The sequence below is a fragment of the Hypanus sabinus genome, chromosome 26 (genome assembly GCF_030144855.1).
Source record: "Hypanus sabinus isolate sHypSab1 chromosome 26, sHypSab1.hap1, whole genome shotgun sequence".
Taxonomy (NCBI): Eukaryota; Metazoa; Chordata; class Chondrichthyes; order Myliobatiformes; family Dasyatidae; genus Hypanus; species Hypanus sabinus.
The window spans coordinates 3,111,232-3,183,320 of NC_082731.1; positions in this window are offsets into that span (position 1 = coordinate 3,111,232).

The window sequence follows — 72,089 nt, forward strand, 5'->3', positions numbered from 1 at the left end:
GGAAACGTGATGGAAACACGCAGTCACCTGCAGGTCACTGGGGGAAACGTGATGGAAACACGCAGTCACCGGCAGCTCACTGGAGGAAACGTGATGGAAGCACGCAGTCACCTGCAGCTCACTGGGGGAATCGTGATGGAAACACGCAGTCACCTGCAGCTCACTGGGGGAAACGTGATGGAAACACGCAGTCACCTGCAGCTCACTGGGGGAAACGCACCTGATGGAAACACGCAGTAACCTGCAGCTCACTGGGGGAAACGTGATGGAATGACGAAGTCACCTGCAGCTCACTGGGGGAAACGAGATGGAAACACGCAGTCACCTGCAGCACACTGGGGGAAACGTGATGGAACAACGCAGTCACCTGCAGCTCACTGGGGGAAACGTGATGGAACAACGCAGTCACCTGCAGCTCACTGGGGGAAAAGTGATGGGAGCACGCAGTAACATGCAGCTCACTGGGGGAAACGCGATGGAAACACGCAGTCACCTGCAGCTCACTGGTGGAATCATGATGGAAACACGCAGTCACCTGCAGCTCACTGGGGGAAACGTGATGGAAACACGCAGTCACGGGCAGCTCACTGGAGGAAACGCACCTGATGGAGACACGCAGTCACCTGCAGCTCACTGGGGGAGACGTGATGGAAACACGCAGTCTCCTGCAGCTCACTGGGGGAAACGTGATGGAAACACGCAGTCACTTGCAGCTCACTGGGGGAAACGTGATGGAAACACGCAGTCACCTGCAGCTCACTAGGGGAAACGCACCTGATGGAAACACGCAGTCACCTGCAGCTTACTGGGGGAAACGTGATGGAAAGACGCAGTCACATGCAGCTCACTGGGGGAAACGTGATGGAAACACGCAGTCACCTGCAGCTCACTGGGTGAAACGTGATGGAAACACGCAGTCACCTGCAGCTCACTGGGGGACACGTGATGGAAACACGCAGTCACCTGCAGGTCACTGGGGGAAACGTGATGGAAACACGCAGTCACCTGCAGCTCACTGGAGGAAACGTGATGGAAGCACGCAGTCACTTGCAGCTCACTGGGGGAATCGTGATGGAAACACGCAGTCACCTGCAGCTCACTGGGGGAAACGTGATGGAAACACGCAGTCACCTGCAGCTCACTGGGGGAAATGTGATGGAAACACGCAGTCACCTACAGCTCACTGGGGGAAACGTGATGGAAACACGCAGTCACCTGCATCTCACTGGGGGAAACGTGATGGAAACACGCAGTCACCTGCAGCTCACTGGGGGAAACGCACCTGATGGAAACACGCAGTAACCTGCAGCTCACTGGGGGAAACGTGATGGAATGACGCAGTCACCTGCAGCTCACTGGGGGAAACGAGATGGAAACACGCAGTCACCTGCAGCACACTGGGGGAAACGTGATGGAACAACGCAGTCACCTGCAGCTCACTGGGGGAAACGTGATGGAAAACGCAGTCACCTGCAGCTCACTGGGGGAAACGTGATGGAAACACGCAGACACTTGCAGCTCACTGGGGGAAACGTGATGGAAACACGCAGTCACCTGCAGCTCACTGGGGGAAACGCACCTGATGGAAACACGCAGTCACCTGCAGCTTACTGGGGGAAACGTGATGGAAAGACGCAGTCACATGCAGCTCACTGGGGGAAACGTGATGGAAAGACGCAGTCACCTGCAGCTCACTGGGTGAAACGTGATGGAAACACGCAGTCACCTGCAGCTCACTGGGGGAAACGTGATGGAAACACGCAGTCACCTGCAGCTCACTGGGGGAAATGTGATGGAAACACGCAGTCACCTACAGCTCACTGGGGGAAACGTGATGGAAACACGCAGTCACCTGCATCTCACTGGGGGAAACGTGATGGAAACACGCAGTCACCTGCAGCTCACTGGGGGAAACGCACCTGATGGAAACACGCAGTAATCTGCAGCTCACTGGGGGAAACATGATGGAATGACGCAGTCACCTGCAGCTCACTGGGGGAAACGAGAAGGAAACACGCAGTCACCTGCAGCACACTGGGGGAAACGTGATGGAACAACGCAGTCACCTGCAGCTCACTGGGGGAAACGTGATGGAACAACGCAGTCACCTGCAGCTCACTGGGGGAAACGTGATGGAAACACGCAGTCACTTGCAGCTCACTGGGGGAAACGTGATGGAAACACGCAGTCACCTGCAGCTCACTGGCGGAAACGCACCTGATGGAAACACGCAGTCACCTGCAGCTTACTGGGGGAAACGTGATGGAAAGACGCAGTCACATGCAGCTCACTGGGGGAAACGTGATGGAAAGACGCAGTCACCTGCAGCTCACTGGGTGAAACGTGATGGAAACACGCAGTCACCTGCAGCTCACTGGGGGAATCGTGATGGAAACACGCAGTCACCTGCAGCTCACTGGGGGAAACGTGATGGAAACACGCAGTCACCTGCAGCTCACTGGGGGAACTGTGATGGAAACACGCAGTCACCTACAGCTCACTGGGGGAAACGTGATGGAAACACGCAGTCACCTGCATCTCACTGGGGGAAACGTGATGGAAACACGCAGTCACCTGCAGCTCACTGGGGGAAACGCACCTGATGGAAACACGCAGTAACCTGCAGCTCACTGGGGGAAACGTGATGGAATGACGCAGTCACCTGCAGCTCACTGGGGGAAACGAGATGGAAACACGCAGTCACCTGCAGCACACTGGGGGAAACGTGATGGAACAACGCAGTCACCTGCAGCTCACTGGGGGAAACGTGATGGAACAACGCAGTCACCTGCAGCTCACTGGGGGAAACGTGATGGAAACACGCAGTCACTTGCAGCTCACTGGGGGAAACGTGATGGAAACACGCAGTCACCTGCAGCTCACTGGCGGAAACGCACCTGATGGAAACACGCAGTCACCTGCAGCTTACTGGGGGAAACGTGATGGAAAGACGCAGTCACATGCAGCTCACTGGGGGAAACGTGATGGAAAGACGCAGTCACCTGTAGCTCACTGGGTGAAACGTGATGGAAACACGCAGTCACCTGCAGCTCACTGGGGGAAACGTGATGGAAACACGCAGTCACCTGCAGGTCACTGGGGGAAACGTGATGGAATCACGCAGTCACCTGCAGCTCACTGGAGGAAACGTGATGGAAGCACGCAGTCACCTGCAGCTCACTGGGGGAATCGTGATGGAAACACGCAGTCACCTGCAGCTCACTGGGGGAAACGTGATGGAAACACGCAGTCACCTGCAGCTCACTGGGGGAAATGTGATGGAAACACGCAGTCACCTACAGCTCACTGGGGGAAACGTGATGGAAACACGCAGTCACCTGCATCTCACTGGGGGAAACGTGATGGAAACACGCAGTCACCTGCAGCTCACTGGGGGAAACGCACCTGATGGAAACACGCAGTAACCTGCAGCTCACTGGGGGAAACGTGATGGAATGACGCAGTCACTTGCAGCTCACTGGGGGAAACGTGATGGAAACACGCAGTCACGGGCAGCTCACTGGAGGAAACGCACCTGATGGAAACACGCAGTCACCTGCAGCTCACTGGGGGAGACGTGATGGAAACACGCAGTCTCCTGCAGCTCACTGGGGGAAACGTGATGGAAACACGCAGTCACTTGCAGCTCACTGGGGGAAACGTGATGGAAACACGCTGTCACCTGCAGCTCACTGGGGGAAACGCACCTGATGGAAACACGCAGTCACCTGCAGCTTACTGGGGGAAACGTGATGGAAAGACGCAGTCACCTGCAGCTCACTGGGGGAAACGTGATGGAAACACGCAGTCACCTGCATCTCACTGGGGGAAACGTGATGGAAACACGCAGTCACCTGCATCTCACTGGGGGAAACGTGATGGAAACACGCAGTCACCTGCAACTCACTGGGGGAAACGTGATGGAAACACGCAGTCACCTGCAGCACACTGCGGGAAAAGTGATGGAACAACGCAGTCACCTGCAGCTCACTGGGGGAAACGTGATGGAACAACGCAGTCACCAGCAGCTCACTGGGGGAAACGAGATGGAAACACGCAGTCACCTCCAGCACACTGGGGGAAACGTGATGGAACAACGCAGTCACCTGCAGCTCACTGGGGGAAACGTGATGGAAACACGCAGTCACCTGCAGGTCACTGGGGGAAACGTGATGGAAACCCGCAGTCACCTGCAGCTCACTGGAGGAAACGTGATGGAAGCACGCAGTCACCTGCAGCTCACTGGGGGAATCGTGATGGAAACACGCAGTCACCTGCAGCTCACTGGGGGAAACGTGATGGAAACACGCAGTCACCTGCAGCTCACTGGGGGTAACGTGATGGAATGACGCAGTCACTTGCAGCTCACTGGGGGAAACGTGATGGAAACACGCAGTCACGGGCAGCTCACTGGAGGAAACGCACCTGATGGAAACACGCAGTCACCTGCAGCTCACTGGGGGAGACGTGATGGAAACACGCAGTCTCCTGCAGCTCACTGGGGGAAACGTGATGGAAACACACAGTCACTTGCAGCTCACTGGGGGAAACGTGATGGAAACACGCAGTCACCTGCAGCTCACTGGGGGAAACGCACCTGATGGAAACACGCAGTCACCTGCAGCTTACTGGGGGAAACGTGATGGAAAGACGCAGTCACATGCAGCTCACTGGGGGAAACGTGATGGAAACACGCAGTCACCTGCAGCTCACTGGGTGAAACGTGATGGAAACACGAGGTCACCTGCAGCTCACTGGGGGAAATGTGATGGAAACACGCAGTCACCTACAGCTCACTGGGGGAAACGTGATGGAAACACGCAGTCACCTGCATCTCACTGGGGGAAACGTGATGGAAACACGCAGTCACCTGCAGCTCACTGGGGGAAACGCACCTGATGGAAACACGCAGTAATCTGCAGCTCACTGGGGGAAACATGATGGAATGACGCAGTCACCTGCAGCTCACTGGGGGAAACGTGATGGAACAACGCAGTCACCTGCAGCTCACTGGGGGAAACGTGATGGAACAACGCAGTCACCTGCAGCTCACTGGGGGAAACGTGATGGAACAACGCAGTCACCTGCAGCTCACTGGGGGAAACGTGATGGAAACACGCAGTCACTTGCAGCTCACTGGGGGAAACGTGATGGAAACACGCAGTCACCTGCAGCTCACTGGCGGAAACGCACCTGATGGAAACACGCAGTCACCTGCAGCTTACTGGGGGAAACGTGATGGAAAGACGCAGTCACATGCAGCTCACTGGGGGAAACGAGAAGGAAACACGCAGTCACCTGCAGCACACTGGGGGAAACGTGATGGAACAACGCAGTCACCTGCAGCTCACTGGGGGAAACGTGATGGAACAACGCAGTCACCTGCAGCTCACTGGGGGAAACGTGATGGAAACACGCAGTCACTTGCAGCTCACTGGGGGAAACGTGATGGAAACACGCAGTCACCTGCAGCTCACTGGCGGAAACGCACCTGATGGAAACACGCAGTCACCTGCAGCTTACTGGGGGAAACGTGATGGAAAGACGCAGTCACATGCAGCTCACTGGGGGAAACGTGATGGAAAGACGCAGTCACCTGCAGCTCACTGGGTGAAACGTGATGGAAACACGCAGTCACCTGCAGCTCACTGGGGGAATCGTGATGGAAACACGCAGTCACCTGCAGCTCACTGGGGGAAACGTGATGGAAACACGCAGTCACCTGCAGCTCACTGGGGGAAATGTGATGGAAACACGCAGTCACCTACAGCTCACTGGGGGAAACGTGATGGAAACACGCAGTCACCTGCATCTCACTGGCGGAAACGCACCTGATGGAAACACGCAGTCACCTGCAGCTTACTGGGGGAAACGTGATGGAAAGACGCAGTCACATGCAGCTCACTGGGGGAAACGAGAAGGAAACACGCAGTCACCTGCAGCTCACTGGGTGAAACGTGATGGAAACACGAGGTCACCTGCAGCTCACTGGGGGAAATGTGATGGAAACACGCAGTCACCTACAGCTCACTGGGGGAAACGTGATGGAAACACGCAGTCACCTGCATCTCACTGGGGGAAACGTGATGGAAACACGCAGTCACCTGCAGCTCACTGGGGGAAACGCACCTGATGGAAACACGCAGTAATCTGCAGCTCACTGAGGGAAACATGATGGAATGACGCAGTCACCTGCAGCTCACTGGGGGAAACGAGAAGGAAACACGCAGTCACCTGCAGCACACTGGGGGAAACGTGATGGAACAACGCAGTCACCTGCAGCTCACTGGGGGAAACGTGATGGAACAACGCAGTCACCTGCAGCTCACTGGGGGAAACGTGATGGAAACACGCAGTCACTTGCAGCTCACTGGGGGAAACGTGATGGAAACACGCAGTCACCTGCAGCTCACTGGCGGAAACGCACCTGATGGAAACACGCAGTCACCTGCAGCTTACTGGGGGAAACGTGATGGAAAGACGCAGTCACATGCAGCTCACTGGGGGAAACGTGATGGAAAGACGCAGTCACCTGCAGCACACTGGGGGAAACGTGATGGAAACACGCAGTCACCTGCAGCTCACTGGGTGAAACGTGATGGAAACACGCAGTCACCTACAGCTCACTGGGGGAAACGTGATGGAAAGACGCAGTCACATGCAGCTCACTGGGGGAAACGTGATGGAAACACGCAGTCACCTGCAGCTCACTGGGGGAAACGTGATGGAAACACGCAGTCACCTGCAGCTCACTGGGGGAAATGTGATGGAAACACGCAGTCACCTACAGCTCACTGGGGGAAACGTGATGGAAACACGCAGTCACCTGCATCTCACTGGGGGAAACGTGATGGAAACACGCAGTCACCTGCAGCTCACTGGGGGAAACGCACCTGATGGAAACACGCAGTAACCTGCAGCTCACTGGGGGAAACGTGATGGAATGACGCAGTCACCTGCAGCTCACTGGGGGAAACGAGATGGAAACACGCAGTCACCTGCAGCACACTGGGGGAAACGTGATGGAACAACGCAGTCACCTGCAGCTCACTGGGGGAAACGTGATGGAACAACGCAGTCACCTGCAGCTCACTGGGGGAAACGTGATGGAAACACGCAGTCACTTGCAGCTCACTGGGGGAAACGTGATGGAAACACGCAGTCACCTGCAGCTCACTGGCGGAAACGCACCTGATGGAAACACGCAGTCACCTGCAGCTTACTGGGGGAAACGTGATGGAAAGACGCAGTCACATGCAGCTCACTGGGGGAAACGTGATGGAAAGACGCAGTCACCTGCAGCTCACTGGGTGAAACGTGATGGAAACACGCAGTCACCTGCAGCTCACTGGGGGAAACGTGATGGAAACACGCAGTCACCTGCAGGTCACTGGGGGAAACGTGATGGAATCACGCAGTCACCTGCAGCTCACTGGAGGAAACGTGATGGAAGCACGCAGTCACCTGCAGCTCACTGGAGGAAACGTGATGGAAGCACGCAGTCACCTGCAGCTCACTGGGGGAATCGTGATGGAAACACGCAGTCACCTGCAGCTCACTGGGGGAAACGTGATGGAAACACGCAGTCACCTGCAGCTCACTGGGGGAAATGTGATGGAAACACGCAGTCACCTACAGCTCACTGGGGGAAACGTGATGGAAACACGCAGTCACCTGCATCTCACTGGGGGAAACGTGATGGAAACACGCAGTCACCTGCAGCTCACTGGGGGAAACGCACCTGATGGAAACACGCAGTAACCTGCAGCTCACTGGGGGAAACGTGATGGAATGACGCAGTCACTTGCAGCTCACTGGGGGAAACGTGATGGAAACACGCAGTCACGGGCAGCTCACTGGAGGAAACGCACCTGATGGAAACACGCAGTCACCTGCAGCTCACTGGGGGAAACGTGATGGAAACACGCAGTCACTTGCAGCTCACTGGGGGAAACGTGATGGAAACACGCTGTCACCTGCAGCTCACTGGGGGAAACGCACCTGATGGAAACACGCAGTCACCTGCAGCTTACTGGGGGAAACGTGATGGAAAGACGCAGTCACATGCAGCTCACTGGGGGAAACGTGATGGAAAGACGCAGTCACCTGCAGCTCACTGGGTGAAACGTGATGGAAACACGCAGTCACCTGCAGCTCACTGGGGGAAACGTGATGGAAACACGCAGTCACCTGCAGCTCACTGGGGGAAATGTGATGGAAACACGCAGTCACCTACAGCTCACTGGGGGAAACGTGATGGAAACACGCAGTCACCTGCATCTCACTGGGGGAAACGTGATGGAAACACGCAGTCACCTGCAGCTCACTGGGGGAAACGCACCTGATGGAAACACGCAGTAATCTGCAGCTCACTGGGGGAAACATGATGGAATGACGCAGTCACCTGCAGCTCACTGGGGGAAACGAGAAGGAAACACGCAGTCACCTGCAGCACACTGGGGGAAACGTGATGGAACAACGCAGTCACCTGCAGCTCACTGGGGGAAACGTGATGGAACAACGCAGTCACCTGCAGCTCACTGGGGGAAACGTGATGGAAACACGCAGTCACTTGCAGCTCACTGGGGGAAACGTGATGGAAACACGCAGTCACCTGCAGCTCACTGGCGGAAACGCACCTGATGGAAACACGCAGTCACCTGCAGCTTACTGGGGGAAACGTGATGGAAAGACGCAGTCACATGCAGCTCACTGGGGGAAACGTGATGGAAAGACGCAGTCACCTGCAGCTCACTGGGTGAAACGTGATGGAAACACGCAGTCACCTGCAGCTCACTGGGGGAATCGTGATGGAAACACGCAGTCACCTGCAGCTCACTGGGGGAAACGTGATGGAAACACGCAGTCACCTGCAGCTCACTGGGGGAAATGTGATGGAAACACGCAGTCACCTACAGCTCACTGGGGGAAACGTGATGGAAACACGCAGTCACCTGCATCTCACTGGGGGAAACGTGATGGAAACACGCAGTCACCTGCAGCTCACTGGGGGAAACGCACCTGATGGAAACACGCAGTAACCTGCAGCTCACTGGGGGAAACGTGATGGAATGACGCAGTCACCTGCAGCTCACTGGGGGAAACGAGATGGAAACACGCAGTCACCTGCAGCACACTGGGGGAAACGTGTTGGAACAACGCAGTCACCTGCAGCTCACTGGGGGAAACGTGATGGAACAACGCAGTCACCTGCAGCTCACTGGGGGAAACGTGATGGAAACACGCAGTCACTTGCAGCTCACTGGGGGAAACGTGATGGAAACACGCAGTCACCTGCAGCTCACTGGCGGAAACGCACCTGATGGAAACACGCAGTCACCTGCAGCTTACTGGGGGAAACGTGATGGAAAGACGCAGTCACATGCAGCTCACTGGGGGAAACGTGATGGAAAGACGCAGTCACCTGCAGCTCACTGGGGGAAACGTGATGGAAAGACGCAGTCACCTGCAGCTCACTGGGTGAAACGTGATGGAAACACGCAATCACCTGCAGCTCACTGGGGGAAACGTGATGGAAAGACGCAGTCACCTGCAGCTCACTGGGTGAAACGTGATGGAAAGACGCAGTCACCTGCAGCTCACTGGGGGAAACGTGATGGAAACACGCAGTCACATGCAGCTCACTGGGGGAAACGTGATGGAAAGACGCAGTCACCTGCAGCTCACTGGGTGAAACGTGATGGAAACACGCAGTCACCTGCAGCTCACTGGGGGAAACGTGATGGAAACACGCAGTCACCTGCAGGTCACTGGGGGAAACGTGATGGAATCACGCAGTCACCTGCAGCTCACTGGAGGAAACGTGATGGAAGCACGCAGTCACCTGCAGCTCACTGGGGGAATCGTGATGGAAGCACGCAGTCACCTGCAGCTCACTGGGGGAAACGTGATGGAAACACGCAGTCACCTGCAGCTCACTGGGGGAAATGTGATGGAAACACGCAGTCACCTACAGCTCACTGGGGGAAACGTGATGGAAACACGCAGTCACCTGCATCTCACTGGGGGTAACGTGATGGAAACACGCAGTCACCTGCATCTCACTGGGGGAAACGTGATGGAAACACGCAGTCACCTGCAGCTCACTGGGGGAAACGCACCTGATGGAAACACGCAGTAACCTGCAGCTCACTGGGGGAAACGTGATGGAAACACGCAGTCACGGGCAGCTCACTGGAGGAAACGCACCTGATGGAAACACGCAGTCACCTGCAGCTCACTGGGGGAAACGTGATGGAAACACGCAGTCACTTGCAGCTCACTGGGGGAAACGTGATGGAAACACGCTGTCACCTGCAGCTCACTGGGGGAAACGCACCTGATGGAAACACGCAGTCACCTGCAGCTTACTGGGGGAAACGTGATGGAAAGACGCAGTCACATGCAGCTCACTGGGGGAAACGTGATGGAAAGACGCAGTCACCTGCAGCTCACTGGGTGAAACGTGATGGAAACACGCAGTCACCTGCAGCTCACTGGGGGAAACGTGATGGAAACACGCAGTCACCTGCAGCTCACTGGGGGAAATGTGATGGAAACACGCAGTCACCTACAGCTCACTGGGGGAAACGTGATGGAAACACGCAGTCACCTGCATCTCACTGGGGGAAACGTGATGGAAACACGCAGTCACCTGCAGCTCACTGGGGGAAACGCACCTGATGGAAACACGCAGTAATCTGCAGCTCACTGGGGGAAACATGATGGAATGACGCAGTCACCTGCAGCTCACTGGGGGAAACGAGAAGGAAACACGCAGTCACCTGCAGCACACTGGGGGAAACGTGATGGAACAACGCAGTCACCTGCAGCTCACTGGGGGAAACGTGATGGAACAACGCAGTCACCTGCAGCTCACTGGGGGAAACGTGATGGAAACACGCAGTCACTTGCAGCTCACTGGGGGAAACGTGATGGAAACACGCAGTCACCTGCAGCTCACTGGCGGAAACGCACCTGATGGAAACACGCAGTCACCTGCAGCTTACTGGGGGAAACGTGATGGAAAGACGCAGTCACATGCAGCTCACTGGGGGAAACGTGATGGAAAGACGCAGTCACCTGCAGCTCACTGGGTGAAACGTGATGGAAACACGCAGTCACCTGCAGCTCACTGGGGGAATCGTGATGGAAACACGCAGTCACCTGCAGCTCACTGGGGGAAACGTGATGGAAACACGCAGTCACCTGCAGCTCACTGGGGGAAATGTGATGGAAACACGCAGTCACCTACAGCTCACTGGGGGAAACGTGATGGAAACACGCAGTCACCTGCATCTCACTGGGGGAAACGTGATGGAAACACGCAGTCACCTGCAGCTCACTGGGGGAAACGCACCTGATGGAAACACGCAGTAACCTGCAGCTCACTGGGGGAAACGTGATGGAATGACGCAGTCACCTGCAGCTCACTGGGGGAAACGAGATGGAAACACGCAGTCACCTGCAGCACACTGGGGGAAACGTGTTGGAACAACGCAGTCACCTGCAGCTCACTGGGGGAAACGTGATGGAACAACGCAGTCACCTGCAGCTCACTGGGGGAAACGTGATGGAAACACGCAGTCACTTGCAGCTCACTGGGGGAAACGTGATGGAAACACGCAGTCACCTGCAGCTCACTGGCGGAAACGCACCTGATGGAAACACGCAGTCACCTGCAGCTTACTGGGGGAAACGTGATGGAAAGACGCAGTCACATGCAGCTCACTGGGGGAAACGTGATGGAAAGACGCAGTCACCTGCAGCTCACTGGGTGAAACGTGATGGAAACACGCAGTCACCTGCAGCTCACTGGGGGAAACGTGATGGAAACACGCAGTCACCTGCAGGTCACTGGGGGAAACGTGATGGAATCACGCAGTCACCTGCAGCTCACTGGAGGAAACGTGATGGAAGCACGCAGTCACCTGCAGCTCACTGGGGGAATCGTGATGGAAACACGCAGTCACCTGCAGCTCACTGGGGGAAACGTGATGGAAACACGCAGTCACCTGCAGCTCACTGGGGGAAATGTGATGGAAACACGCAGTCACCTACAGCTCACTGGGGGAAACGTGATGGAAACACGCAGTCACCTGCATCTCACTGGGGGAAACGTGATGGAAACACGCAGTCACCTGCAGCTCACTGGGGGAAACGCACCTGATGGAAACACGCAGTAACCTGCAGCTCACTGGGGGAAACGTGATGGAATGACGCAGTCACTTGCAGCTCACTGGGGGAAACGTGATGGAAACACGCAGTCACGGGCAGCTCACTGGAGGAAACGCACCTGATGGAAACACGCAGTCACCTGCAGCTCACTGGGGGAGACGTGATGGAAACACGCAGTCTCCTGCAGCTCACTGGGGGAAACGTGATGGAAACACGCAGTCACTTGCAGCTCACTGGGGGAAACGTGATGGAAACACGCTGTCACCTGCAGCTCACTGGGGGAAACGCACCTGATGGAAACACGCAGTCACCTGCAGCTTACTGGGGGAAACGTGATGGAAAGACGCAGTCACCTGCAGCTCACTGGGGGAAACGTGATGGAAACACGCAGTCACCTGCATCTCACTGGGGGAAACGTGATGGAAACACGCAGTCACCTGCAACTCACTGGGGGAAACGAGATGGAAACACGCAGTCACCTGCAGCACACTGCGGGAAAAGTGATGGAACAACGCAGTCACCTGCAGCTCACTGGGGGAAACGTGATGGAACAACGCAGTCACCTGCAGCTCACTGGGGGAAACGTGATGGAACAACGCAGTCACCTGCAGCTCACTGGGGGAAACGAGATGGAAACACGCAGTCACCTGCAGCACACTGGGGGAAACGTGATGGAACAACGCAGTCACCAGCAGCTCACTGGGGGAAACGAGATGGAAACACGCAGTCACCACCAGCACACTGGGGGAAACGTGATGGAACAACGCAGTCACCTGCAGCTCACTGGGGGAAACGTGATGGAAACACGCAGTCACCTGCAGGTCACTGGGGGAAACGTGATGGAAACCCGCAGTCACCTGCAGCTCACTGGAGGAAACGTGATGGAAGCACGCAGTCACCTGCAGCTCACTGGGGGAATCGTGATGGAAACACGCAGTCACCTGCAGCTCACTGGGGGAAACGTGATGGAAACACGCAGTCACCTGCAGCTCACTGGGGGAAACGTGATGGAATGACGCAGTCACTTGCAGCTCACTGGGGGAAACGTGATGGAAACACGCAGTCACGGGCAGCTCACTGGAGGAAACGCACCTGATGGAAACACGCAGTCACCTGCAGCTCACTGGGGGAGACGTGATGGAAACACGCAGTCTCCTGCAGCTCACTGGGGGAAACGTGATGGAAACACACAGTCACTTGCAGCTCACTGGGGGAAACGTGATGGAAACACGCAGTCACCTGCAGCTCACTGGGGGAAACGCACCTGATGGAAACACGCAGTCACCTGCAGCTTACTGGGGGAAACGTGATGGAAAGACGCAGTCACATGCAGCTCACTGGGGGAAACGTGATGGAAACACGCAGTCACCTGCAGCTCACTGGGTGAAACGTGATGGAAACACGAGGTCACCTGCAGCTCACTGGGGGAAATGTGATGGAAACACGCAGTCACCTACAGCTCACTGGGGGAAACGTGATGGAAACACGCAGTCACCTGCATCTCACTGGGGGAAACGTGATGGAAACACGCAGTCACCTGCAGCTCACTGGGGGAAACGCACCTGATGGAAACACGCAGTAATCTGCAGCTCACTGGGGGAAACATGATGGAATGACGCAGTCACCTGCAGCTCACTGGGGGAAACGAGAAGGAAACACGCAGTCACCTGCAGCACACTGGGGGAAACGTGATGGAACAACGCAGTCACCTGCAGCTCACTGGGGGAAACGTGATGGAACAACGCAGTCACCTGCAGCTCACTGGGGGAAACGTGATGGAAACACGCAGTCACTTGCAGCTCACTGGGGGAAACGTGATGGAAACACGCAGTCACCTGCAGCTCACTGGCGGAAACGCACCTGATGGAAACACGCAGTCACCTGCAGCTTACTGGGGGAAACGTGATGGAAAGACGCAGTCACATGCAGCTCACTGGGGGAAACGTGATGGAAAGACGCAGTCACCTGCAGCTCACTGGGTGAAACGTGATGGAAACACGCAGTCACCTGCAGCTCACTGGGGGAATCGTGATGGAAACACGCAGTCACCTGCAGCTCACTGGGGGAAACGTGATGGAAACACGCAGTCACCTGCAGCTCACTGGGGGAAATGTGATGGAAACACGCAGTCACCTACAGCTCACTGGGGGAAACGTGATGGAAACACGCAGTCACCTGCATCTCACTGGGGGAAACGTGATGGAAACACGCAGTCACCTGCAGCTCACTGGGGGAAACGCACCTGATGGAAACACGCAGTAACCTGCAGCTCACTGGGGGAAACGTGATGGAATGACGCAGTCACCTGCAGCTCACTGGGGGAAACGAGATGGAAACACGCAGTCACCTGCAGCACACTGGGGGAAACGTGATGGAACAACGCAGTCACCTGCAGCTCACTGGGGGAAACGTGATGGAACAACGCAGTCACCTGCAGCTCACTGGGGGAAACGTGATGGAAACACGCAGTCACTTGCAGCTCACTGGGGGAAACGTGATGGAAACACGCAGTCACCTGCAGCTCACTGGCGGAAACGCACCTGATGGAAACACGCAGTCACCTGCAGCTTACTGGGGGAAACGTGATGGAAAGACGCAGTCACATGCAGCTCACTGGGGGAAACGTGATGGAAAGACGCAGTCACCTGCAGCTCACTGGGTGAAACGTGATGGAAACACGCAGTCACCTGCAGCTCACTGGGGGAAACGTGATGGAAACACGCAGTCACCTGCAGGTCACTGGGGGAAACGTGATGGAATCACGCAGTCACCTGCAGCTCACTGGAGGAAACGTGATGGAAGCACGCAGTCACCTGCAGCTCACTGGGGGAATCGTGATGGAAACACGCAGTCACCTGCAGCTCACTGGGGGAAACGTGATGGAAACACGCAGTCACCTGCAGCTCACTGGGGGAAATGTGATGGAAACACGCAGTCACCTACAGCTCACTGGGGGAAACGTGATGGAAACACGCAGTCACCTGCTTCTCACTGGGGGAAACGTGATGGAAACACGCAGTCACCTGCAGCTCACTGGGGGAAACGCACCTGATGGAAACACGCAGTAACCTGCAGCTCACTGGGGGAAACGTGATGGAATGACGCAGTCACTTGCAGCTCACTGGGGGAAACGTGATGGAAACACGCAGTCACGGGCAGCTCAATGGAGGAAACGCACCTGATGGAAACACGCAGTCACCTGCAGCTCACTGGGGGAAACGTGATGGAAACACGCAGTCACTTGCAGCTCACTGGGGGAAACGTGATGGAAACACGCTGTCACCTGCAGCTCACTGGGGGAAACGCACCTGATGGAAACACGCAGTCACCTGCAGCTTACTGGGGGAAACGTGATGGAAAGACGCAGTCACCTGCAGCTCACTGGGGGAAACGAGATGGAAACACGCAGTCACCTGCAGCTCACTGGAGGAAACGCACCTGATGGAAACACGCAGTCACCTGCAGCACACTGGGGGAAACGTGATGGGAACACGCAGTCACCTGCAGCTCACTGGGGGAAAAGTGATGGAAACACGCAGTCACCTGCATCTCACTGGGGGAAACGTGATGGAAACACGCAGTCACCTGCAGCTCACTGGGGGAAACGAGATGGAAACACGCAGTCACCTGCAGCACACTGCGGGAAAAGTGATGGAACAACGCAGTCACCTGCAGCACACTGGGGGAAACGTGATGGAACAACGCAGTCACCAGCAGCTCACTGGGGGAAACGAGATGGAAACACGCAGTCACCTCCAGCACACTGGGGGAAACGTGATGGAACAACGCAGTCACCTGCAGCTCACTGGGGGAAACGTGATGGAAACACGCAGTCACCTGCAGGTCACTGGGGGAAACGTGATGGAAACCCGCAGTCACCTGCAGCTCACTGGAGGAAACGTGATGGAAGCACGCAGTCACCTGCAGCACACTGGGGGAATCGTGATGGAAACACGCAGTCACCTGCAGCTCACTGGGGGAAACGTGATGGAAACACGCAGTCACCTGCAGCTCACTGGGGGAAACGTGATGGAATGACGCAGTCACTTGCAGCTCACTGGGGGAAACGTGATGGAAACACGCAGTCACGGGCAGCTCACTGGAGGAAACGCACCTGATGGAAACACGCAGTCACCTGCAGCTCACTGGGGGAGACGTGATGGAAACACGCAGTCTCCTGCACCTCACTGGGGGAAACGTGATGGAAACACACAGTCACTTGCAGCTCACTGGGGGAAACGTGATGGAAACACGCAGTCACCTGCAGCTCACTGGGGGAAACGCACCTGATGGAAACACGCAGTCACCTGCAGCTTACTGGGGGAAACGTGATGGAAAGACGCAGTCACATGCAGCTCACTGGGGGAAACGTGATGGAAACACGCAGTCACCTGCAGCTCACTGGGTGAAACGTGATGGAAACACGAGGTCACCTGCAGCTCACTGGGGGAAACGTGATGGAAACACGCAGTCACCTGCAGGTCACTGGGGGAAACGTGATGGAAACACGCAGTCACCTGCAGCTCACTGGAGGAAACGTGATGGAAGCACGCAGTCACCTGCAGCTCACTGGGGGAATCGTGATGGAAACACGCAGTCACCTGCAGCTCACTGGGGGAAACGTGATGGAAACACGCAGTCACCTACAGCTCACTGGGGGAAACGTGATGGAAACACGCAGTCACCTACAGCTCACTGGGGGAAACGTGATGGAAACACGCAGTCACCTGCAGCTCACTGGGGGAAACGCACCTGATGGAAACACGCAGTAACCTGCAGCTCACTGGGGGAAACGTGATGGAATGACGCAGTCACCTGCAGCTCACTGGGGGAAACGAGATGGAAACACGCAGTCACCTGCAGCACACTGGGGGAAACGTGATGGAACAACGCAGTCACCTGCAGCTCACTGGGGGAAACGTGATGGAACAACGCAGTCACCTGCAGCTCACTGGGGGAAACGTGATGGAAACACGCAGTCACCTGCAGCTCACTGGGAGAAACGAGATGGAAACACGGAGTCACCTGCAGCACACTGGGGGAAACGTGATGGAACAACGCAGTCACCTGCAGCTCACTGGGGGAAACGTGATGGAAACACGCAGTAACCTGCAGCTCACGGGGGGAAACGTGATGGAAACACGCAGTCACCTGCAGCTCACTGGGGGAAACGTGATGGAAACACGCAGTCCCCTGCAGCTCACTGGGGGAAACGTGATGGAAACACGCAGTCACCTGCAGCTCACTGGGGGAAACGTGATGGAAACACGCAGTCACCTGCAGCTCACTGGGGGAAACGTGATGGAACCACGCAGTCACCTGCAGCTCACTTGAGGAAACGTGATGGAAACACGCAGTCACCTGCAGCTCACTGGGGGAAACGTGATAGAAACGCGCAGTCCCCTGCAGCTCACTGGGGGAAACGCACCTGATGGAAACACGCAGTCACATGCAGCTCACTGGGGGAAACGTGATGGAATGACGCAGTCACCTGCAGCTCACTGGGGGAAACGAGATGGAAACACGCAGTCACCTGCAGCACACTGGGGGAAACGTGATGGAACAACGCAGTCACCTGCAGCTCACTGGGGGAAACGTGATGGAAACACGCCGTCAACTGCAGCTCACTGGGGGAAACGAGATGGAAACACGCAGTCACCTGCAGCTCACTGGGGGAAACGTGTTGGAAACACGCAGTCAGCTGCAGCTCACTGGGGGAAACGTGATGGAAGCACGCAGTCACCTGCAGCTCACTGGGGGAAACGTGATGGAAACACGCAGTCACCTGCAGCTCACTGGTGGAAACGTGATGGAAACACGCAGTTACCTGCAGCTCACTGGGGGAAACGTGATGGAAACACTCAGTCACGGGTAGCTCACTGGAGGAAACGCACCTGCTGGAAAAACGCAGTCACCTGCAGCTCACTGGGGGAAACGTGATGTTAACACGCAGACAGCTGCAGCTCACTGGGGGAAACGTGATGGAAACACGCAGTCACCAGCAACTCACTGGGTGATACGAGATGGAAACACGCAGTCACCTGCAGCTCACTGGGGGAAACGCACCTGATGGAAACACGCAGTCACCTGCAGCTCACTGGGGGAAACGTGATGGAAACACGCAGTCACCTGCAGCTCACTGGGGGAAACGCACCTGATGGAAACACGCAGTCACCTGCAGCTCACTGGGGGAAACGTGATGGAAACACCGAGTCACCTGCAGTTCACTGGAGGAAACGTGATGGAAACACGCAGTCACCTGCAGCTCACTGGGGGAAACGTGATGGAAACACGCAGTCACCTGCAGCTCACTGGGGGAAATGTGATGGAAACACGCAGTCACCTACAGCTCACTGGGGGAAACGTGATGGAAACACGCAGTCACCTGCATCTCACTGGGGGAAACGTGATGGAAACACGCAGTCACCTGCAGCTCACTGGGGGAAACGCACCTGATGGAAACACGCAGTAACCTGCAGCTCACTGGGGGAAACGTGATGGAATGACGCAGTCACTTGCAGCTCACTGGGGGAAACGTGATGGAAACACGCAGTCACGGGCAGCTCACTGGAGGAAACGCACCTGATGGAAACACGCAGTCACCTGCAGCTCACTGGGGGAGACGTGATGGAAACACGCAGTCTCCTGCTGCTCACTGGGGGAAACGTGATGGATACACGCAGTCACTTGCAGCTCACTGGGGGAAACGTGATGGAAACACGCAGTCACCTGCAGCTCACTGGGGGAAACGCACCTGATGGAAACACGCAGTCACCTGCAGCTTACTGGGGGAAACGTGATGGAAAGACGCAGTCACATGCAGCTCACTGGGGGAAACGTGATGGAAACACGCAGTCACCTGCAGCTCACTGGGTGAAACGTGATGGAAACACGCAGTCACCTGCAGCTCACTGGGGGAAACGTGATGGAAACACGCAGTTACCTGCATCTCACTGGGGGAAACGAGATGGAAACACGCAGTCACCTGCAGCTCACTGCGGGAAAAGTGATGGAACAACGCAGTCACCTGCAGCACACTGGGGGAAACGTGATGCAACAACGCAGTCACCAGCAGCTCACTGGGGGAAACGTGATGGAACAACGCAGTCACCTGCAGCTCACTGGGGGAAACGTGATGGAAACACGCAGTCACCTGCAGCTCACTGGGGGAAACGAGATGGAAACACGCAGTCACCTGCAGCACACTGGGGGAAACGTGATGGAACAACGCAGTCACCTGCAGCTCACTGGGGGAAACGTGATGGAAACACGCAGTCACCTGCAGGTCACTGGGGGAAACGTGATGGAAACACGCAGACACCTGCAGCTCACTGCGGGAAACGCACCTGATGGAAACACGCAGTCACCTGCAGCTCACTGGGGGAAACGTGATGGAAACACGCAGTCACCTGCAGGTCACTGGGGGAAACGTGATGGAAACACGCGGTAACCTGCAGCGCACGGGGGGAAACGTGATGGAAACACGCAGTCACCTGCAGCTCACTGGGGGAAACGTGATGGAAACACGCAGACACCTGCAGCTCACTGCGGGAAACGCACCTGATGGAAACACGCAGTCACCTGCAGCTCACTGGGGGAAACGTGATGGAAACACGCAGTCACCTGCAGCTCACTGGTGGAAACGTGATGGAAACACGCAGTCACCTGCAGCTCTCTGGGGGAAATGTCATGGAAACACGCAGTCACCTGCAGCTCAGTGGGGGAAACGTGATGGAAACACGCAGTCACCTGCAGCTCACTGGGGAAATGTCATGGAAACACGCAGTCACCTGCAGCTCAGTGGGGGAAACGTGATGGAACCACGCAGTCACCTGCAGCTCACTGGAGGAAACGTGATGGAAACACGCAGTCACCTGCAGCTCACTGGGGGAAATGTGATGGAAGCACGCAGTCACCTGCAGCTCACTGGGGGAAACGTGATGGAAACACGCAGTCACCTGCAGCTCACTGGGGGAAACGTGATGGAAACACGCAGACACCTGCAGCTCACTGCGGGAAACGCACCTGATGGAAACACGCAGTCACCTGCAGCTCACTGGGGGAAACGTGATGGAAACACGCAGTCACCTGCAGCTCACTGGTGGAAACGTGATGGAAACACGCAGTCACCTGCAGCTCTCTGGGGGAAATGTCATGGAAACACGCAGTCACCTGCAGCTCAGTGGGGGAAACGTGATGGAAACACGCAGTCACCTGCAGCTCACTGGGGAAATGTCATGGAAACACGCAGTCACCTGCAGCTCAGTGGGGGAAACGTGATGGAACCACGCAGTCACCTGCAGCTCACTGGAGGAAACGTGATGGAAACACGCAGTCACCTGCAGCTCACTGGGGGAAATGTGATGGAAGCACGCAGTCACCTGCAGCTCACTGGGGGAAACGTGATGGAAACAAGCAGTCACCTGCAGCCTACTGGTGGAAACGTGATGGAAACACACAGTCACCTGCACCTCATTGGAGGAAACGTGATGGAAACACACAGTCAGCTGCAGCTCACTGGGGGAAACGTGATGGAAGCACGCAGTCACCTGCAGCTCCCTGGGGGAAACGTGATGGAAACACGCAGTCACCTGCAGCTCACTGGGGGAAACGTGATGGAAACACGCAGTCACCTGCAGCTCACTGGTGGAAACGTGATGGAAACACGCAGTCACCTGCAGCTCACTGGGGGAAACGTGATGGAAACACACAGTCACCTGCACCTCATTGGAGGAAACGTGATGGAAACACACAGTCAGCTGCAGCTCACTGGGGGAAACGTGATGGAAGCACGCAGTCACCTGCAGCTCCCTGGGGGAAACGTGATGGAAACACGCAGTCACCTGCAGCTCACTGGTGGAAACGTGATGGAAACAGGCAGTTACCAGCAGCTCACTGTGTGAAACGTGATGGAAACACACAGTCACCTGCACCTCATTGGAGGAAACGTGATGGAAACACACAGTCAGCTGCAGCTCACTGGGGGAAACGTGATGGAAACACGCAGTCACCTGCAGCTCACTGGGGGAAACGTGATGGAAACACGCAGACACCTGCAGCTCACTGCGGGAAACGCACCTGATGGAAACACGCAGTCACCTGCAGCTCACTGGGGGAAACGTGATGGAAACACGCAGTCACCTGCAGCTCACTGGTGGAAACGTGATGGAAACACGCAGTCACCTGCAGCTCTCTGGGGGAAATGTCATGGAAACACGCAGTCACCTGCAGCTCAGTGGGGGAAACGTGATGGAAACACGCAGTCACCTGCAGCTCACTGGGGAAATGTCATGGAAACACGCAGTCACCTGCAGCTCAGTGGGGGAAACGTGATGGAACCACGCAGTCACCTGCAGCTCACTGGAGGAAACGTGATGGAAACACGCAGTCACCTGCAGCTCACTGGGGGAAATGTGATGGAAGCACGCAGTCACCTGCAGCTCACTGGGGGAAACGTGATGGAAACACGCAGTCACCTGCAGCTCACTGGGGGAAACGTGATGGAAACACGCAGACACCTGCAGCTCACTGCGGGAAACGCACCTGATGGAAACACGCAGTCACCTGCAGCTCACTGGGGGAAACGTGATGGAAACACGCAGTCACCTGCAGCTCACTGGTGGAAACGTGATGGAAACACGCAGTCACCTGCAGCTCTCTGGGGGAAATGTCATGGAAACACGCAGTCACCTGCAGCTCAGTGGGGGAAACGTGATGGAAACACGCAGTCACCTGCAGCTCACTGGGGAAATGTCATGGAAACACGCAGTCACCTGCAGCTCAGTGGGGGAAACGTGATGGAACCACGCAGTCACCTGCAGCTCACTGGAGGAAACGTGATGGAAACACGCAGTCACCTGCAGCTCACTGGGGGAAATGTGATGGAAGCACGCAGTCACCTGCAGCTCACTGGGGGAAACGTGATGGAAATAAGCAGTCACCTGCAGCCTACTGGTGGAAACGTGATGGAAACACACAGTCACCTGCACCTCATTGGAGGAAACGTGATGGAAACACACAGTCAGCTGCAGCTCACTGGGGGAAACGTGATGGAAGCACGCAGTCACCTGCAGCTCCCTGGGGGAAACGTGATGGAAACACGCAGTCACCTGCAGCTCACTGGGGGAAACGTGATGGAAACACGCAGTCACCTGCAGCTCACTGGTGGAAACGTGATGGAAACACGCAGTCACCTGCAGCTCACTGGGGGAAACGTGATGGAAACACACAGTCACCTGCACCTCATTGGAGGAAACGTGATGGAAACACACAGTCAGCTGCAGCTCACTGGGGGAAACGTGATGGAAGCACGCAGTCACCTGCAGCTCCCTGGGGGAAACGTGATGGAAACACGCAGTCACCTGCAGCTCACTGGTGGAAACGTGATGGAAACAGGCAGTTACCAGCAGCTCACTGTGTGAAACGTGATGGAAACACACAGTCACCTGCACCTCATTGGAGGAAACGTGATGGAAACACACAGTCAGCTGCAGCTCACTGGGGGAAACGTGATGGAAACACGCAGTCACCTGCAGCTCACTGGGGGAAACGTGATGGAAACACGCAGTCACCTGCAGCTCACTGGTGGAAACGTGATGGAAACAGGCAGTTACCAGCAGCTCACTGTGTGAAACGTGATGGAAACACTCAGTCACGGGCAGCTCACTGGAGGAAACGCATCTGATGGAAAAACGCAGTCACCTGCAGCTCACTGGGGGAAACGTGATGTTAACACGCAGACAGCTGCAGCTCACTGGGGGAAACGTGATGGAAACACGCAGTCACCTGCAGCTCACTGGGGGAAACGCACCTGATGGAAACACGCAGTCACCTGCAGCTCACTGGGGGAAACGTGATGGAAACACCGAGTCACCTGCAGTTCACTGGAGGAACGTGATGGAAACACGCAGTCACCTGCAGCTCACAGGGGGAAAAGTGATGGAAACACGCAGTCACCTGCAGCTCACTGGGGGAAACGTGATAGAAACGCGCAGTCCCCTGCAGCTCACTGGGGGAAACGTGACGGAAACACGCAGTCACCTGCAGCTCACAGGGGGAAACGTGATGGAAACACGCAGTCACCTGCAGCTCACAGGGGGGAAACGTGATAGAAACGCGCAGTCCCCTGCAGCTCACTGGGAGAAACGTGATGGAAACACGGAGTCACCTGCAGGTCACTGGAGGAAACGTGATGGAAACACGCAGTCACGGGCAGCTCACTGGAGGAAACGCACCTGATGGAAACACGCAGTCACCTGCAGCACACTGGGGGAAACGCGATGGAAACACGCAGTCACCTGCAGCTCACTGGGGGAAACGTGATGGAAACACGCAGTCACCTGCAGCTCACTGGGGGAAACGTGATGGAAACACGCAGTCACCTGCAGCTCACTGGGGGAAAAAAGATGGAAACACGCAGTCACCTGCAGCTCACTGGGGGAAACGGGATGGAACCAGGCAACACCTGCAGCTCACTGCAGGAAACGTGATGGAAACACGCAGTCACCAGCAGCTCACTGGGGGAAACGTGATGGGAGCACGCAGTAACATGCAGATCACTGGGGGAAACGCGATGGAAACACGCAGTCACCTGCAGCTCACTGGAGGAAACGTGATGGAACAACGCAGTCACCTGCAGCTCACTGGGGGAAACGTGATGGAAACACGCAGTAACCTGCAGCTCACGGGGGGAAACGTGATGGAAACACGCAGTCACCTGCAGCTCACTGGGGGAAACGTGATGGAAACACGCAGTCACCTGCAGCTCACTGCGGGAAACGCACCTGATGGAAACACGCAGTCACCTGCAGCTCACTGTTGGAAACTTGATGGAAACACGCAGTCAGCTGCAGCTCACTGGGGGAAATGTCATGGAAACACGCAGTCACCTGCAGCTCAGTGGGGGAAACGTGATGGAAACACGCAGTCACCTGCAGCTCCCTGGAGGAAACGTGATGGAAACACGCAGTCAGCTGCAGCTCACTGGGGGAAACGTGATGGAAGCACGCAGTCACCTGCAGCTCCCTGGGGGAAACGTGATGGAAACACGCAGTCACCTGCAGCTCACTGGTGGAAACGTGATGGAAACAGGCAGTTACCAGCAGCTCACTGGGGGAAACGTGATGGAAACACTCAGTCACGGGCAGCTCACTGGAGGAAACGCACCTGATGGAAAAACGCAGTCACCTGCAGCTCACTGGGGGAAACGTGATGTTAACACGCAGACAGCTGCAGCTCACTGGGGGAAACGTGATGGAAACACGCAGTCACCTGCAGCTCACTGGGGGAAACGCACCTGATGGAAACACGCAGTCACCTGCAGCTCACTGGGGGAAACGTGATGGAAACACCGAGTCACCTGCAGTTCACTGGAGGAAACGTGATGGAAACACGCAGTCACCTGCAGCTCACAGGGGGAAACGTGATGGAAACACGCAGTCACCTGCAGCTCACTGGGGGAAACGTGATAGAAACGCGCAGTCCCCTGCAGCTCACTGGGGGAAACGTGACGGAAACACGCAGTCACCTGCAGCTCACAGGGGGAAACGTGATGGAAACACGCAGTCACCTGCAGCTCACAGGGGGAAACGTGATAGAAACGCGCAGTCCCCTGCAGCTCACTGGGAGAAACGTGATGGAAACACGGAGTCACCTGCAGGTCACTGGAGGAAACGTGATGGAAACACGCAGTCACGGGCAGCTCACTGGAGGAAACGCACCTGATGGAAACACGCAGTCACCTGCAGCTCACTGGGGGAAATGTCATGGAAACACGCAGTCACCTGCAGCTCAGTGGGGGAAACGTGATGGAAACACGCAGTCACCTGCAGCTCACTGGGGAAATGTCATGGAAGCACGCAGTCACCTGCAGCTCACTGGGGGAAACGTGATGGAAACAAGCAGTCACCTGCAGCCTACTGGTGGAAACGTGATGGAAACACACAGTCACCTGCACCTCACTGGAGGAAACGTGATGGAAACACGCAGTCAGCTGCAGCTCACTGGGGGAAACGTGATGGAAGCACGCAGTCACCTGCAGCTCCCTGGGGGAAACGTGATGGAAACACGCAGTCACCTGCAGCTCACTGGAGGAATCGTGATGGAAACACGCAGTCACCTGAAGCTCACAGGGGGAAACGTGATGGAAACACGCAGTCACCTGCAGCTCACTGGGGGAAACGTGATGGAAACACCGAGTCACCTGCAGTTCACTGGAGGAAACGTGATGGAAACACGCAGTCACCTGCAGCTCACTGGAGGAAACGCACCTGATGGAAAAACGCAGTCACCTGCAGCTCACTGGGGGAAACGTGATGTTAACACGCAGACAGCTGCAGCTCACTGGGGGAAACGTGATGGAAACACGCAGTCACCTGCAGCTCACTGGGGGAAACGTGATGGAAACACCGAGTCACCTGCAGTTCACTGGAGGAAACGTGATGGAAACACGCAGTCACCTGCAGCTCACAGGGGGAAACGTGATGGAAACACGCAGTCACCTGCAGCTCACTGGGGGAAACGTGATAGAAACGCGCAGTCCCCTGCAGCTCACTGGGGGAAACGTGACGGAAACACGCAGACACCTGCAGCTCACAGGGGGAAACGTGATGGAAAAACGCAGTCACCTGCAGCACACAGGGGGAAACGTGATAGAAACACGGAGTCACCTGCAGCTCACAGGGGGAAACGTGATGGAAACACGCAGTCCCCTGCAGCTCACTGGGAGAAACGTGATGGAAACACGGAGTCACCTGCAGGTCACTGGAGGAAACGTGATGGAAACACGCAGTCACGGGCAGCTCACTGGAGGAAACGCACCTGATGGAAACACGCAGTCACCTGCAGCACACTGGGGGAAACGTGATGGAAACACGCAGTCACCTGCAGCTCACTGGGGGAAACGTGATGGAAACACGCAGTCACCTGCAGCTCACTGGGGGAAACGTGATGGAAACACGCAGTCACCTGCAGCTCACTGGGGGAAACGTGATGGAAACACGCAGTCACCAGCAGCTCACTGGGGGAAACGTGATGGGAGCACGCAGTAACATGCAGCTCACTGGGGGAAACGCGATGGAAACACGCAGTCACCTGCAGCTCACTGGAGGAAACGTGATGGAAGCACGCAGTCACCTGCAGCTCACTGGGGGAATCGTGATGGAAACACGCAGTCACCTGCAGCTCACTGGGGGAAACGTGATGGAAACACGCAGTCACCTGCAGCTCACTGGGGGAAATGTGATGGAAACACGCAGTCACCGAAAAGCTCACTGGGGGAAACGTGATGGAAACACGCAGTCACCTGCATCTCACTGGGGGAAACGTGATGGAAACACGCAGTAACCTGCAGCTCACTGGGGGAAACGCACCTGATGGAAACACGCAGTCACCTGCAGCTCACTGGGGGAAACGTGATGGAATGACGCAGTCACCTGCAGCTCACTGGGGGAAACGTGATGGAATGACGCAGTCACCTGCAGCTCACTGGGGGAAACGAGATGGAAACACGCAGTCACCTGCAGCACACTGGGGGAAACGTGATGGAACAACGCAGTCACCTGCAGCTCACTGGGGGAAACGTCATGGAACAACGCAGTCACCTGCAGCTCACTGGGGGAAACGTCATGGAAACACGCAGTCACCTGCAGCTCACTGGGGGAAACGAGATGGAAACACGCAGTCACCTGCAGCACACTGGAGGAAACGTGATGGACCAACGCAGTTACCTGCAGCTCACTGGGGGAAACGTGATGGAAACACGCAGTAACCTGCAGCTCACGGGGGGAAACGAGATGGAAACACGCAGTCACCTGCAGCTCACTGGGGGAAACGTGATGGAAACACGCAGTCACCTGCAGCTCACTGGGGGAAACGTGATGGAAACACGCAGTCACCTGCAGCTCACTGGTGGAAACGTGATGGAAACACGCAGTCACCTGCAGCTCACTGGGGGAAATGTCATGGAAACACGCAGTCACCTGCAGCTCAGTGGGGGAAACGTGATGGAAACACGCAGTCACCTGCAGCTCACTGGGGAAATGTCATGGGAACACGCAGTCACCTGCAGCTCAGTGGGGGAAACGTGATGGAACCACGCAGTCACCTGCAGCTCACTGGAGGAAACGTGATGGAAACACGCAGTCACCTGCAGCTCACTGGGGGAAATGTGATGGAAGCACGCAGTCACCTGCAGCTCACTGGGGGAAACGTGATGGAAACAAGTAGTCAACTGCAGCCTACTGGTGGAAACGTGATGGAAACACACAGTCACCTGCACCTCACTGGAGGAAACGTGATGGAAACACGCAGTCAGCTGCAGCTCACTGGGGGAAACGTGATGGAAGCACGCAGTCACCTGCAGCTCCCTGGGGGAAACGTGATGGAAACACACAGTCACCTGCAGCTCACTGGTGGAAACGTGATGGAAACAGGCAGTTACCAGCAGCTCACTGGGGGAAACGTGATGGAAACACTCAGTCACGGGAGCTCACTGGAGGAAACGCACCTGATGGAAAAACGCAGTCACCTGCAGCTCACTGGGGGAAACGTGATGTTAACACGCAGATAGCTGCAGCTCACTGGGGGAAATGTCATGGAAACACGCAGTCACCTGCAGCTCAGTGGGGGAAACGTGATGGAAACACGCAGTCACCTGCAGCTCACTGGGGAAATGTCATGGAAGCACGCAGTCACCTGCAGCTCACCGGGGGAAACGTGATGGAAACAAGCAGTCACCTGCAGCCTACTGGTGGAAACGTGATGGAAACACACAGTCACCTGCACCTCACTGGAGGAAACGTGATGGAAACACGCAGTCACCTGCAGCTCACTGGGGGAAACGTGATGGAAGCACGCAGTCACCTGCAGCTCCCTGGGGGAAACGTGATGGAAACACGCAGTCACCTGCAGCTCACTGGGGGAAACGTGATGGAATGACGCAGTCACCTGCAGCTCACTGGGGGAAACGTGATGGAATGACGCAGTCACCTGCAGCTCACTGGGGGAAACGAGATGGAAACACGCAGTCACCTGCAGCACACTGGGGGAAACGTGATGGAACAACGCAGTCACCTGCAGCTCACTGGGGGAAACGTCATGGAACAACGCAGTCACCTGCAGCTCACTGGGGGAAACGTCATGGAAACACGCAGTCACCTGCAGCTCACTGGGGGAAACGAGATGGAAACACGCAGTCACCTGCAGCACACTGGAGGAAACGTGATGGACCAACGCAGTTACCTGCAGCTCACTGGGGGAAACGTGATGGAAACACGCAGTAACCTGCAGCTCACGGGGGGAAACGAGATGGAAACACGCAGTCACCTGCAGCTCACTGGGGGAAACGTGATGGAAACACGCAGTCACCTGCAGCTCACTGGGGGAAACGTGATGGAAACACGCAGTCACCTGCAGCTCACTGGTGGAAACGTGATGGAAACACGCAGTCACCTGCAGCTCACTGGGGGAAATGTCATGGAAACACGCAGTCACCTGCAGCTCAGTGGGGGAAACGTGATGGAAACACGCAGTCACCTGCAGCTCACTGGGGAAATGTCATGGGAACACGCAGTCACCTGCAGCTCAGTGGGGGAAACGTGATGGAACCACGGAGTCACCTGCAGCTCACTGGAGGAAACGTGATGGAAACACGCAGTCACCTGCAGCTCACTGGGGGAAATGTGATGGAAGCACGCAGTCACCTGCAGCTCACTGGGGGAAACGTGATGGAAACAAGTAGTCAACTGCAGCCTACTGGTGGAAACGTGATGGAAACACACAGTCACCTGCACCTCACTGGAGGAAACGTGATGGAAACACGCAGTCAGCTGCAGCTCACTGGGGGAAACGTGATGGAAGCACGCAGTCACCTGCAGCTCCCTGGGGGAAACGTGATGGAAACACACAGTCACCTGCAGCTCACTGGTGGAAACGTGATGGAAACAGGCAGTTACCAGCAGCTCACTGGGGGAAACGTGATGGAAACACTCAGTCACGGGAGCTCACTGGAGGAAACGCACCTGATGGAAAAACGCAGTCACCTGCAGCTCACTGGGGGAAACGTGATGTTAACACGCAGATAGCTGCAGCTCACTGGGGGAAATGTCATGGAAACACGCAGTCACCTGCAGCTCAGTGGGGGAAACGTGATGGAAACACGCAGTCACCTGCAGCTCACTGGGGAAATGTCATGGAAGCACGCAGTCACCTGCAGCTCACCGGGGGAAACGTGATGGAAACAAGCAGTCACCTGCAGCCTACTGGTGGAAACGTGATGGAAACACACAGTCACCTGCACCTCACTGGAGGAAACGTGATGGAAACACGCAGTCACCTGCAGCTCACTGGGGGAAACGTGATGGAAGCACGCAGTCACCTGCAGCTCCCTGGGGGAAACGTGATGGAAACACGCAGTCACCTGCAGCTCACTGGTGGAAACGTGATGGAAACAGGCAGTTACCAGCAGCTCACTGGGGGAAACGTGATGGAAACACTCAGTCACGGGCAGCTCACTGGAGGAAACGCACCTGATGGAAAAACGCAGTCACCTGCAGCTCACTGGGGGAAACGTGATGTTAACACGCAGACAGCTGCAGCTCACTGGGGGAAACGTAATGGAAACACGCAGTCACCTGCAGCTCACTGGGGGAAACGCACCTGATGGAAACACGCAGTCACCTGCAGCTCACTGGGGGAAACGTGATGGAAACACCGAGTCACCTGCAGCTCACAGGGGGAAACGTGATGGAAACACGCAGTCACCTGCAGCTCACAGGGGGAAACGTGATGGAAATACGCAGTCACCTGCAGCTCACTGGGGGAAACGTGATAGAAACGCGCAGTCCCCTGCAGCTCACTGGGGGAAACGTGACGGAAACACGCAGTCACCTGCAGCTCACAGGGGGAAACGTGATGGAAACACGCAGTCACCTGCAGCTCACAGGGGGAAACGTGATAGAAACGCGCAGTCCCCTGCAGCTCACTGGGAGAAACGTGATGGAAACACGGAGTCACCTGCAGGTCACTGGAGGAAACGTGATGGAAACACGCAGTCACGGGCAGCTCACTGGAGGAAACGCACCTGATGGAAACACGCAGTCACCTGCAGCTCACTGGGGGAAACAAGATGGAAACACGCAGTCACCTGCAGCTCACTGGGGGAAACGGGATGGAACCAGGCAACACCTGCAGCTCACTGGAGGAAACGTGATGGAAACACGCAGTCACCAGCAGCTCACTGGGGGAAACGTGATGGGAGCACGCAGTAACATGCAGCTCACTGGGGGAAACGCGATGGAAACACGCAGTCACCTGCAGCTCACTGGAGGAAACGTGATGGAACAACGCAGTCACCTGCAGCTCACTGGGGGAAACGTGATGGAAACACGCAGTAACCTGCAGCTCACGGGGGGAAACGTGATGGAAACACGCAGTCACCTGCAGCTCACTGGGGGAAACGTGATGGAAACACGCAGTCACCTGCAGCTCACTGCGGGAAACGCACCTGATGGAAACACGCAGTCACCTGCAGCTCACTGGTGAAAACGTGATGGAAACACGCAGTCACCTGCAGCTCACTGGGGGAAACGCGATGGAAACACGCAGTCACCTGCAGCTCACTGGAGGAAACGTGATGGAAGCACGCAGTCACCTGCAGCTCACTGGGGGAATCGTGATGGAAACACGCAGTCACCTGCAGCTCACTGGGGGAAACGTGATGGAAACACGCAGTCACCTGCAGCTCACTGGGGGAAATGTGATGGAAACACGCAGTCACCTACAGCTCACTGGGGGAAACGTGATGGAAACACGCAGTCACCTGCATCTCACTGGGGGAAACGTGATGGAAACACGCAGTAACCTGCAGCTCACTGGGGGAAACGCACCTGATGGAAACACGCAGTCACCTGCAGCTCACTGGGGGAAACGTGATGGAATGACGCAGTCACCTGCAGCTCACTGGGGGAAACGTGATGGAATGACGCAGTCACCTGCAGCTCACTGGGGGAAACGAGATGGAAACACGCAGTCACCTGCAGCACACTGGGGGAAACGTGATGGAACAACGCAGTCACCTGCAGCTCACTGGGGGAAACGTCATGGAACAACGCAGTCACCTGCAGCTCACTGGGGGAAACGTCATGGAAACACGCAGTCACCTGCAGCTCACTGGGGGAAACGAGATGGAAACACGCAGTCACCTGCAGCACACTGGAGGAAACGTGATGGACCAACGCAGTTACCTGCAGCTCACTGGGGGAAACGTGATGGAAACACGCAGTAACCTGCAGCTCACGGGGGGAAACGAGATGGAAACACGCAGTCACCTGCAGCTCACTGGGGGAAACGTGATGGAAACACGCAGTCACCTGCAGCTCACTGGGGGAAACGTGATGGAAACACGCAGTCACCTGCAGCTCACTGGTGGAAACGTGATGGAAACACGCAGTCACCTGCAGCTCACTGGGGGAAATGTCATGGAAACACGCAGTCACCTGCAGCTCAGTGGGGGAAACGTGATGGAAACACGCAGTCACCTGCAGCTCACTGGGGAAATGTCATGGGAACACGCAGTCACCTGCAGCTCAGTGGGGGAAACGTGATGGAACCACGCAGTCACCTGCAGCTCACTGGAGGAAACGTGATGGAAACACGCAGTCACCTGCAGCTCACTGGGGGAAATGTGATGGAAACACGCAGTCACCTTCAGCTCACTGGAGGAAACGTGATGGAAACAAGTAGTCAACTGCAGCCTACTGGTGGAAACGTGATGGAAACACACAGTCACCTGCACCTCACTGGAGGAAACGTGATGGAAACACGCAGTCAGCTGCAGCTCACTGGGGGAAACGTGATGGAAGCACGCAGTCACCTGCAGCTCCCTGGGGGAAACGTGATGGAAACACACAGTCACCTGCAGCTCACTGGTGGAAACGTGATGGAAACAGGCAGTTACCAGCAGCTCACTGGGGGAAACGTGATGGAAACACTCAGTCACGGGAGCTCACTGGAGGAAACGCACCTGATGGAAAAACGCAGTCACCTGCAGCTCACTGGGGGAAACGTGATGTTAACACGCAGATAGCTGCAGCTCACTGGGGGAAATGTCATGGAAACACGCAGTCACCTGCAGCTCAGTGGGGGAAACGTGATGGAAACACGCAGTCACCTGCAGCTCACTGGGGAAATGTCATGGAAGCACGCAGTCACCTGCAGCTCACCGGGGGAAACGTGATGGAAACAAGCAGTCACCTGCAGCCTACTGGTGGAAACGTGATGGAAACACACAGTCACCTGCACCTCACTGGAGGAAACGTGATGGAAACACGCAGTCACCTGCAGCTCACTGGGGGAAACGTGATGGAAGCACGCAGTCACCTGCAGCTCCCTGGGGGAAACGTGATGGAAACACGCAGTCACCTGCAGCTCACTGGTGGAAACGTGATGGAAACAGGCAGTTACCAGCAGCTCACTGGGGGAAACGTGATGGAAACACTCAGTCACGGGCAGCTCACTGGAGGAAACGCACCTGATGGAAAAACGCAGTCACCTGCAGCTCACTGGGGGAAACGTGATGTTAACACGCAGACAGCTGCAGCTCACTGGGGGAAACGTAATGGAAACACGCAGTCACCTGCAGCTCACTGGGGGAAACGCACCTGATGGAAACACGCAGTCACCTGCAGCTCACTGGGGGAAACGTGATGGAAACACCGAGTCACCTGCAGCTCACAGGGGGAAACGTGATGGAAACACGCAGTCACCTGCAGCTCACAGGGGGAAACGTGATGGAAATACGCAGTCACCTGCAGCTCACTGGGGGAAACGTGATAGAAACGCGCAGTCCCCTGCAGCTCACTGGGGGAAACGTGACGGAAACACGCAGTCACCTGCAGCTCACAGGGGGAAACGTGATGGAAACACGCAGTCACCTGCAGCTCACAGGGGGAAACGTGATAGAAACGCGCAGTCCCCTGCAGCTCACTGGGAGAAACGTGATGGAAACACGGAGTCACCTGCAGGTCACTGGAGGAAACGTGATGGAAACACGCAGTCACGGGCAGCTCACTGGAGGAAACGCACCTGATGGAAACACGCAGTCACCTGCAGCTCACTGGGGGAAACAAGATGGAAACACGCAGTCACCTGCAGCTCACTGGGGGAAACGGGATGGAACCAGGCAACACCTGCAGCTCACTGGAGGAAACGTGATGGAAACACGCAGTCACCAGCAGCTCACTGGGGGAAACGTGATGGGAGCACGCAGTAACATGCAGCTCACTGGGGGAAACGCGATGGAAACACGCAGTCACCTGCAGCTCACTGGAGGAAACGTGATGGAACAACGCAGTCACCTGCAGCTCACTGGGGGAAACGTGATGGAAACACGCAGTAACCTGCAGCTCACGGGGGGAAACGTGATGGAAACACGCAGTCACCTGCAGCTCACTGGGGGAAACGTGATGGAAACACGCAGTCACCTGCAGCTCACTGCGGGAAACGCACCTGATGGAAACACGCAGTCACCTGGAGCTCACTGGTGAAAACGTGATGGAAACACGCAGTCACCTGCAGCTCACTGGGGGAAATGTCATGGAAACACGCAGTCACCTGCAGCTCAGTGGGGGAAACGTGATGGAAACACGCAGTCACCTGCAGCTCACTGGGGAAATGTCATGGAAGCAGGCAGTCACCTGCAGCTCACTGGGGGAAACGTGATGGAAACAAGCAGTCACCTGCAGCCTACTGGTGGAAACGTGATGGAAACACACAGTCACCTGCACCTCACTGGAGGAAACGTGATGGAAACACGCAGTCACCTGCAGCTCACTGGGGGAAACGTGATGGAAGCACGCAGTCACCTGCAGCTCCCTGGGGGAAACGTGATGGAAACACGCAGTCACCTGCAGCTCACTGGTGGAAACGTGATGGAAACAGGCAGTTACCAGCAGCTCACTGGGGGAAACGTGATGGAAACACTCAGTCACGGGCAGCTCACTGGAGGAAACGCACCTGATGGAAAAACGCAGTCACCTGCAGCTCACTGGGGGAAACGTGATGTTAACACGCAGACAGCTGCAGCTCACTGGGGGAAACGTGATGGAAACACGCAGTCACCTGCAGCTCACTGGGGGAAACGCACCTGATGGAAACACGCAGTCACCTGCAGCTCACTGGGGGAAACGTGATGGAAACACCGAGTCACCTGCAGTTCACTGGAGGAAACGTGATGGAAACACGCAGTCACCTGCAGCTCCCAGGGGGAAACGTGATGGAAATACGCAGTCACCTGCAGCTCACTGGGGGAAACGTGATAGAAACGCGCAGTCCCCTGCAGCTCACTGGGGGAAACGTGACGGAAACACGCAGTCACCTGCAGCTCACAGGGGGAAACGTGATGGAAACACGCAGTCACCTGCAGCTCACAGGGGGAAACGTGATAGAAACGCGCAGTCCCCTGCAGCTCACTGGGAGAAACGTGATGGAAACACGGAGTCACCTGCAGGTCACTGGAGGAAACGTGATGGAAACACGCAGTCACGGGCAGCTCACTGGAGGAAACGCACCTGATGGAAACACGCAGTCACCTGCAGCACACTGGGGGAAACGTGATGGAAACACGCAGTCACCTGCAGCTCACTGGGGGAAACGTGATGGAAACACGCAGTCACCTGCAGCTCACTGGGGGAAACGTGATGGAAACACGCAGTCACCTGCAGCTCACTGGGGGAAACAAGATGGAAACACGCAGTCACCTGCAGCTCACTGGGGGAAACGGGATGGAACCACGCAGTCACCTGCAGCTCACTGGAGGAAACGTGATGGAACAACGCAGTCACCTGCAGCTCACTGGGGGAAACGTGATGGAAACACGCAGTAACCTGCAGCTCACGGGGGGAAACGTGATGGAAACACGCAGTCACCTGCAGCTCACTGGGGGAAACGTGATGGAAACACGCAGTCACCTGCAGCTCACTGGGGGAAACAAGATGGAAACACGCAGTCACCTGCAGCTCACTGGGGGAAACGGGATGGAACCAGGCAACACCTGCAGCTCACTGGAGGAAACGTGATGGAAACACGCAGTCACCAGCAGCTCACTGGGGGAAACGTGATGGGAGCACGCAGTAACATGCAGCTCACTGGGGGAAACGCGATGGAAACACGCAGTGACCTGCAGCTCACTGGAGGAAACGTGATGGAAGCACGCAGTCACCTGCAGCTCACTGGGGGAATCGTGATGGAAACACGCAGTCACCTGCAGCTCACTGGGGGAAACGTGATGGAAACACGCAGTCACCTGCAGCTCACTGGGGGAAATGTGATGGAAACACGCAGTCACCTACAGCTCACTGGGGGAAACGTGATGGAAACACGCAGTCACCTGCATCTCACTGGGGGAAACGTGATGGAAACACGCAGTCACCTGCAGCTCACTGGGGGAAACGCACCTGATGAAACACGCAGTCACCTGCAGCTCACTGGGGGAAACGTGATGGAATGACGCAGTCACCTGCAGCTCACTGGGGGAAACGAGATGGAAACACGCAGTCACCTGCAGCTCACTGGGGGAAACGCACCTGATGGAAACACGCAGTAACCTGCAGCTCACTGGGGGAAAAGTGATGGAATGACGCAGTCACCTGCAGCTCACTGGGGCAAACGAGATGGAAACACGCAGTCACCTGCAGCTCACTGGGGGAAACGTGATGGAAACACGCAGTCACCTGCAGCTCAGTGGGGGAAACGCACCTGATGGAAACACGCAGTCACCTGCAGCTCACTGGGGGAAACGTGATGGAAACACCGAGTCACCTGCAGTTCACTGAAGGAAACGTGATGGAAACACGCAGTCACCTGCAGCTCACAGGGGGAAACGTGATGGAAACACGCAGTCACCTGCAGCTCACTGGGGGAAACGTGATAGAAACGCGCAGTCCCCTGCAGCTCACTGGGGGAAACGTGACGGAAACACGCAGTCACCTGCAGCTCACAGGGGGAAACGTGATGGAAACACGCAGTCACCTTCAGCTCACTGGAGGAAACGTGATGGAAGCACGCAGTCACCTGCAGCTCACTGCGGGAATCGTGATGGAAACACGCAGTCACCTGCAGCTCACTGGGGGAAATGTGATGGAAACACGCAGTCACCTACAGCTCACTGGGGGAAACGTGATGGAAACACGCAGTCCCCTGCAGCACACTGGGGGAAACGTGATGGAAACACGCAGTCACCTGCAGCTCTCTGGGGGAATCGCACCTGATGGAAACACGCAGTAACCTGCAGCTCACTGGGGGAAACGTGATGGAAACACGCAGTCCCCTGCAGCACACAGGGGGAAACGTGATGGAAACACGCAGTCACCTGCAGCTCTCTGGGGGAAACGCACCTGATGGAAACACGCAATCAACTGCAGCTCACTGGGGGAAACGAGATGGAAACACGCAGTCACCTGCAGCTCACTGGGGAAACGTGATGGAAACACGGAGTCACCTGCAGTTCACTGGAGGAAACGTGATGGAAACAGGCAGTCACCTGCAGCTCACTGGGGGAATCGTGATGGAAACACGTAGTCACCTGCAGCTCACTGGGGGAAACGTGACGGAAACACGCAGTCACCTGCAGCTCACAGGGGGAAACGTGATGGAAACACGCAGACACCTGCAGCTCACAGGGGGAAAAGTGATAGAAACGAGCAGTCCCCTGCAGCTCACTGGGGGAAACGTGATGGAAACACGCAGTCACCTGCATCTCACTGGGGGAAACGTGATGGAAACACGCAGTCACCTGCAGCTCACTGGGGGAAACGCACCTGATGAAACACGCAGTCACCTGCAGCTTACTGGGGGAAACGAGATGGAAACACCGAGTCACCTGCAGTTCACCGGAGGAAACGTGATGGAAACACGCAGTCACCTGCAGCTCACAGGGGGAAACATGATGGAAACACGCAGTCACCTGCAGCTCACTGGGGGAAACGTGATAGAAACGCGCAGTCCCCTGCAGCTCACTGGGGGAAACGTGACGGAAACACGCAGTCACCTGCAGCTCACAGGGGGAAACGTGATGGAAACACGCAGTCACCTGCAGCTCACAGGGGAAACGTGATAGAAACGCGCAGTCCCCTGCAGCTCACTGGGAGAAACGTGATGGAAACACGGAGTCACCTGCAGGTCACTGGAGGAAACGTGATGGAAACACGCAGTCACGGGCAGCTCACTGGAGGAAACGCACCTGATGGAAACACGCAGTCACCTGCAGCACACTGGGGGAAACGTGATGGAAACACGCAGTCACCTGCAGCTCACTGGGGGAAACGTGATGGAAACACGCAGTCACCTGCAGCTCACTGGGGGAAACGTGATGGAAACAGGCAGTCACCTGCAGCTCTCTGGGGGAAACAAGATGGAAACACGCAGTCACCTGCAGCTCACTGGGGGAAACGGGATGGAACCAGGCAACACCTGCAGCTCACTGGAGGAAACGTGATGGAAGCACGCAGTCACCAGCAGCTCACTGGGGGAAACGTGATGGGAGCACGCAGTAACATGCAGCTCACTGGGGGAAACGCGATGGAAACACGCAGTCACCTGCAGCTCACTGGAGGAAACGTGATGGAAGCACGCAGTCACCTGCAGCTCACTGGGGGAATCGTGATGGAAACACGCAGTCACCTGCAGCTCACTGGGGGAAACGTGATGGAAACACGCAGTCACCTGCAGCTCACTGGGGGAAATGTGATGGAAACACGCAGTCACCTACAGCTCACTGGGGGAAACGTGATGGAAACACGCAGTCACCTGCATCTCACTGGGGGAAACGTGATGGAAACACGCAGTCACCTGCAGCTCACTGGGGGAAACGTGATGGAAACACGCAGTCACCTGCAGCTCACTGGGGGAAACGAGATGGAACCAGGCAACACCTGCAGCTCACTGGAGGAAACGTGATGGAAACACGCAGTCACCAGCAGCTCACTGGGAGAAACGTGATGGGAGCACGCAGTAACATGCAGCTCACTGGGGGAAACGCGATGGAAACACGCAGTCACCTGCAGCTCACTGGAGGAAACGTGATGGAACAACGCAGTCACCTGCAGCTCACTGGGGGAATCGTGATGGAAACACGCAGTAACCTGCAGCTCACGGGGGGAAACGTGATGGAAACACGCAGTCACCTGCAGCTCACTGGGGGAAACGTGATGGAAACACGCAGTCACCTGCAGCTCACTGCGGGAAACGCACCTGATGGAAACACGCAGTCACCTGCAGCTCACTGGTGGAAACGTGATGGAAACACGCAGTCACCTGCAGCTCACTGGGGGAAATGTCATGGAAACACGCAGTCACCTGCAGCTCAGTGGGGGAAACGTGATGGAAACACGCAGTCACCTGCAGCTCACTGGGGAAATGTCATGGAAACACGCAGTCACCTGCAGCTCAGTGGGGGAAACGTGATGGAACCACGCAGTCACCTGCAGCTCACTGGAGGAAACGTGATGGAAACACGCAGTCACCTGCAGCTCACTGGGGGAAATGTGATGGAAGCACGCAGTCACCTGCAGCTCACTGGGGGAAACGTGATGGAAACAAGCAGTCACCTGCAGCCTACTGGTGGAAACGTGATGGAAACACACAGTCACCTGCACCTCACTGGAGGAAACGTGATGGAAACACGCAGTCAGCTGCAGCTCACTGGGGGAAACGTGATGGAAGCACGCAGTCACCTGCAGCTCCCTGGGGGAAACGTGATGGAAACACGCAGTCACCTGCAGCTCACTGGTGGAAACGTGATGGAAACAGGCAGTTACCAGCAGCTCACTGGGGGAAACGTGATGGAAACACTCAGTCACGGGCAGCTCACTGGAGGAAACGCACCTGATGGAAAAACGCAGTCTCCTGCAGCTCACTGGGGGAAACGTGATGTTAACACGCAGACAGCTGCAGCTCACTGGGGGAAACGTGATGGAAACACGCAGTCACCTGCAGCTCAGTGGGGGAAACGCACCTGATGGAAACACGCAGTCACCTGCAGCTCACTGGGGGAAACGTGATGGAAACACCGAGTCACCTGCAGTTCACTGGAGGAAACGTGATGGAAACACGCAGTCACCTGCAGCTCACAGGGGGAAACGTGATGGAAACACGCAGTCACCTGCAGCTCACTGGGGGAAACGTGATAGAAACGCGCAGTCACCTGCAGCTCACTGGGGGAAACGTGACGGAAACACGCAGTCACCTGCAGCTCACAGGGGGAAACGTGATGGAAACACGCAGTCACCTGCAGCTCACAGGGGGAAACGTGATAGAAACGCGCAGTCCCCTGCAGCTCACTGGGAGAAACGTGATGGAAACACGGAGTCACCTGCAGGTCACTGGAGGAAACGTGATGGAAACACGCAGTCACGGGCAGCTCACTGGAGGAAACGCACCTGATGGAAACACGCAGTCACCTGCAGCACACTGGGGGAAACGTGATGGAAACACGCAGTCAACTGCAGCTCACTGGGGGAAACGTGATGGAAACACGCAGTCACCTGCAGCTCACTGGGGGAAACGTGATGGAAACACGCAGTCACCTGCAGCTCACTGGGGGAAACAAGATGGAAACACGCAGTCACCTGCAGCTCACTGGGGGAAACGGGATGGAACCAGGCAACACCTGCAGCTCACTGGAGGAAACGTGATGGAAACACGCAGTCACCAGCAGCTCACTGGGGGAAACGTGATGGGAGCACGCAGTAACATGCAGCTCACTGGGGGAAACGCGATGGAAACACGCAGTCACCTGCAGCTCACTGGAGGAAACGTGATGGAAGCACGCAGTCACCTGCAGCTCACTGGGGGAATCGTGATGGAAACACGCAGTCACCTGCAGCTCACTGGGGGAAACGAGATGGAACCAGGCAACACCTGCAGCTCACTGGAGGAAACGTGATGGAAACACGCAGTCACCAGCAGCTCACTGGGGGAAACGTGATGGGTGCACGCAGTAACATGCAGCTCACTGGGGGAAACGCGATGGAAACACGCAGTCACCTGCAGCTCACTGGAGGAAACGTGATGGAACAACGCAGTCACCTGCAGCTCACTGAGGGAATCGTGATGGAAACACGCAGTAACCTGCAGCTCACTGGGGGAAACGTGATGGAAACACGCAGTCACCTGCAGCTCACTGGGGGAAACGTGATGGAAACACGCAGTCACCTGCAGCTCACTGCGGGAAACGCACCTGATGGAAACACGCAGTCACCTGCAGCTCACTGGTGGAAACGTGATGGAAACACGCAGTCACCTGCAGCTCACTGGGGGAAATGTCATGGAAACACGCAGTCACCTGCAGCTCAGTGGGGGAAACGTGATGGAAACACGCAGTCACCTGCAGCTCACTGGGGAAATGTCATGGAAACACGCAGTCACCTGCAGCTCAGTGGGGGAAACGCACCTGATGGAAACACGCAGTCACCTGCAGCTCAGTGGGGGAAACGCACCTGATGGAAACACGCAGTCACCTGCAGCTCACTGGGGGAAACGTGATGGAAACACCGAGTCACCTGCAGTTCACTGGAGGAAACGTGATGGAAACACGCAGTCACCTGCAGCTCACTGGGGGAAACGTGATGGAAACACGCAGTCACCTGCAGCTCACTGCGGGAAACGCACCTGATGGAAACACGCAGTCACCTGCAGCTCACTGGAGGAAACGTGATGGAAGCACGCAGTCACCTGCAGCTCACTGGGGGAATCGTGATGGAAACACGCAGTCACCAGCAGCTCACTGGGGGAAACGTGATGGGAGCACGCAGTAACATGCAGCTCACTGGGGGAAACGCGATGGAAACACGCAGTCACCTGCAGCTCACTGGAGGAAACGTGATGGAACAACGCAGTCACCTGCAGCTCACCGAGGGAATCGTGATGGAAACACGCAGTAACCTGCAGCTCACGGGGGGAAACGTGATGGAAACACGCAGTCACCTGCAGCTCACTGGGGGTAACGTGATGGAAACACGCAGTCACCTGCAGCTCACTGCGGGAAACGCACCTGATGGAAACACGCAGTCACCTGCAGCTCACTGGTGGAAACGTGATGGAAACACGCAGTCACCTGCAGCTCACTGGGGGAAATGTCATGGAAACACGCAGTCACCTGCAGCTCAGTGGGGGAAACGTGATGGAAACACGCAGTCACCTGCAGCTCACTGGGGAAATGTCATGGAAACACGCAGTCACCTGCAGCTCAGTGGGGGAAACGTGATGGAACCACGCAGTCACCTGCAGCTCACTGGAGGAAACGTGATGGAAACACGCAGTCACCTGCAGCTCACTGGGGGAAATGTGATGGAAGCACGCAGTCACCTGCAGCTCACTGGGGGAAACGTGATGGAAACAAGCAGTCACCTGCAGCCTACTGGTGGAAACGTGATGGAAACACACTGTCACCTGCACCTCAGTGGAGGAAACGTGATGGAAACACGCAGTCAGCTGCAGCTCACTGGGGGAAACGTGATGGAAGCTCGCAGTCACCTGCAGCTCCCTGGGGGAAACGTGATGGAAACACGCAGTCACCTGCAGCTCACTGGTGGAAACGTGATGGAAACAGGCAGTTACCAGCAGCTCACTGGGGGAAACGTGACGGAAACACGCAGTCACCTGCAGCTCACAGGGGGAAAAGTGATGGAAACACGCAATCACCTGCAGCTCACAGGGGGAAATGTGATAGAAACGCGCAGTCCCCTGCAGCTCACTGGGAGAAACGTGATGGAAACACGGAGTCACCTGCAGGTCACTGGAGGAAACGTGATGGAAACACGCAGTCACGGGCAGCTCACTGGAGGAAACGCACCTGATGGAAACACGCAGTCACCTGCAGCACACTGGGGGAAACGTGATGGAAACACGCAGTCACCTGCAGCTCACTGGGGGAAACGTGATGGAAACACGCAGTCACCTGCAGCTCACTGGGGGAAACGTGATGGAAACACGCAGTCACCTGCAGCTCACTGGGGGAAACAAGATGGAAACACGCAGTCACCTGCAGCTCACTGGGGGAAACGGGATGGAACCAGGCAACACCTGCAGCTCACTGGAGGAAACGTGATGGAAACACGCAGTCACCAGCAGCTCACTGGGGGAAACGTGATGGGAGCACGCAGTCACCTGCAGCTCACTGGGGGAATCGTGATGGAAACACGCAGTCACCTGCAGCTCACTGGGGGAAACGTGATGGAAACACGCAGTCACCTGCAGCTCACTGGGGGAAATGTGATGGAAACACGCAGTCACCTACAGCTCACTGGGGGAAACGTGATGGAAACACGCAGTCACCTGCATCTCACTGGGGGAAACGTGATGGAAACACGCAGTCACCTGCAGCTCACTGGGGGAAACGCACCTGATGAAACACGCAGTAACCTGCAGCTCACTGGGGGAAACGTGATGGAAACACGCAGTCACCTGCATCTCACTGGGGGAAACGTGATGGAAACACGCAGTCACCTACAGCTCACTGGGGGAAACGTGATGGAAACACGCAGTCACCTGCATCTCACTGGAGGAAACGTGATGGAAACACGCAGTCACCTGCAGCTCACTGGGGGAAACGTGATGGAAACACGCAGTCACCTGCAGCTCACTGGGGGAAACGAGATGGAAACACGCAGTCACCTGCAGCAGACTGGGGGAAACGTGATGGAACAACGCAGTCACCTGCAGCTCACTGGGGGAAACGTGATGGAAACACGCAGTAACCTGCAGCTCACGGGGGGAAACGTGATGGAAACACGTAGTCACCTGCAGCTCACTGGGGGAAACGTGATGGAAACACGCAGTCACCTGCAGCTCACTGCGGGAAACGCACCTGATGGAAACACGCAGTCACCTGCAGCTCACTGGGGGAAACGTGATGGAAACACGCAGTCACCTGCAGCTCACTGGTGGAAACGTGATGGAAACACGCAGTCACCTGCAGCTCAGTGGGGGAAACGTGATGGAACCACGCAGTCACCTGCAGCTCAGTGGGGGAAACGTGATGGAAACACGCAGTCACCTGCAGCTCACTGGGGAAATGTCATGGAAACACGCAGTCACCTGCAGCTCAGTGGGGGAAACGTGATGGAACCACGCAGTCACCTGCAGCTCACTGGAGGAAACGTGATGGAAACACGCAGTCACCTGCAGCTCACTGGGGGAAATGTGATGGAAGCACGCAGTCACCTGCAGCTCACTGGGGGAAACGTGATGGAAACAAGCAGTGACCTGCAGCCTACTGGTGGAAACGTGATGGAAACACACAGTCACCTGCACCTCACTGGAGGAAACGTGATGGAAACACGCAGTCAGCTGCAGCTCACTGGGGGAAACGTGATGGAAGCACGCAGTCACCTGCAGCTCCCTGTGGGAAACGTGATGGAAACACGCAGTCACCTGCAGCTCACTGGTGGAAACCTGATGGAAACAGGCAGTTACCAGCAGCTCACTGGGGGAAACGCGATGGAAGCACTCAGTCACGGGCAGCTCACTGGAGGAAACGCACCTGATGGAAAAACGCAGTCACCTGCAGCTCACTGGGGTAAACGTGATGTTAACACGCAGTCACCTGCAGCTCACTGGGGGAAACGCACCTGATGGAAACACGCAGACACCTGCAGCTCACTGGAGGAAACGTGATGGAAACACGCAGTCACCTGCAGCTCACAGGGGGAAACGTGATGGAAACAGGCAGTCACCTGCAGCTCACTGGGGGAAACTTGATAGAAACGCGCAGTCCCCTGCAGCTCACTGGGGGAAACGTGACGGAAACACGCAGTCACCTGCAGCTCACAGGGGGAAACGTGATGGAAACACGCAGTCACCTGCAGCTCACAGGGGGAAACGTGATAGAAACGCGCAGTCCCCTGCAGCTCACTGGGAGAAACGTGATGGAAACACGGAGTCACCTGCAGGTCACTGGAGGAAACGTGATGGAAACACGCAGTCACGGGCAGCTCACTGGAGGAAACGCACCTGATGGAAACACGCAGTCACCTGCAGCACACTGGGGGAAACGTGATGGAAACACGCAGTCACCTGCAGCTCACTGGGGGAAACGTGATGGAAACACGCAGTCACCTGCAGCTCACTGGGGGAAACGTGATGGAAACACGCAGTCACCTGCAGCTCACTGGGGGAAACAAGATGGAAGCACGCAGTCACCTGCAGCTCACTGGGGGAAACGGGGTGGAACCAGGCAACACCTGCAGCTCACTGGAGGAAACGTGATGGAAACACGCAGTAACATGCAGCTCACTGGGGGAAACGCGATGGAAACACGCAGTCACCTGCAGCTCACTGGAGGAAACGTGATGGAAGCACGCAGTCACCTGCAGCTCACTGGGGGAATCGTGATGGAAACACGCAGTCACCTGCAGCTCACTGCGGGAAACGTGATGGAAACACGCAGTCACCTGCAGCTCACTGGGGGAAATGTGATGGAAACACGCAGTCACCTACAGCTCACTGGGGGAAACGTGATGGAAACACGCAGTCACCTGCATCTCACTGGGGGAAACGTGATGGAAACACGCAGTCACCTGCAGCCTACTGGGGGAAACGTGATGGAATGACGCAGTCACCTGCAGCTCACTGGGGGAAACGAGATGGAAACACGCAGTCACCTGCAGCACACTGGGGGAAACGTGAGGGAACAACGCAGTAACCTGCAGCTCACGGGGGGAAACGTGATGGAAACACGCAGTCACCTGCAGCTCACTGGGGGAAACGTGATGGAAACACGCAGTCACCTGCAGCTCACTGAGGGAAATGTCATGGAAACACGCAGTCACCTGCAGCTCAGTGGGGGAAACGTGATGGAAACACGCAGTCACCTGCAGCTCACTGGGGAAATGTCATGGAAACACGCAGTCACCTGCAGCTCAGTGGGGGAAACGTGATGGAACCACGCAGTCACCTGCAGCTCACTGGGGGAAACGAGATGGAAACACGCAGTCACCTGCAGCTCACTGGGGGAAACGTGATGGAAACACGCAGTCACCTGCAGCTCACTGGGGGAAACGAGATGGAAACACGCAGTCACCTACAGCTCACTGGGGGAAACGTGATGGAAACACGCAGTCACCTGCATCTCCCTGGGGGAAACGTGATGGAAACACGCAGTCACCTGCAGCTCACTGGGGGAAACGCACCTGATGAAACACGCAGTAACCTGCAGCTCACTGGGGGAAACGTGATGGAAACACGCAGTCACCTGCATCTCACTGGGGGAAACGTGATGGAAACACGCAGTCACCTACAGCTCACTGGGGGAAACGTGATGGAAACACGCAGTCACCTGCATCTCACTGGGGGAAACGTGATGGAAACACGCAGTCACCTGCAGCTCACTGGGGGAAACGTGATGGAAACACGCAGTCACCTGCAGCTCACTGGGGGAAACGAGATGGAAACACGCAGTCACCTGCAGCAGACTGGGGGAAACTTGATGGAACAACGCAGTCACCTGCAGCTCACTGGGGGAAACGTGATGGAAACACGCAGTAACCTGCAGCTCACGGGGGGAAACGTGATGGAAACACGCAGTCACCTGCAGCTCACTGGGGGAAACGTGATGGAAACACGCAGTCACCTGCAGCTCACTGCGGGAAACGCACCTGATGGAAACACGCAGTCACCTGCAGCTCACTGGGGGAAACGTGATGGAAACACGCAGTCACCTGCAGCTCACTGGTGGAAACGTGATGGAAACACGCAGTCACCTGCAGCTCACTGGGGGAAACGTGATGGAACCACGCAGTCACCTGCAGCTCAGTGGGAGAAACGTGATGGAAACACGCAGTCACCTGCAGCTCACTGGGGAAATGTCATGGAAACACGCAGTCACCTGCAGCTCAGTGGGGGAAACGTGATGGAACCACGCAGTCACCTGCAGCTCACTGGAGGAAACGTGATGGAAACACGCAGTCACCTGCAGCTCACTGGGGGAAATGTGATGGAAGCACGCAGTCACCTGCAGCTCACTGGGGGAAACGTGATGGAAACAAGCAGTGACCTGCAGCCTACTGGTGGAAACGTGATGGAAACACACAGTCACCTGCACCTCACTGGAGGAAACGTGATGGAAACACGCAGTCAGCTGCAGCTCACTGGGGGAAACGTGATGGAAGCACGCAGTCACCTGCAGCTCCCTGGGGGAAACGTGATGGAAACACGCAGTCACCTGCAGCTCACTGGTGGAAACGTGATGGAAACAGGCAGTTACCAGCAGCTCACTGGGGGAAACGCGATGGAAGCACTCAGTCACGGGCAGCTCACTGGAGGAAACGCACCTGATGGAAAAACGCAGTCACCTGCAGCTCACTGGGGTAAACGTGATGGAAACACGCAGTCACCTGCAGCTCACTGGTGGAAACGTGATGGAAACAGGCAGTCACCTGCAGCTCACTGGGGTAAACGTGATGTTATCACGCAGTCACCTGCAGCTCACTGGAGGAAACGTGATGGAAACACGCAGTCACCTGCAGCTCACAGGGGGAAACGTGATGGAAACAGGCAGTCACCTGCAGCTCACTGGGGGAAACGTGATAGAAACGCGCAGTCCCCTGCAGCTCACTGCGGGAAACGTGACGGAAACACGCAGTCACCTGCAGCTCACAGGGGGAAACGTGATGGAAACACGCAGTCACCTGCAGCTCACAGGGGGAAACGTGATAGAAACGCGCAGTCCCCTGCAGCTCACTGGGAGAAACGTGATGGAAACACGGAGTCACCTGCAGGTCACTGGAGGAAACGTGATGGAAACACGCAGTCACGGGCAGCTCACTGGAGGAAACGCACCTGATGGAAACACGCAGTCACCTGCAGCACACTGGGGGAAACGTGATGGAAACACGCAGTCACCTGCAGCTCACTGGGGGAAACGTGATGGAAACACGCAGTCACCTGCAGCTCACTGGGGGAAACGTGATGGAAACACGCAGTCACCTGCAGCTCACTGGGGGAAACAAGATGGAAGCACGCAGTCACCTGCAGCTCACTGGGGGAAACGGGGTGGAACCAGGCAACACCTGCAGCTCACTGGAGGAAACGTGATGGAAACACGCAGTAACATGCAGCTCACTGGGGGAAACGCGATGGAAACACGCAGTCACCAGCAGCTCACTGGAGGAAACGTGATGGAAGCACGCAGTCACCTGCAGCTCACTGGGGGAATCGTGATGGAAACACGCAGTCACCTGCAGCTCACTGGGGGAAACGTGATGGAAACACGCAGTCACCTGCAGCTCACTGGGGGAAATGTGATGGAAACACGCAGTCACCTACAGCTCACTGGGGGAAACGTGATGGAAACACGCAGTCACCTGCATCTCACTGGGGGAAACGTGATGGAAACACGCAGTCACCTGCAGCCTACTAGGGGAAACGTGATGGAATGACGCAGTCACCTGCAGCTCACTGGGGGAAACGAGATGGAAACACGCAGTCACCTGCAGCACACTGGGGGAAACGTGATGGAACAACGCAGTCACCTGCAGCTCACTGGGGGAAACGTGATGGAAACACGCAGTCACCTGCAGCTCACTGGGGGAAATGTCATGGAAACACGCAGTCACCTGCAGCTCAGTGGGGGAAACGTGATGGAAACACGCAGTCACCTGCAGCTCACTGGGGAAATGTCATGGAAACACGCAGTCACCTGCAGCTCAGTGGGGGAAACGTGATGGAAACACGCAGTCACCTGCAGCTCACTGGGGAAATGTCATGGAAACACGCAGTCACCTGCAGCTCAGTGGGGGAAACGTGATGGAACCACGCAGTCACCTGCAGCTCACTGGGGGAAACGAGATGGAAACACGCAGTCACCTGCAGCTCACTGGGGGAAACGCACCTGATGGAAACACGCAGTCACCTGCAGCTCACTGGGGGAAAAGTGATGGAATGACGCAGTCACCTGCAGCTCACTGGGGGAAACGAGATGGAAACACGCAGTCACCTGCAGCTCACTGGGGGAAACGTGATGGAAACACGCAGTCACCTGCAGCTCAGTGGGGGAAACGCACCTGATGGAAACACGCAGTCACCTGCAGCTCACTGGGGGAAACGTGATGGAAACACCGAGTCACCTGCAGTTCACTGGAGGAAACGTGATGGAAACACGCAGTCACCTGAAGCTCACAGGGGGAAACGTGATGGAAACACGCAGTCACCTGCAGCTCACTGGGGGAAACGTGATAGAAACGCGCAGTCCCCTGCAGCTCACTGGGGGAAACGTGACGGAAACACGCAGTCACCTGCAGCTCACAGGGGGAAACGTGATGGAAACACGCAGTCACCTTCAGCTCACTGGAGGAAACGTGATGGAAGCACGCAGTCACCTGCAGCTCACTGGGGGAATCGTGATGGAAACACGCAGTCACCTGCAGCTCACTGGAGGAAATGTGATGGAAACACGCAGTCACCTACAGCTCACTGGGGGAAACGTGATGGAAACACGCAGTCCCCTGCAGCACACTGGGGGAAACGTGATGGAAACACGCAGTCACCTGCAGCTCTCTGGGGGAATCGCACCTGATGGAAACACGCAGTAACCTGCAGCTCACTGGGGGAAACGTGATGGAAACACGCAGTCCCCTGCAGCACACAGGGGGAAACGTGATGGAAACACGCAGTCTCCTGCAGCTCTCTGGGGGAAACGCACCTGATGGAAACACGCAATCACCTGCAGCTCACTGGGGGAAACGAGATGGAAACACGCAGTCACCTGCAGCTCACTGGGGAAACGTGATGGAAACACGGAGTCACCTGCAGTTCACTGGAGGAAACGTGATGGAAACAGGCAGTCACCTGCAGCTCACTGGGGGAATCGTGATGGAAACACGTAGTCACCTGCAGCTCACTGGGGGAAACGTGACGGAAACACGCAGTCACCTGCAGCTCACAGGGGGAAACGTGATGGAAACACGCAGACACCTGCAGCTCACAGGGGGAAAAGTGATAGAAACGAGCAGTCCCCTGCAGCTCACTGGGGGAAACGTGATGGAAACACGCAGTCACCTGCATCTCACTGGGGGAAACGTGATGGAAACACGCAGTCACCTGCAGCTCACTGGGGGAAACGCACCTGATGAAACACGCAGTCACCTGCAGCTTACTGGGGGAAACGTGATGGAAACACCGAGTCACCTGCAGTTCACCGGAGGAAACGTGATGGAAACACGCAGTCACCTGCAGCTCACAGGGGGAAACATGATGGAAACACGCAGTCACCTGCAGCTCACTGGGGGAAACGTGATAGAAACGCGCAGTCCACTGCAGCTCACTGGGGGAAACGTGACGGAAACACGCAGTCACCTGCAGCTCACAGGGGGAAACGTGATGGAAACACGCAGTCCCCTGCAGCTCACTGGGAGAAACGTGATGGAAACACGGAGTCACCTGCAGGTCACTGGAGGAAACGTGATGGAAACACGCAGTCACGGGCAGCTCACTGGAGGAAACGCACCTGATGGAAACACGCAGTCACCTGCAGCACACTGGGGGAAACGTGATGGAAACACGCAGTCACCTGCAGCTCACTGGGGGAAACGTGATGGAAACACGCAGTCACCTGCAGCTCACTGGGGGAAACGTGATGGAAACAGGCAGTCACCTGCAGCTCTCTGGGGAAACAAGATGGAAACACGCAGTCACCTGCAGCTCACTGGGGGAAACGGGATGGAACCAGGCAACACCTGCAGCTCACTGGAGGAAACGTGATGGAAACACGCAGTCACCAGCAGCTCACTGGGGGAAACGTGATGGGAGCACGCAGTAACATGCAGCTCACTGGGGGAAACGCGATGGAAACACGCAGTCACCTGCAGCTCACTGGAGGAAACGTGATGGAAGCACGCAGTCACCTGCAGCTCACTGGGGGAATCGTGATGGAAACACGCAGTCACCTGCAGCTCACTGGGGGAAACGTGATGGAAACACGCAGTCACCTGCAGCTCACTGGGGGAAACGTGATGGAAACACGCAGTCCCCTGCAGCACACAGGGGGAAACGTGATGGAAACACGCAGTCTCCTGCAGCTCTCTGGGGGAAACGCACCTGATGGAAACACGCAATCACCTGCAGCTCACTGGGGGAAACGAGATGGAAACACGCAGTCACCTGCAGCTCACTGGGGAAACGTGATGGAAACACGGACTCACCTGCAGTTCACTGGAGGAAACGTGATGGAAACAGGCAGTCACCTGCAGCTCACTGGGGGAATCGTGATGGAAACACGTAGTCACCTGCAGCTCACTGGGGGAAACGTGACGGAAACACGCAGTCACCTGCAGCTCACAGGGGGAAACGTGATGGAAACACGCAGACACCTGCAGCTCACAGGGGGAAAAGTGATAGAAACGAGCAGTCCCCTGCAGCTCACTGGGGGAAACGTGATGGAAACACGCAGTCACCTGCATCTCACTGGGGGAAACGTGATGGAAACACGCAGTCACCTGCAGCTCACTGGGGGAAACGCACCTGATGAAACACGCAGTCACCTGCAGCTTACTGGGGGAAACGTGATGGAAACACCGAGTCACCTGCAGTTCACCGGAGGAAACGTGATGGAAACACGCAGTCACCTGCAGCTCACAGGGGGAAACATGATGGAAACACGCAGTCACCTGCAGCTCACTGGGGGAAACGTGATAGAAACGCGCAGTCCACTGCAGCTCACTGGGGGAAACGTGACGGAAACACGCAGTCACCTGCAGCTCACAGGGGGAAACGTGATGGAAACACGCAGTCACCTGCAGCTCACAGGGGGAAACGTGATAGAAACGCGCAGTCCCCTGCAGCTCACTGGGAGAAACGTGATGGAAACACGGAGTCACCTGCAGGTCACTGGAGGAAACGTGATGGAAACACGCAGTCACGGGCAGCTCACTGGAGGAAACGCACCTGATGGAAACACGCAGTCACCTGCAGCACACTGGGGGAAACGTGATGGAAACACGCAGTCACCTGCAGCTCACTGGGGGAAACGTGATGGAAACACGCAGTCACCTGCAGCTCACTGGGGGAAACGTGATGGAAACAGGCAGTCACCTGCAGCTCTCTGGGGGAAACAAGATGGAAACACGCAGTCACCTGCAGCTCACTGGGGGAAACGGGATGGAACCAGGCAACACCTGCAGCTCACTGGAGGAAACGTGATGGAAACACGCAGTCACCAGCAGCTCACTGGGGGAAACGTGATGGGAGCACGCAGTAACATGCAGCTCACTGGGGGAAACGCGATGGAAACACGCAGTCACCTGCAGCTCACTGGAGGAAACGTGATGGAAGCACGCAGTCACCTGCAGCTCACTGGGGGAATCGTGATGGAAACACGCAGTCACCTGCAGCTCACTGGGGGAAACGTGATGGAAACACGCAGTCACCTGCAGCTCACTGGGGGAAATGTGATGGAAACACGCAGTCACCTACAGCTCACTGGGGGAAACGTGATGGAAACACGCAGTCACCTGCATCTCACTGGGGGAAACGTGATGGAAACACGCAGTCACCTGCAGCTCACTGGGGGAAACGTGATGGAAACACGCAGTCACCTGCAGCTCACTGGGGGAAACGAGATGGAACCAGGCAACACCTGCAGCTCACTGGAGGAAACGTGATGGAAACACGCAGTCACCAGCAGCTCACTGGGAGAAACGTGATGGGAGCACGCAGTAACATGCAGCTCACTGGGGGAAACGCGATGGAAACACGCAGTCACCTGCAGCTCACTGGAGGAAACGTGATGGAACAACGCAGTCACCTGCAGCTCACTGGGGGAATCGTGATGGAAACACGCAGTAACCTGCAGCTCACGGGGGGAAACGTGATGGAAACACGCAGTCACCTGCAGCTCACTGGGGGAAACGTGATGGAAACACGCAGTCACCTGCAGCTCACTGCGGGAAACGCACCTGATGGAAACACGCAGTCACCTGCAGCTCACTGGTGGAAACGTGATGGAAACACGCAGTCACCTGCAGCTCACTGGGGGAAATGTCATGGAAACACGCAGTCACCTGCAGCTCAGTGGGGGAAACGTGATGGAAACACGCAGTCACCTGCAGCTCACTGGGGAAATGTCATGGAAACACGCAGTCACCTGCAGCTCAGTGGGGGAAACGTGATGGAACCACGCAGTCACCTGCAGCTCACTGGAGGAAACGTGATGGAAACACGCAGTCACCTGCAGCTCACTGGGGGAAATGTGATGGAAGCACGCAGTCACCTGCAGCTCACTGGGGGAAACGTGATGGAAACAAGCAGTCACCTGCAGCCTACTGGTGGAAACGTGATGGAAACACACAGTCACCTGCACCTCACTGGAGGAAACGTGATGGAAACACGCAGTCAGCTGCAGCTCACTGTGGGAAACGTGATGGAAGCACGCAGTCACCTGCAGCTCCCTGGGGGAAACGTGATGGAAACACGCAGTCACCTGCAGCTCACTGGTGGAAACGTGATGGAAACAGGCAGTTACCAGCAGCTCACTGGGGGAAACGTGATGGAAACACTCAGTCACGGGCAGCTCACTGGAGGAAACGCACCTGATGGAAAAACGCAGTCACCTGCAGCTCACTGGGGGAAACGTGATGGAAACACGCAGACAGCTGCAGCTCACTGGGGGAATCGTGATGGAAACAGGCAGTCACCTGCAGTTCAGTGGGGGAAACGCACCTGATGGAAACACGCAGTCACCTGCAGCTCACTGGGGGAAACGTGATGGAAACACCGAGTCACCTGCAGTTCACTGGAGGAAACGTGATGGAAACACGCAGTCACCTGCAGCTCACAGGGGGAAACGTGATGGAAACACGCAGTCACGGGCAGCTCACTGGAGGAAACGCACCTGATGGAAACACGCAGTCACCTGCAGCACACTGGGGGAAACGTGATGGAAACACGCAGTCACCTGCAGCTCACTGGGGGAAACGTGATGGAAACACGCAGTCACCTGCAGCTCACTGGGGGAAACGTGATGGAAACACGCAGTCACCTGCAGCTCACTGGGGGAAACAAGATGGAAACACGCAGTCACCTGCAGCTCACTGGGGGAAACGGGATGGAACCAGGCAACACCTGCAGCTCACTGGAGGAAACGTGATGGAAACACGCAGTCACCAGCAGCTCACTGGGGGAAACGTGATGGGAGCACGCAGTAACATGCAGCTCACTGGGGGAAACGCGATGGAAACACGCAGTCACCTGCAGCTCACTGGAGGAAACGTGATGGAAGCACGCAGTCACCTGCAGCTCACTGGGGGAATCGTGATGGAAACACGCAGTCACCTGCAGCTCACTGGGGGAAACGAGATGGAACCAGGCAACACCTGCAGCTCACTGGAGGAAACGTGATGGAAACACGCAGTCACCAGCAGCTCACTGGGGGAAACGTGATGGGAGCACGCAGTAACATGCAGCTCACTGGGGGAAACGCGATGGAAACACGCAGTCACCTGCAGCTTACTGGGGGAAACGTGATGGAAAGACGCAGTCACATGCAGCTCACTGGGAGAAACGTGATGGAAACACGCAGTCACCTGCAGCTCACTGGAGGAAACGTGATGGAACAACGCAGTCACCTGCAGCTCACTGAGGGAATCGTGATGGAAACACGCAGTAACCTGCAGCTCACGGGGGGAAACGTGATGGAAACACGCAGTCACCTGCAGCTCACTGGGGGAAACGTGATGGAAACACGCAGTCACCTGCAGCTCACTGGAGGAAACGTGATGGAACAACGCAGTCACCTGCAGCTCACTGGGGGAATCGTGATGGAAACACGCAGTCACCTGCAGCTCACTGGTGGAAACGTGATGGAAACACGCAGTCACCTGCAGCTCACTGGGGGAAACGTGATGGAAACACGCAGTCACGGGCAGCTCACTGGAGGAAACGCACCTGATGGAAACACGCAGTCACCTGCAGCACACTGGGGGAAACGTGATGGAAACACGCAGTCACCTGCAGCTCACTGGGGGAAACGTGATGGAAACACGCAGTCACCTGCAGCTCACTGGGGGAAACGTGATGGAAACACGCAGTCACCTGCAGCTCACTGGGGGAAACAAGATGGAAACACGCAGTCACCTGCAGCTCACTGGGGGAAACGGGATGGAACCAGGCAACACCTGCAGCTCACTGGAGGAAACGTGATGGAAACACGCAGTCACCAGCAGCTCACTGGGGGAAACGTGATGGGAGCACGCAGTAACATGCAGCTCACTGGGGGAAACGCGATGGAAACACGCAGTCACCTGCAGCTCACTGGAGGAAACGTGATGGAAGCACGCAGTCACCTGCAGCTCACTGGGGGAATCGTGATGGAAACACGCAGTCACCTGCAGCTCACTGGGGGAAACGAGATGGAACCAGGCAACACCTGCAGCTCACTGGAGGAAACGTGATGGAAACACGCAGTCACCAGCAGCTCACTGGGGGAAACGTGATGGGAGCACGCAGTAACATGCAGCTCACTGGGGGAAACGCGATGGAAACACGCAGTCACCTGCAGCTCACTGGAGGAAACGTGATGGAACAACGCAGTCACCTGCAGCTCACTGAGGGAATCGTGATGGAAACACGCAGTAACCTGCAGCTCACGGGGGGAAACGTGATGGAAACACGCAGTCACCTGCAGCTCACTGCGGGAAACGCACCTGATGGAAACACGCAGTCACCTGCAGCTCACTGGTGGAAACGTGATGGAAACACGCAGTCACCTGCAGCTCACTGGGGGAAATGTCATGGAAACACGCAGTCACCTGCAGCTCAGTGGGGGAAACGTGATGGAAACACGCAGTCACCTGCAGCTCACTGGGGAAATGTCATGGAAACACGCAGTCACCTGCAGCTCAGTGGGGGAAACGTGATGGAACCACGCAGTCACCTGCAGCTCACTGGAGGAAACGTGATGGAAACACGCAGTCACCTGCAGCTCACTGGGGGAAATGTGATGGAAGCACGCAGTCACCTGCAGCTCACTGGGGGAAACGTGATGGAAACAAGCAGTCACCTGCAGCCTACTGGTGGAAACGTGATGGAAACACACTGTCACCTGCACCTCACTGGAGGAAACGTGATGGAAACACGCAGTCAGCTGCAGCTCACTGGGGGAAACGTGATGGAAGCACGCAGTCACCTGCAGCTCCCTGGGGGAAACGTGATGGAAAGACGCAGTCACCTGCAGCTCACTGGTGGAAACGTGATGGAAACAGGCAGTTACCAGCAGCTCACTGGGGGAAACGTGACGGAAACACGCAGTCACCTGCAGCTCACAGGGGGAAACGTGATGGAAACACGCAATCACCTGCAGCTCACAGGGGGAAACGTGATAGAAACGCTCAGTCCCCTGCAGCTCACTGGGAGAAACGTGATGGAAACACGGAGTCACCTGCAGGTCACTGGAGGAAACGTGATGGAAACACGCAGTCACCTGCAGCTCACTGGGGGAAACGTGATGTTAACACGCAGACAGCTGCAGCTCACTGGGGGAAACGTGATGGAAACACGCAGTCACCTGCAGCTCAGTGGGGGAAACGCACCTGATGGAAACACGCAGTCACCTGCAGCTCACTGGGGGAAACGTGATGGAAACACCGAGTCACCTGCAGTTCACTGGAGGAAACGTGATGGAAACACGCAGTCACCTGCAGCTCACAGGGGGAAACGTGATGGAAACACGCAGTCACGGGCAGCTCACTGGAGGAAACGCACCTGATGGAAACACGCAGTCACCTGCAGCACACTGGGGGAAACGTGATGGAAACACGCAGTCACCTGCAGCTCACTGGGGGAAACGTGATGGAAACACGCAGTCACCTGCAGCTCACTGGGGGAAACGTGATGGAAACACGCAGTCACCTGCAGCTCACTGGGGGAAACAAGATGGAAACACGCAGTCACCTGCAGCTCACTGGGGGAAACGGGATGGAACCAGGCAACACCTGCAGCTCACTGGAGGAAACGTGATGGAAACACGCAGTCACCAGCAGCTCACTGGGGGAAACGTGATGGGAGCACGCAGTAACATGCAGCTCACTGGGGGAAACGCGATGGAAACACGCAGTCACCTGCAGCTCACTGGAGGAAACGTGATGGAAGCACGCAGTCACCTGCAGCTCACTGGGGGAATCGTGATGGAAACACGCAGTCACCTGCAGCTCACTGGGGGAAACGAGATGGAACCAGGCAACACCTGCAGCTCACTGGAGGAAACGTGATGGAAACACGCAGTCACCAGCAGCTCACTGGGGGAAACGTGATGGGAGCACGCAGTAACATGCAGCTCACTGGGGGAAACGCGATGGAAACACGCAGTCACCTGCAGCTCACTGGAGGAAACGTGATGGAACAACGCAGTCACCTGCAGCTCACTGAGGGAATCGTGATGGAAACACGCAGTAACCTGCAGCTCACGGGGGGAAACGTGATGGAAACACGCAGTCACCTGCAGCTCACTGGGGGAAACGTGATGGAAACACGCAGTCATCTGCAGCTCACTGCGGGAAACGCACCTGATGGAAACACGCAGTCACCTGCAGCTCACTGGAGGAAACGTGATGGAACAACGCAGTCACCTGCAGCTCACTGAGGGAATCGTGATGGAAACACGCAGTAACCTGCAGCTCACGGGGGGAAACGTGATGGAAACACGCAGTCACCTGCAGCTCACTGGGGGAAACGTGATGGAAACACGCAGTCACCTGCAGCTCACTGCGGGAAACGCACCTGATGGAAACACGCAGTCACCTGCAGCTCACTGGTGGAAACGTGATGGAAACACGCAGTCACCTGCAGCTCACTGGGGGAAATGTCATGGAAACACGCAGTCACCTGCAGCTCAGTGGGGGAAACGTGATGGAAACACGCAGTCACCTGCAGCTCACTGGGGAAATGTCATGGAAACACGCAGTCACCTGCAGCTCAGTGGGGGAAACGTGATGGAACCACGCAGTCACCTGCAGCTCACTGGAGGAAACGTGATGGAAACACGCAGTCACCTGCAGCTCACTGGGGGAAATGTGATGGAAGCACGCAGTCACCTGCAGCTCACTGGGGGAAACGTGATGGAAACAAGCAGTCACCTGCAGCCTACTGGTGGAAACGTGATGGAAACACACTGTCACCTGCACCTCACTGGAGGAAACGTGATGGAAACACGCAGTCAGCTGCAGCTCACTGGGGGAAACGTGATGGAAGCACGCAGTCACCTGCAGCTCCCTGGGGGAAACGTGATGGAAACACGCAGTCACCTGCAGCTCACTGGTGGAAACGTGATGGAAACAGGCAGTTACCAGCAGCTCACTGGGGGAAACGTGACGGAAACACGCAGTCACCTGCAGCTCACAGGGGGAAACGTGATGGAAACACGCAATCACCTGCAGCTCACAGGGGGAAACGTGATAGAAACGCGCAGTCCCCTGCAGCTCACTGGGAGAAACGTGATGGAAACACGGAGTCACCTGCAGGTCACTGGAGGAAACGTGATGGAAACACGCAGTCACCTGCAGCTCACTGGGGGAAACGTGATGTTAACACGCAGACAGCTGCAGCTCACTGGGGGAAACGTGATGGAAACAAGCAGTCACCTGCAGCTCAGTGGGGGAAACGCACCTGATGGAAACACGCAGTCACCTGCAGCTCACTGGGGGAAACGTGATGGAAACACCGAGTCACCTGCAGTTCACTGGAGGAAACGTGATGGAAACACGCAGTCACCTGCAGCTCACAGGGGGAAACGTGATGGAAACACGCAGTCACGGGCAGCTCACTGGAGGAAACGCACCTGATGGAAACACGCAGTCACCTGCAGCACACTGGGGGAAACGTGATGGAAACACGCAGTCACCTGCAGCTCACTGGGGGAAACGTGATGGAAACACGCAGTCACCTGCAGCTCACTGGGGGAAACGTGATGGAAACACGCAGTCACCTGCAGCTCACAGGGGGAAACGTGATGGAAACACGCAGTCACCTGCATCTCACTGGGGGAAACGTGATGGAAACACGCAGTCACCTGCAGCTCACTGGGGGAAACGCACCTGATGAAACACGCAGTAACCTGCAGCTCACTGGGGGAAACGTGATGGAAACACGCAGTCACCTGCATCTCACTGGGGGAAACGTGATGGAAACACGCAGTCACCTACAGCTCACTGGGGGAAACGTGATGGAAACACGCAGTCACCTGCATCTCACTGGGGGAAACGTGATGGAAACACGCAGTCACCTGCAGCACACTGGGGGAAACGAGATGGAAACACGCAGTCACCTGCAGCACACTGGGGGAAACGTCATGGAACAACGCAGTCACCTGCAGCTCACTGGGGGAAACGTGATGGAACACGCAGTCACCTGCAGCAGACTGGGGGAAACGTGATGGAACAACGCAGTCACCTGCAGCTCACTGGGTGAAACGTGATGGAAACACGCAGTAACCTGCAGCTCACGGGGGGAAACGTGATGGAAACACGCAGTCACCTGCAGCTCACTGGGGGAAACGTGATGGAAACACGCAGTCACCTGCAGCTCACTGCGGGAAACGCACCTGATGGAAACACGCAGTCACCTGCAGCTCACTGGGGGAAACGTGATGGAAACACGCAGTCACCTGCAGCTCACTGGTGGAAACGTGATGGAAACACGCAGTCACCTGCAGCTCAGTGGGGGAAACGTGATGGAACCTCGCAGTCACCTGCAGCTCAGTGGGGGAAACGTGATGGAAACACGCAGTCACCTGCAGCTCACTGGGGAAATGTCATGGAAACACGCAGTCACCTGCAGCTCAGTGGGGGAAACGTGATGGAACCACGCAGTCACCTGCAGCTCACTGGAGGAAACGTGATGGAAACACGCAGTCACCTGCAGCTCACTGGGGGAAATGTGATGGAAGCACGCAGTCACCTGCAGCTCACTGGGGGAAACGTGATGGAAACAAGCAGTGACCTGCAGCCTACTGGTGGAAACGTGATGGAAACACACAGTCACCTGCACCTCACTGGAGGAAACGTGATGGAAACACGCAGTCAGCTGCAGCTCACTGGGGGAAACGTGATGGAAGCACGCAGTCACCTGCAGCTCCCTGGGGGAAACGTGATGGAAACACGCAGTCACCTGCAGCTCACTGGTGGAAACGTGATGGAAACAGGCTGTTACCAGCAGCTCACTGGGGGAAACGCGATGGAAGCACTCAGTCACGGGCAGCTCACTGGAGGAAACGCACCTGATGGAAAAACGCAGTCACCTGCAGCTCACTGGGGTAAACGTGATGTTAACACGCAGTCACCTGCAGCTCACTGGGGGAAACGCACCTGATGGAAACACGCAGTCACCTGCAGCTCACTGGAGGAAACGTGATGGAAACACGCAGTCACCTGCAGCTCACAGGGGGAAACGTGATGGAAACAGGCAGTCACCTGCAGCTCACTGGGGGAAACGTGATAGAAACGCGCAGTCCCCTGCAGCTCACTGGGGGAAACGTGACGGAAACACGCAGTCACCTGCAGCTCACAGGGGGAAACGTGATGGAAACACGCAGTCACCTGCAGCTCACAGGGGGAAACGTGATAGAAACGCGCAGTCCCCTGCAGCTCACTGGGAGAAACGTGATGGAAACACGGAGTCACCTGCAGGTCACTGGAGGAAACGTGATGGAAACACGCAGTCACGGGCAGCTCACTGGAGGAAACGCACATGATGGAAACACGCAGTCACCTGCAGCACACTGGGGGAAACGTGATGGAAACACGCAGTCACCTGCAGCTCACTGGGGGAAACGTGATGGAAACACGCAGTCACCTGCAGCTCACTGGGGGAAACGTGATGGAAACACGCAGTCACCTGCAGCTCACTGGGGGAAACAAGATGGAAGCACGCAGTCACCTGCAGCTCACTGGGGGAAACGGGGTGGAACCAGGCAACACCTGCAGCTCACTGGAGGAAACGTGATGGAAACACGCAGTAACATGCAGCTCACTGGGGGAAACGCGATGGAAACACGCAGTCACCTGCAGCTCACTGGAGGAAACGTGATGGAAGCACGCAGTCACCTGCAGCTCACTGGGGGAATCGTGTTGGAAACACGCAGTCGCCTGCAGCTCACTGGGGGAAACGTGATGGAAACACGCAGTCACCTGCAGCTCACTGGGGGAAATGTGATGGAAACACGCAGTCACCTACAGCTCACTGGGGGAAACGTGATGGAAACACGCAGTCACCTGCATCTCACTGGGGGAAACGTGATGGAAACACGCAGTCACCTGCAGCCTACTGGGGGAAACGTGATGGAATGACGCAGTCACCTGCAGCTCACTGGGGGAAACGAGATGGAAACACGCAGTCACCTGCAGCACACTGGGGGAAACGTGATGGAACAACGCAGTAACCTGCAGCTCACGGGGGGAAACGTGATGGAAACACGCAGTCACCTGCAGCTCACTGGAGGAAACGTGATGGAAACACGCAGTCACCTGCAGCTCACTGGGGGAAACGTGATGGAAACACGCAGTCACCTGCAGCTCACTGCGGGAAACGCACCTGATGGAAACACGCAGTCACCTGCAGCTCACTGGGGGAAACGTGATGGAAACACGCAGTCACCTGCAGCTCACTGGTGGAAACGTGATGGAAACGCGCAGTCACCTGCAGCTCACTGGGGGAAATGTCATGGAAACACGCAGTCACCTGCAGCTCAGTGGGGGAAACGTGATGGAAACACGCAGTCACCTGCAGCTCACTGGGGAAATGTCATGGAAACACGCAGTCACCTGCAGCTCAGTGGGGGAAACGTGATGGAACCACGCAGTCACCTGCAGCTCACTGGAGGAAACGTGATGGAAACACGCAGTCACCTGCAGCTCACTGGGGGAAATGTGATGGAAGCACGCAGTCACCTGCAGCTCACTGGGGGAAACGTGATGGAAACAAGCAGTCACCTGCAGCCTACTGGTGGAAACGTGATGGAAACACACAGTCACCTGCACCTCACTGGAGGAAACGTGATGGAAACACGCAGTCAGCTGCAGCTCACTGGGGAACACGTGATGGAAGCACGCAGTCACCTGCAGCTCCCTGGGGGAAACGTGATGGAAACACGCAGTCACCTGCAGCTCACTGGTGGAAACGTGATGGAAACAGGCAGTTACCAGCAGCTCACTGGGGGAAACGTGACGGAAACACGCAGTCACCTGCAGCTCACTGGGGGAAACGGGATGTTAACACGCAGACAGCTGCAGCTCACTGGGGGAAAAGTGATGGAAACACGCAGTCACCTGCAGCTCACTGGGGGAAACGCACCTGATGGAAACACGCAGTCACCTGCAGCTCACTGGGGGAAACGTGATGGAAAGACGCAGTCACCTGCAGCTCACTGGGGGAAACGCACCTGATGGAAACACGCAGTCACCTGCAGCTCACTGGGGGAAACGTGATTGAAACACCGAGTCACCTGCAGTTCACTGGAGGAAACGTGATGGAAACACGCAGTCACCTGCAGCTCACAGGGGGAAACGTGATGGAAACACGCAGTCACCTGCAGCTCACTGGGGGAAACGTGATGGAAACACGCAGTCACCTGCAGCTCACTGGGGGAAACGTGATGGAAACACGCAGTCACCTGCAGCTCACTGGGGGAAACAAGATGGAAACACGCAGTCACCTGCAGCTCACTGGGGAAACGGGATGGAACCAGGCAACACCTGCAGCTCACTGGAGGAAACGTGATGGAAACACGCAGTCACCAGCAGCTCACTGGGGGAAACGTGATGGGAGCACGCAGTAACATGCAGCTCACTGGGGGAAACGCGATGGAAACACGCAGTCACCTGCAGCTCACTGGAGGAAACGTGATGGAAGCACGCAGTCACCTGCAGCTCACTGGGGGAATCGTGATGGAAACACGCAGTCACCTGCAGCTCACTGGGGGAAACGTGATGGAAACACGCAGTCACCTGCAGCTCACTGGGGGAAATGTGATGGAAACACGCAGTCACCTACAGCTCACTGGGGGAAACGTGATGGAAACACGCAGTCACCTGCATCTCACTGGGGGAAACGTGATGGAAACACGCAGTCACCTGCAGCTCACTGGGGGAAACGCACCTGATGAAACACGCAGTAACCTGCAGCTCACTGGGGGAAACGTGATGGAAACACGCAGTCACCTGCATCTCACTGGGGGAAACGTGATGGAAACACGCAGTCACCTACAGCTCACTGGGGGAAACGTGATGGAAACACGCAGTCACCTGCATCTCACTGGGGGAAACGTGATGGAAACACGCAGTCACCTGCAGCACACTGGGGGAAACGAGATGGAAACACGCAGTCACCTGCAGCACACTGGGGGAAACGTCATGGAACAACGCAGTCACCTGCAGCTCACTGGGGGAAACGTGATGGAACACGCAGTCACCTGCAGCAGACTGGGGGAAACGTGATGGAAACACGCAGTCACCTACAGCTCACTGGGGGAAACGTGATGGAAACACGCAGTCACCTGCATCTCACTGGGGGAAACGTGATGGAAACACGCAGTAACCTGCAGCTCACTGGGGGAAACGCACCTGATGAAACACGCAGTAACCTGCAGCTCACTGGGGGAAACGTGATGGAAACACGCAGTCACCTGCATCTCACTGGGGGAAACGTGATGGAAACACGCAGTCACCTGCAGCACACTGGGGGAAACGAGATGGAAACACGCAGTCACCTGCAGCACACTGGGGGAAACGTCATGGAACAACGCAGTCACCTGCAGCTCACTGGGGGAAACGTGATGGAACACGCAGTCACCTGCAGCAGACTGGGGGAAACGTGATGGAACAACGCAGTCACCTGCAGCTCACTGGGTGAAACGTGATGGAAACACGCAGTAACCTGCAGCTCACGGGGGGAAACGTGATGGAAACACGCAGTCACCTGCAGCTCACTGGGGGAAACGTGATGGAAACACGCAGTCACCTGCAGCTCACTGCGGGAAACGCACCTGATGGAAACACGCAGTCACCTGCAGCTCACTGGGGGAAACGTGATGGAAACACGCAGTCACCTGCAGCTCACTGGTGGAAACGTGATGGAAACACGCAGTCACCTGCAGCTCAGTGGGGGAAACGTGATGGAACCACGCAGTCACCTGCAGCTCAGTGGGGGAAACGTGATGGAAACACGCAGTCACCTGCAGCTCACTGGGGAAATGTCATGGAAACACGCAGTCACCTGCAGCTCAGTGGGGGAAACGTGATGGAACCACGCAGTCACCTGCAGCTCACTGGAGGAAACGTGATGGAAACACGCAGTCACCTGCAGCTCACTGGGGGAAATGTGATGGAAGCACGCAGTCACCTGCAGCTCACTGGGGGAAACGTGATGGAAACAAGCAGTGACCTGCAGCCTACTGGTGGAAACGTGATGGAAACACACAGTCACCTGCACCTCACTGGAGGAAACGTGATGGAAACACGCAGTCAGCTGCAGCTCACTGGGGGAAACGTGATGGAAGCACGCAGTCACCTGCAGCTCCCTGGGGGAAACGTGATGGAAACACGCAGTCACCTGCAGCTCACTGGTGGAAACGTGATGGAAACAGGCAGTTACCAGCAGCTCACTGGGGGAAACGCGATGGAAGCACTCAGTCACGGGCAGCTCACTGGAGGAAACGCACCTGATGGAAAAACGCAGTCACCTGCAGCTCACTGGGGTAAACGTGATGTTAACACGCAGTCACCTGCAGCTCACTGGGGGAAACGCACCTGATGGAAACACGCAGTCACCTGCAGCTCACTGGAGGAAACGTGATGGAAACACGCAGTCACCTGCAGCTCACAGGGGGAAACGTGATGGAAACAGGCAGTCACCTGCAGCTCACTGGGGGAAACGTGATAGAAACGCGCAGTCCCCTGCAGCTCACTGGGGGAAACGTGACGGAAACACGCAGTCACCTGCAGCTCACAGGGGGAAACGTGATGGAAACACGCAGTCACCTGCAGCTCACAGGGGGAAACGTGATAGAAACGCGCAGTCCCCTGCAGCTCACTGGGAGAAACGTGATGGAAACACGGAGTCACCTGCAGGTCACTGGAGGAAACGTGATGGAAACACGCAGTCACGGGCAGCTCACTGGAGGAAACGCACCTGATGGAAACACGCAGTCACCTGCAGCACACTGGGGGAAACGTGATGGAAACACGCAGTCACCTGCAGCTCACTGGGGGAAACGTGATGGAAACACGCAGTCACCTGCAGCTCACTGGGGGAAACGTGATGGAAACACGCAGTCACCTGCAGCTCACTGGGGGAAACAAGATTGAAGCACGCAGTCACCTGCAGATCACTGGGGGAAACGGGGTGGAACCAGGCAACACCTGCAGCTCACTGGAGGAAACGTGATGGAAACACGCAGTAACATGCAGCTCACTGGGGGAAACGCGATGGAAACACGCAGTCACCTGCAGCTCACTGGAGGAAACGTGATGGAAGCACGCAGTCACCTGCAGCTCACTGGGGGAATCGTGTTGGAAACACGCAGTCACCTGCAGCTCACTGGGGGAAACGTGATGGAAACACGCAGTCACCTGCAGCTCACTGGGGGAAATGTGATGGAAACACGCAGTCACCTACAGCTCACTGGGGGAAACGTGATGGAAACACGCAGTCACCTGCATCTCACTGGGGGAAACGTGATGGAAACACGCAGTCACCTGCAGCCTACTGGGGGAAACGTGATGGAATGACGCAGTCACCTGCAGCTCACTGGGGGAAACGAGATGGAAACACGCAGTCACCTGCAGCACACTGGGGGAAACGTGATGGAACAACGCAGTAACCTGCAGCTCACGGGGGGAAACGTGATGGAAACACGCAGTCACCTGCAGCTCACTGGGGGAAACGTGATGGAAACACGCAGTCACCTGCAGCTCACTGCGGGAAACGCACCTGATGGAAACACGCAGTCACCTGCAGCTCACTGGGGGAAACGTGATGGAAACACGCAGTCACCTGCAGCTCAGTGGGGGAAACGTGATGGAAACACGCAGTCACCTGCAGCTCACTGGGGAAATGTCATGGAAACACGCAGTCACCTGCAGCTCAGTGGGGGAAACGTGATGGAACCACGCAGTCACATGCAGCTCACTGGAGGAAACGTGATGGAAACACGCAGTCACCTGCAGCTCACTGGGGGAAATGTGATGGAAGCACGCAGTCACCTGCAGCTCACTGGGGGAAACGTGATGGAAACAAGCAGTCACCTGCAGCCTACTGGTGGAAACGTGATGGAAACACACAGTCACCTGCACCTCACTGGAGGAAACGTGATGGAAACACGCAGTCAGCTGCAGCTCACTGGGGAACACATGATGGAAGCACGCAGTCACCTGCAGCTCCCTGGGGGAAACGTGATGGAAACACGCAGTCACCTGCAGCTCACTGGTGGAAACGTGATGGAAACAGGCAGTTACCAGCAGCTCACTGGGGGAAACGTGATGGAAACACTCAGTCACGGGCAGCTCACTGGAGGAAACGCACCTGATGGAAAAACGCAGTCACCTGCAGCTCACTGGGGGAAACGGGATGTTAACACGCAGACAGCTGCAGCTCACTGGGGGAAACGTGATGGAAACACGCAGTCACCTGCAGCTCACTGGGGGAAACGCACCTGATGGAAACACGCAGTCACCTGCAGCTCACTGGGGGAAACCTGATGGAAAGACGCAGTCACCTGCAGCTCACTGGGGGAAACGCACCTGATGGAAACACGCAGTCACCTGCAGCTCACTGGGGGAAACGTGATTGAAACACCGAGTCACCTGCAGTTCACTGGAGGAAACGTGATGGAAACACGCAGTCACCTGCAGCTCACAGGGGGAAACGTGATGGAAACAGGAAGACACCTGCAGCTCACTGGGGGAAACGTGATAGAAACGCGCAGTCCCCTGCAGCTCACTGGGGGAAACGTGAAGGAAACACGCAGTCACCTGCAGCTCACAGGGGGAAACGTGATGGAAACACGCAGTCACCTGCAGCTCACAGGGGGAAACGTGATAGAAACGCGCAGTCCCCTGCAGCTCACTGGGAGAAACGTGATGGAAACACGGAGTCACCTGCAGGTCACTGGAGGAAACGTGATGGAAACACGCAGTCACGGGCAGCTCACTGGAGGAAACGCACCTGATGGAAACACGCAGTCACCTGCAGCTCACTGGGGGAGACGTGATGGAAACACGCAGACACCTGCAGGTCACTGGGGGAAACGTGATGGAAACACGCAGTCACCTGCAGCTCACTGGAGGAAACGTGATGGAAGCACGCAGTCACCTGCAGCTCACTGGGGGAAACGTGATGGAAACACGCAGTCACCTGCAGCTCACTGCGGGAAACGCACCTGATGGAAACACGCAGTCACCTGCAGCTCACTGGGGGAAACGTGATGGAAACACGCAGTCACCTGCAGCTCACTGCGGGAAACGCACCTGATGGAAACACGCAGTCACCTGCAGCTCACTGGGGGAAACGTGATGGAAACACGCAGTCACCTGCAGCTCACTGGGGGAAACGTGATGGAAACACGCAGTCACCTGAAGCTCACTGGGGGAAACGCAGCTGATGGAATGACGCAGTCACCTGCAGCTCACTGGGGGAAACGAGATGGAAACACGCAGTCACCTGCAGCACACTGGGGGAAACGTGATGGAACAACGCAGTCACCTGCAGCTCACTGGGGGAAACGTGATGGAACAACGCAGTCACCTGCAGCTCACTGGGGGAAACGTGATGGAAACACGCAGTCACCTGCAGCTCACTGGGGGAAACGTGATGGAAACACGCAGTCACCTGCAGCTCACTGGGGGAAACGAGATGGAAACACGCAGTCACCTGCAGCACACTGGGGGAAACGTGATGGAACAACGCAGTCACCTGCAGCTCACTGGGGGAAACGCACCTGATGGAAACACGCAGTCACCTGCAGCTCACTGGGGGAAACGTGATGGAAACACCGAGTCACCTGCAGTTCACTGGAGGAAACGTGATGGAAACACGCAGTCACCTGCAGCTCACAGGGGGAAACGTGATGGAAACACGCAGTCACCTGCAGCTCACTGGGGAAACGTGATAGAAACGCGCAGTCCCCTGCAGCTCACTGGGGGAAACGTGACGGAAACACGCAGTCACCTGCAGCTCACAGGGGGAAACGTGATGGAAACACGCAGTCACCTGCAGCTCACAGGGGGAAACGTGATAGAAACGCGCAGTCCCCTGCAGCTCACTGGGAGAAACGTGATGGAAACACGGAGACACCTGCAGGTCACTGGAGGAAACGTGATGGAAACACGCAGTCACGGGCAGCTCACTGCAGGAAACGCACCTGATGGAAACACGCAGTCACCTGCAGCACACTGGGGGAAACGTGATGGAAACACGCAGTCAGCTGCAGCTCACTGGGGGAAACGCACCTGATGGAAACACGCAGTCACCTGCAGCTCACTGGGGGAAACGTGATGGAAAGACGCAGTCACCTGCAGCTCACTGGGGGAAACGCACCTGATGGAAACACGCAGTCACCTGCAGCTCACTGGGGGAAACGTGATTGAAACACCGAGTCACCTGCAGTTCACTGGAGGAAACGTGATGGAAACACGCAGTCACCTGCAGCTCACAGGGGGAAACGTGATGGAAACAGGAAGACACCTGCAGCTCACTGGGGGAAACGTGATAGAAACGCGCAGTCCCCTGCAGCTCACTGGGGGAAACGTGAAGGAAACACGCAGTCACCTGCAGCTCACAGGGGGAAACGTGATGGAAACACGCAGTCACCTGCAGCTCACAGGGGGAAACGTGATAGAAACGCGCAGTCCCCTGCAGCTCACTGGGAGAAACGTGATGGAAACACGGAGTCACCTGCAGGTCACTGGAGGAAACGTGATGGAAACACGCAGTCACGGGCAGCTCACTGGAGGAAACGCACCTGATGGAAACACGCAGTCACCTGCAGCTCACTGGGGGAGACGTGATGGAAACACGCAGACACCTGCAGGTCACTGGGGGAAACGTGATGGAAACACGCAGTCACCTGCAGCTCACTGGAGGAAACGTGATGGAAGCACGCAGTCACCTGCAGCTCACTGGGGGAAACGTGATGGAAACAAGCAGTCACCTGCAGCTCACTGGGGGAAATGTGATGGAAACACGCAGTCACCTACAGCTCACTGGGGGAAACGTGATGGAAACACGCAGTCACCTGCAGCTCACTGGGGGAAACGTGATGGAAACACGCAGTCACCTACAGCTCACTGGGGGAAACGTGATGGAAAGACGCAGTAACCTGCAGCTCACTGGGGGAAACGTGATGGAATGACGCAGTCACCTGCAGCTCACTGGGGGAAACGTGATGGAAACACGCAGTCACCTGCAGCTCACTGGGGGAAACGAGATGGAAACACGCAGTCACCTGCAGCACACTGGGGGAAACGTGATGGAACAACGCAGTCACCTGCAGCTCACTGGGGGAAACGTGATGGAAACACGCAGTCACCTGCAGCTCACTGGGGGAAACGTGATGGAAACACGCAGTCACCTGCAGCTCACTGGGGGAAACGCACCTGATGGAAACACGCAGTCACCTGCAGCTCACTGGGGGAAACGTGATGGAAACACCGAGTCACCTGCAGTTCACTGGAGGAAACGTGATGGAAACACGCAGTCACCTGCAGCTCACAGGGGGAAACGTGATGGAAACACGCAGTCACCTGCAGCTCACTGGGGAAACGTGATAGAAACGCGCAGTCCCCTGCAGCTCACTGGGGGAAACGTGACGGAAACACGCAGTCACCTGCAGCTCACAGGGGGAAACGTGATGGAAACACGCAGTCACCTGCAGCTCACAGGGGGAAACGTGATAGAAACGCGCAGTCCCCTGCAGCTCACTGGGAGAAACGTGATGGTAACACGGAGACACCTGCAGGTCACTGGAGGAAACGTGATGGAAACACGCAGTCACGGGCAGCACACTGGAGGAAACGCACCTGATGGAAACACGCAGTCACCTGCAGCACACTGGGGGAAACGTGATGGAAACAGGCAGTCACCTGCAGCTCACGGGGGAAACGTGATGGAAACACGCAGTCACCTGCAGCTCACTGGGGGAAACGTGATGGAAACACGCAGTCAGCTGCAGCTCACTGGGGGAAACGTGATGGAAACAGGCAGTCACCTGCAGCTCACTGGGGGAAACGGGATGGAACCAGGAAACACCTGCAGCTCACTGGAGGAAACGTGATGGAAACACGCAGTCACCAGCAGCTCACTGGGGGAAACGTGATGGGAGCACGCAGTAACATGCAGCTCACTGGGGGAAACGCGATGGAAACACGCAGTCACCTGCAGCTCACTGGTGGAAACGTGATGGAAACACGCATTCACCTGCAGCTCACTGGGGGAAATGTCATGGAAACACGCAGTCACCTGCAGCTCAGTGGGGGAAACGTGATGGAAACACGCAGTCACCTGCAGCTCACTGGGGAAATGTCATGGAAACACGCAGTCACCTGCAGCTCAGTGGGGGAAACGTGATGGAACCACGCAGTCACCTGCAGCTCACTGGGGGAAATGTCATGGAAACACGCAGTCACCTGCAGCTCAGTGGGGGAAACGTGATGGAAACACGCAGTCACCTGCAGCTCACTGGGGAAATGTCATGGAAACACGCAGTCACCTGCAGCTCCCTGGGGGAAACGTGATGGAAACACGCAGTCACCTGCAGCTCACTGGTGGAAACGTGATGGAAACAGGCAGTTACCAGCAGCTCACTGGGGGAAACGTGATGGAAACACTCAGTCACGGGCAGCTCACTGGAGGAAACGCACCTGATGGAAAAACGCAGTCACCTGCAGCTCACTGGGGGAAACGTGATGGAAACACGCAGTCACCTGCAGCTCACTGGGGGAAACGCACCTGATGGAAACACGCAGTCACCTGCAGCTCACTGGGGGAAACGTGATGGAAAGACGCAGTCACCTGCAGCTCACTGGGGGAAACGCACCTGATGGAAACACGCAGTCACCTGCAGCTCACTGGGGGAAACGTGATTGAAACACCGAGTCACCTGCAGTTCACTGGAGGAAACGTGATGGAAACACGCAGTCACCTGCAGCTCACAGGGGGAAACGTGATGGAAACAGGAAGACACCTGCAGCTCACTGGGGGAAACGTGAAAGAAACGCGCAGTCCCCTGCAGCTCACTGGGGGAAACGTGAAGGAAACACGCAGTCACCTGCAGCTCACTGGGGGAGACGTGATGGAAACACGCAGACACCTGCAGGTCACTGGGGGAAACGTGATGGAAACACGCAGTCACCTGCAGCTCACTGGAGGAAACGTGATGGAAGCACGCAGTCACCTGCAGCTCACTGGGGGAAACGTGATGGAAACAAGCAGTCACCTGCAGCTCACTGGGGGAAATGTGATGGAAACACGCAGTCACCTACAGCTCACTGGGGGAAACGTGATGGAAACACGCAGTCACCTGCAGCTCACTGGGGGAAACGTGATGGAAACACGCAGTCACCTGCAGCTCACTGGGGGAAACGCACCTGATGGAATCACGCAGTAACCTGCAGCTCACTGGGGGAAACGTGATGGAATGACGCAGTCACCTGCAGCTCACTGGGGGAAACGAGATGGTAACACGCAGTCACCTGCAGCACACTGGGGGAAACGTGATGGAAACACGCAGTCACCTGCAGCTCACTGGGGGAAACGTGATGGAAACACGCAGTCACCTGCAGCTCACTGGGGGAAACGAGATGGAAACACGCAGTCACCTGCAGCACACTGGGGGAAACGTGATGGAACAACGCAGTCACCTGCAGCTCACTGGGGGAAACGCACCTGATGGAAACACGCAGTCACCTGCAGCTCACTGGGGGAAACGTGATGGAAACACCGAGTCACCTGCAGTTCACTGGAGGAAACGTGATGGAAACACGCAGTCACCTGCAGCTCACAGGGGGAAACGTGATGGAAACACGCAGTCACCTGCAGCTCACTGGGGAAACGTGATAGAAACGCGCAGTCCCCTGCAGCTCACTGGGGGAAACGTGACGGAAACACGCAGTCACCTGCAGCTCACAGGGGGAAACGTGATGGAAACACGCAGTCACCTGCAGCTCAAAGGGGGAAACGTGATAGAAACGCGCAGTCCCCTGCAGCTCACTGGGAGAAACGTGATGGAAACACGGAGACACCTGCAGGTCACTGGAGGAAACGTGATGGAAACACGCAGTCACGGGCAGCACACTGGAGGAAACGCACCTGATGGAAACACGCAGTCACCTGCAGCACACTGGGGGAAACGTGATGGAAACAGGCAGTCACCTGCAGCTCACGGGGGAAACGTGATGGAAACACGCAGTCACCTGCAGCTCACTGGGGGAAACGTGATGGAAACACGCAGTCAGCTGCAGCTCACTGGGGGAAACGTGATGGAAACACGCAGTCACCTGCAGCTCACTGGGGGAAACGGGATGGAACCAGGCAACACCTGCAGCTCACTGGAGGAAACGTGATGGAAACACGCAGTCACCAGCAGCTCACTGGGGGAAACGTGATGGGAGCACGCAGTAACATGCAGCTCACTGGGGGAAACGCGATGGAAACACGCAGTCACCTGCAGCTCACTGGTGGAAACGTGATGGAAACACGCAGTCACCTGCAGCTCACTGGGGGAAACGTGACGGAAACACGCAGTCACCTGCAGCTCACAGGGGGAAACGTGATGGAAACACGCAGTCACCTGCTGCTCACAGGGGGAAACGTGATAGAAACGCGCAGTCCCCTGCAGCTCACTGGGAGAAACGTGATGGAAACACGGAGACACCTGCAGGTCACTGGTG